General features: G+C 47.2%; 2 protein-coding genes and 2 pseudogenes across 3 annotated transcripts in view; 3 read left to right on the forward strand and 1 right to left on the reverse strand.

Moving 5' to 3' along the window:
* LOC101971870 (cocaine esterase) overlaps nucleotides 1-2,684 on the forward strand; it is an 8,953-nt gene extending 6,269 nt beyond the window's left edge. Inside the window, exons 9-12 of the mRNA XM_078032444.1 lie at nucleotides 123-270; nucleotides 653-790; nucleotides 1,272-1,344; nucleotides 1,780-2,684. Of these exons, the coding sequence (XP_077888570.1) occupies nucleotides 123-270; nucleotides 653-790; nucleotides 1,272-1,344; nucleotides 1,780-1,966 (546 nt within the window). The 3' untranslated portion in view covers nucleotides 1,967-2,684. The remainder of the gene's footprint in view (nucleotides 1-122; nucleotides 271-652; nucleotides 791-1,271; nucleotides 1,345-1,779) is intronic.
* Nucleotides 2,685-18,851: 16,167 nt separating this feature from the next.
* On the forward strand, nucleotides 18,852-26,640 carry LOC101972166 (cocaine esterase). Its single transcript, XM_021721033.3, has 12 exons — nucleotides 18,852-18,962; nucleotides 20,269-20,473; nucleotides 21,440-21,581; nucleotides 22,302-22,435; nucleotides 22,515-22,773; nucleotides 23,167-23,265; nucleotides 23,539-23,679; nucleotides 23,789-23,869; nucleotides 24,107-24,254; nucleotides 24,638-24,775; nucleotides 25,257-25,329; nucleotides 25,775-26,640. The coding sequence occupies exons 1-12, from the start codon at nucleotides 18,887-18,889 to the stop codon at nucleotides 25,959-25,961; spliced, it is 1,683 nt and encodes a 560-aa protein (XP_021576708.2). The 5' UTR covers nucleotides 18,852-18,886; the 3' UTR covers nucleotides 25,962-26,640.
* Nucleotides 26,641-31,952: 5,312 nt separating this feature from the next.
* On the reverse strand, nucleotides 31,953-32,261 carry LOC101960920 (protein kish-A pseudogene; annotated as a pseudogene).
* A 14,787-nt stretch (nucleotides 32,262-47,048) lies between these two features.
* Nucleotides 47,049-56,024, forward strand: LOC144371067 (cocaine esterase-like; annotated as a pseudogene). Its single transcript, XR_013431226.1, has 12 exons — nucleotides 47,049-47,160; nucleotides 49,565-49,769; nucleotides 50,759-50,900; nucleotides 51,615-51,748; nucleotides 51,864-52,121; nucleotides 52,508-52,606; nucleotides 52,876-53,016; nucleotides 53,168-53,248; nucleotides 53,472-53,619; nucleotides 54,004-54,141; nucleotides 54,609-54,681; nucleotides 55,134-56,024. The product of XR_013431226.1 is annotated as a cocaine esterase-like (transcript).
* The last annotated feature ends 4,924 nt before the right edge of the window (nucleotides 56,025-60,948 follow it).

A 60,948-nucleotide genomic window follows, 5' to 3' on the forward strand; every position in this document is an offset into this window, starting at 1 on the left:
GCACAGCTTGACACCTTTGCCCTATTCCCAGACACATCCCAAACACCAATCCCTATCCTTTAGATCCTGCCTCCCTGCCCCAGAGATTGCCTAACCTGACTCTCCCTGGTCACCTGGACTAGATGAAGTTGCCTGCCGAATGTGCTGACCTATTGATGGAGGAGTACATGGGAGATAACGAGGACCCCCACACCCTCCGAATCCAGTTCCAGGAGATGATGGCAGACTTCATGTTTGTGATGCCTGCACTCCAAGTAGCACAGTATCAGAGTGAGTGTGTCTGAACCTGAATCCTAGATTCCTAGGAGACAGCTCAGAGCTGTGGGTCCCAGGTGAGGTCTGGTGTCAGGTCCTGACACATGTCTTTATCTAGACCCTGTCTCAGGCACCTGAAGGCCCTCATCTCAGTAAATCCTTATGGCTAGAGTAAGAGATAGACATCACACTCATTTTACAGAGGAGGGATCTAAGGTAGTGGCACTCAAGGACTTGCTTGTGACCACATAGCCAAGAAGTCCAAGATATGACTTAACAAAGAGCCTTCCAATTACACCCTGACTCATTTTGGACTTCCAAGCCACTGTAAAGATTCAAACAGTGCTGGAACTAGCAATGTTGTCACCAAGAGTGACATATCCCGTCCACACTCCAGGCTCCCATGCTCCTGTCTACTTCTATGAGTTCCAGCATCCACCCAGCTTCATCAAAAACCTGAGGCCTCCACATGTGAAGGCTGACCATGGTGACGAAGTCAACTTTGTCTTTGGATCCTTCATTAATGGCTTCGGGGGTGAGTTCTCCTTGTTCCACAAGAGTATTCTCATGACTACAGGGTGACAATCACTCTCATGGTACAATGAGAAACTGGGGCTAAGAGAGAACATGGGATCCAGTGTCTACCATCTTATACCTCAACAGGTCATTCCAGGGTTAGACCTTTCCCACTCTAGTCTACACTGTTTTCTACCTATTCCCACCCAAACATGGTGTCTAGCATAGGAGAAGAAGGGTTTGGGTAAAAGCCTCATCATTTCTTAAATGACTTCACAGTGTTCGAATAAGGAAACTGCTAGCCCAAGGAGGAGCCCAGTGTTCATTCAGTTAAAGGCTGGGAGTAGTAAAGGCAGGTTGGGCAAGCAGAGGGCCTGGCCCCAGGATTGTTGTGATAGGGAAGGGACACAAGCTTGGGACTGGGGTGGTGAGTGTGGCACAGGAGTGGACAGCTGGATGGGGTTGGCCAGAACCTGGACCCTAGCTTCCTCCTCCCACAGTTGAGCTCACTGAGGAGGAGAAGCTGCTTGGCAGGAGGATGATGAAGTACTGGGCCAACTTTGCTCGAAATGGGTGAGAAAACCTGCCAGGGGACACGGGTCCTCAATTGCTTCCCTTGTCTGAAGTGACCTCATTAGCTATTGTGTCTCCTTCATCACATCCTAGCCTCTTACCTAACAGGTTGACTCACACTGAAAGAGGGTGCTTTTTGGGTGCAGGTCACTGTCTCTTCTCACAGTGGTCCAGAGGGTGAGCCATAGTGCTGGGCTACCATGGGACCCAGCCTCTCACAGGGAAGGGCAACGCAGGCCAGGCTGCTCTGCCCTCTGTGGAATGACAGTAGTGAGAGGTCATTGCTTTCCTACATAGGGACCCCTTTCCACATTCTCAATACCCCTGTGTGCCTGGCTGGATGCCCTGTCCATAATTGGGGTGGAAGGTCAGGTCTGAGTTCAAAGGGTCTCAGACTGACCCTCGCCCTGCCCTTCTGGGAGGGCATGTGCACAGGAACCCCAACGGAGAGGGCCTACCACACTGGCCACTGTTGGACAAGGACCAGCAGTACCTGCAGCTGGACATCCAGCCTGCTGTGGGCCAGGCCCTGAAGGCACACAGGCTGCAGTTCTGGACCAAGACCCTGCCTCAGAAGATCCAGGAGTTAAAGGGGGCTGAGGACAAGCACACAGAGCTCTAGCTTCCTTGTCAGGAAGAGAGGGGTGTGCTAGGTATGATGGGGTCTTCCTGTGGGGCCCACACATGCCCACCCAAGAACCAGAGTTGATTCACTCATTCACATAGCTATCGGTCCATACACTCTACCATGGGTCCTCTCTTGTTAGACACACTCATTAATTCCCAATGCAAGCCCACCTTCCTCCTCACCCCACTGTGACTGAGTCCCTCCCTCCCTCCCTCCCCTCTCCTTCTCTACAACCCCATCTATGCCCTCTTCCCAGTTGCCACACCCTCCCATGCTGACAGAGAAGTTTTAGGAAGTGGTGCTGGTACTTTTCTGAACCTCTTGCCCACCTCTCAGCAAGTACCCATGTTCTCCTACCAGTGGGGTCTCTACAGAAAAGCTGTATACCACAAGCCCTAGTGTTTTACTCCATCAGGCCGCTGTGACAAAAACAGCAACAGCAACAACAGCAACAACTCCAATAATACCCTAGCTCAGTATGATGGCACATGCCATAACCCAAGCCACTCAGGAGGCTGAGGGAAAAGAATTACCTATGCAGCCCAGGCTGGCCACCTGTGGAGACCTGAGGGTAAAATAAACTAACAAGTCCTGGGAGAGTAGCTCAGTGGTAGACAACTTGCCAAGCAGGCACAAGGTCCTGGGTTTGATCACAGTGCTACCACCAAAATATCAACAAATAAACACAATAAACTGGGTATCTCATAAACAATGCAAATGTGTTGTCTTCTGTGTAGGAGGTGACAAGTCCAGAATCAAGTGTTAGCAGATTTGTTATCTGGGGAGGTCTTCCTTTGGTTTCTAGATGGCACCTTCCCACCATGTCCTCATTTGGCACAGGGGCAAACAAGTGCTTCTGGTCCTATTTTACAGTTCCTAAACACAGTCCCCTCCCAATGATTCATCACTTTCAGACTGGCTTTCTTCTTTCTTTCTTTCTTTCTTTCTTTCTTTCTTTCTTTCTTTCTTTCTTTCTTTCTTTCTTTCTTTCTTTCTTTCTTTCTTTCTTTCTTTCTTTCTTTCTTCTCAATCAAAGCCCAGGTAGTAGACTGATTTTATTAGTTATACATTTTGTGTGTCTGTGTGTGTGTGTGTGTGTGTGTGTGTGTGTTTTGTTGGGGATGAGCTTAGTGCATTAAAACTTAATGCACTAGTGCAGGCTAGGCAAGCACTCTACCAACTAAGCTCTATCCCCAGCCCATGGAGATAGACTTTCACTGTATGAATTTGCAGCACACAAACTTTCAGGCCAAACACATAGAGTTCCCACATCTAACCCACCCAGGCTACAAACAAAACCAAAGTTCCAGATCCCTGAGCCACCTGGAGATTAAATGTCATCCATTATTAACATTTCAATCCACATGCCTACTCATCTATTTCTGTCCCAAGGAGGTGACAGGCCCCATACATATGAGAAGCAGGACTGGGCTTTTCCATTGGCTTCTGGAGCCTGGGCCAGCTGGGTGCATTCTGAAGAGTCAGGTGGGGTCCTCAGGGTCCTGTCTCCTGAAGTTGCCTCTTATTCTCTAGGAGATCTGCAGACACTGTGAACCCCACACTAGCACATCACAACACAGTTCTCCCCCAGCCCACCACCCACTTGCCCTAATGCTCTGAAGACCCTTCTTCATTCCACATTTTTACTATCAGTTTGGGGACCTTCACCAAGAGGTAGATAGCAACTTCCAGATTAGGAAGGAGCACTGTGTTTTTCAGTTGACATAAAGGAGTTTATAACATGGCTATGAACTGGGAATAGCTGAAATATCTCAACTTCCACAGCCCCAGCTATGAACTAGGTCAGGAGAATACAGAGAGAGCATCTGCCTGGATGGGAGCTGGGACAGTGGCTTGGACCACAGTGCATTGGACGGAAAACTTTGAATTAACAACAGACCTTGCTGTTTAGGTAGAAGCCACCTGAAAATATTGTCAGCCCTAGAAAGACACCAGTAAAGACAACTGCTATCCTGGTGTGCAGGAATGAACCCAGGCTAGAATGAAGAAGCCAAGGCCTATTAGGAGAAAGTCCTGAAGGTCATCTGAGGTGAAGCCCCACACCCCTTCCTCCAGGAAGTCAGGCAGAGCAGGCACTCCTGTCTCCTGCTGTATTCCCTATGTCCTTGCAGGATTTGAGAAGATTTGACATCTCCTGGTTATGGGCCTGTGTCCCCAGCGGCCCCAGATGCCCAAGAGAGCCCTTCCAGGTCCACAGTGCTAGAACCAGAAAGTCCTCAGAATGTTTATCAGGTGCATAAATGACAGTAAACTCAACCCCAGAGGGAACGGTCCTCAGGGGAAGCCACAGGGCAGGAGGAGAGACAGTGGAGGAGTGTGGGTTCTTAATAAGTGTTACGGTTGCAGTCACCAGTGTATTTCAACAGAGCAGCCAGCACAGAATAGGGACAGGTTTCCACAGATCCTCAGACCAGAACTAAAAGGACCTTGGAGGGAACTCAGGAAACTATGAAGGCTGAGAGGAAGAAGGACTTCCCAGTACCACGGGCACAGTCACACTTCCCAGTTTGCTCAAGCAGTCCCCTTCACCCCCATATCTCACCTGTGGGGATCTTCATTTTATGTCCCCTCAGAGAAGCCCTCCTGGCTCCTCCAATTACAGCCCACTGCTCCCTCCTCTCCACCCCAACACCCTCATGGGCCAGTGTTATGGTTTAGAGAGGAGGTGACCCCCAAAGCTCGTGTGTGAGACAATACCAGAAAGTTTGGAGGTGACATGATTGGATTGTGAGAGCCTTAACCCAATTATTGATTAATCTCCTGATGAGGGTTCACTGGATTGTAACTGTAGACCTGGAGGGTGGAGCTGGAGGAGGTGGGTCTCTGGGGCGGGCCTGGGGTATGTATTTTGTCTTTGTTGAGTGGAGCTCGCTCTCTCTCTCTGCCTCCTGGTATGATGTCTTGTGCAGCTCTCCTCCACTACACCCATGAAATTCAGCTCTCCTTGAGCCCTAAGCAATGGCGCTGCTGTCTTTGGACTGAGCTCTCTGAAACCATGAGCTTTTCCTTTTCTATGTTGTTCTTGTCATGTCTTTTGGTCACAATGCAACAAAAGTAGAATGAAAGAGCCAGTGGATGCTGGGACAGTAAATTAGTGACTCTAGGGGTGAGGAGTGGGTCCTGAGATCTCAGAGCAGCTCAGAGGAGTACAGCGTTGTCCTGCCCAGTACCCACTGGCTCTGGGACCTCTGCATGTTAAGAGTAGCTCTCCCACAGAGGCCAGCTTGTAGGATATCACTCATTGCTGTGCCTCCTCCCTGTAGGGTCCAAACTTTACCTGGGCCCAGGTTCTTTTCTGTGTGGACATCTGAAACAGAGCCACCACAACAGCACAGAAACAGCCCTGGGAGCTGACCATGTGTCTCTACAGACTTCATGGGCATCCTAGCCTGTGGGGTGCTGCTGCTCCTCCAAGATCAGAGTGACGCTCCAGTTTGGGGGTTGGTGGGACCCAGTCTGAAGTCCCATTAGCCAAAGGGTGCAGAGGAAGAGACAGAGGCTGCAGGAAGGTAGGCACCAGGGAGGGGAGAGCTTGTAAAAATGATAGAGGACAGAGGGGATGTACAGCCACACTGGGCTCCCCCAAATGCCCAGGGTGGCTCCCTTGAAGTGCGGACAGGGTCAGATTTCCTAATGTCACCAACACCAAGGAGAAGGCAGGGTCTGAGGGGAGACTGAGGAACCCAGAAGAGCAGGGCCACCTTCCCTGTCTCTGGACGGGCAATCAGGACACTGAGTGCTGGCTGTGCTGGAGCTCCAGCTGCCAATGGGAAAGACAGCCACTTAGGAACCCCTTCCTGCTGCCATTTGGCTCTAGGTCATGCCTTTGGCCAGAGGGTGACCTGGCCCTCTCAAAGGGGCTCCAGGCAAGGTCACCTGTCTTTGGGAGAAATACAGAAGGCCCAGGCACTGTGTCCTAAAGGGGATGTGGGATGTCACTGGGTTCCTGTCACTTTATGCACCTGAACTAAAAAAGGGTATGGCTTGGCCATTAGGGCAAAGGTGATGGGGCTCTGAGCCTACAGGCAGCATCCAGCCCTCATCAGAAGTTAGGCAAGGTTGGCAGGATGCCTGGGCTGTCCTTGGTCCTCGATCCTCTCTCTTATAGGCTTCTACTGTGGAGCCCCCTTATCTCTTGCTAATCCTCTGCACTCTGCCCAGGAGGAGTCCACACTCACCTCTCCCCCATGACACACCCACAGAGGGACTTTCCCATTTTCCTGTTGTTGACCAGGCTCCTCTCCAAAGTCATTAGGATTTTCTAGACAAGGAAAGCTGCCCAATCTCACTGCTGGCTGCCATTATAAATATTGTCTTGGCTTCACCCAGCAGAAAAAAATCATTAACAAGACACAACAGAGCATTGATTTGGGTGCCACCCTCTTCTGTCCGCTGCAGTTCTGGCTACTTCAGAAGACCATCAAGGCCTCAGGGTCTTACACACAATGCCCAGGACTTTGTGAGTGTGTGTGTGTGTGTGTGTGTCTGTGTGTCTGTGTGTTTGTGTGTGTGTAATAGAGAGAGAGAATGAAGGGGGAGGGAGAGAGAGAGAGAGAGAGAGAGAGAGAGAGAGAGAGAGAGAGAGAGAGAGATATTGATTTTTTTCTCCATCTCCATGACCACAACTCACCCTCTGGGGCACCATGCTTTCCCCTTCCTAACACAGGAGGCACCTCACACTCTTACATGGTGCAGCTTCCTCCACCATCGAGTGGAAAGGATGATGTGCTGTTGGCTTAACAAGTCTCTGATCAGGGACATTTTAGCAGACTTTGTCCATGGCTGTCACAACACAAACCTGAGGCATTTGGGGTGCTGTTTGTGTACATTACATGAAAAGAAATTTCACCTAGTAAGGAATTCTGTGTAGGCAGCCTGTTCCTGGGAATAGGTGCATACCACGCATGCCCCCTTTTTGGTTCTGAGTGAAATCCCAGGTTGCTTTACCACTGAGCCATGTCCCCAGCCCTTTTCATTGCATTTTGATACAGCATCTCACTAAGTTGCTTAGGGCCTTGCTAATATGCTGAGGCTGGCTTCAGCCTCCTGAGTTGCTGGGATTACAGACATGCGTGTGCCTTTTGACTTGGAACATATCACAGTTCATTTTGGGGTGTTAAAACAATAGAACTGACCTGACACTGGATGATGTATAAAGAAAATAGATTTACTTACCTCTGCCCAGGTGACCCTCTGGGTTCGATCTTGGTTAATGACTTTTGGCTATGTCATAACTTTGTAATGGCATGACATCGTAGGACTTTGTGGAAGACAGATCACATGATGAGAGAGGCAGCAATAGACAGTGAAGAGGAAGACTTGTCTTTTAAAAAATTTTGTAAGTGGATGTGTAACCGATGTGATTCTGCAATATGTATACGGGGTAAAAATGGGAGTTCATAATCCACTTGAATCAAATGTGTGAAATATGATATGTCAAGAGCTTTGTAATGTTTTGAACAACTAATAATTTAAAAAAATTCAGAAAAATAAAAAATTTCGTATTAGTTATTGATGGACTGTTATTTGTTTGTTTATATGTGGTGGTGAGAATTGAACCCAGTGCCTCACACATGCTAGTCAAGTGCTCTACCACTGAGCCACAACCCCAACCCCAGACTTGCTCTTTTGGAAAAATGAATACTCACCTCAAAGGAATTAATCCACTCCTGTGAGATTAATCCACTTGAAAGACTAGCACTAGTCTCTTTACAGGGCAGTCCTAAGCCAATCACTAGGTCCTACTTTTGAAAGGTACCACCCCACTGGTGCCCTGTCATCCATGATAGCAACCTTTGTGGGGCAAACCATAGCCAAAACATACCATTCTGCTCCTGTCCCCCAAGGTTCACATCTTTCTTTCAATGCAAATATGCAGTCATTCCATGCCTATAGGAGATTCCTATAGTCATTCCATGCCTATAGGAGATTGATGTGGTTATTCCTGCCCTTCCTGTGGCTAGGCCTGCTGTAACCCCAGGCTGGCTGGTAGGGAAACAAATGAAATAGCCCATTTGTGTCAAGGGCTCATATGAGCAGAGACTTACCAAGGAGCTCTTTAGGCCTAGAAGACCTGCTATTAAATGAGAGAAGCCAAAAATCTCTCTCCAGGAAGTGTGAGGGCTGAGAAATTTTCCCTATAACCATGTAGGAGAGGACAAGGCCTTTATTTGGGAATATAAATCTTTAACATATCCAGAGTTATCAGGAATATAAACACAACATTAACTTTTTTTAAAAAAACAGGTTTTAGTTGTCATTGGACACTGTACCTTTATCTTATTCAATTATTTTTTTTAATGTGGTGTTGAGGTTCGAACTCAGATCATTGCACATGCTAGGCAAGCTCTCTGCTGCTGAATCCCAGCCACAACCCAACATTTAATTTTAATATCACAGATGTACATCCTCTTAAGTTGTAGTTAAGCTACTTAATGTCATATGATTCTGTAAAATATCTATTTTTTTACTTAGGATTGGATAATCATACTAGCAAACAATAAGCCTACATGTTTAGGTTAGGAATATCTATCTGTAGGCCTTAAAACTAAAAACTTCTGGCTTTGGCAGTTTCTCTAGATTTTTATTGGGCATTCTTGCCTAATCTTCTCTTGTTTTTATCGTGCAGTCTTATATGTTCTTGGGGGCTAACAGACGTGTATATCTTAGGTGAAGTGTTCTAGCTCTTAAGCTGATCTTTGCTTCTTTCTTAAATATCATTTTACAAAGTCAGCATATATTGTCTCTTTTTAAAGTCATTTTGTAAGTGCAGAAAGCAGCGACCAAGCTGAGGCAGATTTAAAAGGCTGCTGAACGAAGGTTTATTGAGATTTTGCTCCAGGGTAAGACCCTCAGATCAACTGAGCAGGTCCGAGGAGAAGTAAGTGGGGCTGGACCAGACTAAAATTTTTATTGGGCTTAGGGCAGGAAGGGAGGACTTGGGACAGAAAAAGGGGGTTTTTAGTATCTCTTATCCTACTATGGTTGGCTGGGAGAGCTTGCTAACATCCAGGATTGGTCTGGAAATCCTGCTTATTGCAGGTGGTTCTGGTAGTGCTTAATTGGTGGATCTTTCATGCATGTGGGTTCTTAATGATTTCAAACTGACCTAACATCCTGCCATTTATGATGATATATGGCTGTGACAGACATCAGGCTACTTCCTGCTGGCTAGGGGCACTGGGGGAAAGGGGATGGTTTAGGTGCTGGTTCAGTAGAGAGGCAACTGAAGGAGTGTAGGGGCATCAGGTTGTAGGTCTCTCTGGCAATTTCACCCATGTACTTTCGGGCAAACCTAAGGAGGCAGGGAGCAATCATTACTAGAAGTCCTATTACTAATATAGGAGTGAGAATGGGAGTCAGCCACATAATGAGGGTTGAGTATAGCCAGCTTGGACAAGGGTCATTTTTATTTTTGCTGTTTAAACCTTTCACCCAAACGAAAGGAGGGTGTCGACGTTCTTTTCAATCAATACAGTTTCACTGATATCAAAGCATCATTCTGCTTCCAGGAATAGACAGGTTTCTCCTTTGTCTGCCATCAGGAGATCTAGGGCTCGAAGGTTCTGTAATGAAACTTGAATAAGAGATATGATTTTTCCTTTTTTATGGAAGCAAGAGAGGCCAACGATACCTCTACCACTTCCCAAAGTTGTTGTTCAAGCTTCTGTGTCGTGGTTACTGCATAACCAAGTCCTCCTGCCCCCAGTCCAGAGGCAGCAAGTGAAGAGGCCAGAGAGAGTCCAACAACTACTGTTAGAAAGATGGCCCATCTTGTCCTGGAAAGGGAGATAGTAACAAGTCATATTCATTCAGCCTCACTGTACAGAGTTAATTGAGGGACCAAGATGGAAGGGACATAAGAAGTAAATGGCATGTTGAGGGTTAGATTTTTTTGTTAAGGTACCATTGCACCAGAAAAAGAACCCTGTTGGAACAAATGTTGGGAAAGTGATTCGAATGATGTGGTCACAAGGTGCTGAACCTAAGGCAGTGTAGTAGTAGGAAAAATTCCCTGATGAGTTATGAAAAAAAGAGACTTTCTAAAAGGCTGGAGAGGGGGCCCTTGAGTAAGGTTGAGGTATTGAGAGGAAGATCAATGGGTATTGCAGTTAATGTAATACGATGGAACCTGCACAGTGGAAACAATCTGAATTGTTATTAAATTTGATAAATGAGAAGATGAAGGCCCTGACATATTAAGGCCATCCCTGAGAAAGGGTCAGCTTTAGGATGGGCAACTGCATCCAGCTGGTGTTGGAGTTCCTTCTCTTGCTCCTGGATGGTTTTGTGAATTTGAGGAAACACTTGTATATAATTTCTGCATATTCTGATAGAGGCTAAGGAGTGCTTGGAAAACCCCAAGAACAAAATTTAACAACACCAGAAGCCCATTTTAGGTCCCATGGTTCCCAAAGAGTTTATTTGGTGTTTGCTTGTTTCTTATACCAAAGATGATCTAGGAAGCGTTTCTTGCATAAATTATAAGTACCATTGCACCAGAAAAAGAACCCTGTTGGAGCAAAGTGATTCGAATGATCTGGTTACAAGGTGCTGCCAGAGGTTTTAGGCCAGCACTTACCAGATTCCTCAGTTTGGCCTGATATGAAGCATAGCATTGCTGCACATACGTGGGACAAGGAGGCTCAGTTGAATCTAGTAATGTTAACGGTGACCACCCTATTGCAGACAATGGAAGGACAATCACCTTGACCTATAAATGGAGATCAGGTGGTGCCATACTGGTACCATGTCTCTTGGATGTAGAAGAACCATCTGTGTGTTGGGATAGATTTTTTTGTTTTGAGAGGAGTAATGATTACTAAAAGACAAAGAGGCTTGGCAAGAAATCTTGAGTTTGATGGGCCCCAGCGTGCTGGAGTCCAGGAGTGAACATTTGGAACAGGTGTTTTTTTTTAGGCGGAAGTCATGGTATCAGAGGGAGTGGCCCAAAACCTTGGCCGGTGATGGGGTAGCAAGTATGAGTGTATGGGGTCCCATCCAGTAAGGTTCCAGCGAAAGAGGATGCAGTTTCTGAAGTAAGACTGTGTCACCCTGCAGAAGAGGGTCTGATTCAGTTTGTGGCTGTACTGGGATTGAGGCAATGGGTGGCCCAGGAAGGCAACAGACTGCTTGTTCCCTTAGAAGTTTGTGTAGAACTATGAGATAGTGCAGGAAGGACACTAGGGGAGAAGGAATGAGTGGAAAGCATTGGTTGATTAAGAAAGGGTACCCACAGTGTAGCTCAAAGGGGCTCAGGCCTGAGGGGGCTCTAGGTCTGCCCAAATTTGGGTGAGGGCCAAAGGCAGGAGATTGGGCCAAAACAGCCTGAGTTCAATAGCAAGTTTAGTGAGATGATCCTTGAGAATGCCATTAGCCCTTCAAGCTTACCCAAGAATTGGGGTTGGTAAGGAAGCATTTCTCGCATAAATTATAAGTACCATTGCACTTATAAATAAGTTGAGCCTCCAACTTATTTCGAGGCCTTTGGAGACTAGTTGAACCACCTGAGAAGTGAAGGCCGGACCATTGTCTGACTGGATGGAGGCAGAAAGTCTGAACCTGGGAATGATCTGCATGATGAGGATGAAGGAGATGGAGTCAGCAGTTTCCCTGTAGGTAGGGAAGGCTTCTGTCAAACTGTAAGGGAGTGCTACCCCCACATCACAAGCAGTTAGATCTAGTGCCAAGCCTTTCCCAAAGAGATGAGGACTGTCCCTGAAGCCTTGAGGTAGGACTCTCCATGTCAGCTGTTGAGACCTAAAGGATGTAGGGTCTTCCTATATGAAGTCAAAGAGGTAATAAGAGTCAGGATGGAGAGGAACTGAAAAGAAGGCATCTTTAAGATCCAGTACAATATAGTGAGTGATCAAAGGGGGAACATGCCAAAGAAGAGTGTGATTGTTGGGAACCACCGGGTGGATGGGAATAATTGCCTCATTAATTAGGTGGATGACCTGGACAAAGTGATAGGCTCCTGAGGGTTTGCATACCGGCAATATGGAAGTGTTGCAGGGGGAGACAGAAGGGATGAGGTGTCCCTGGGCAAGTCACCAGTCTATGATGGGTTTGAGTCCTTTCCTGTGGGTTTTGGAGATGGAAAGCATCAGCTGGCAGTCTGAAGGGCAGGGAAACAGCCCAATGAACATCACCGCAGAGGAGCCAATCAGCTAGATGTTGCTGGGGCCACTGTAATGCCGCAGTCTGCCTGGGCACAATTCAGGAGCCACTTGTCAAAAAGAAACTAACTTTATTTTTAGAACTACAAACGCCAAACAAAACAGCTCCTCAGGGAAAAAACCCTCAGAGCCCAACTGCCACCACCAGCTTCCACAAGCCTCTCCTCACACCAACCTCTCAACCTCCCACAATCCTCCTGCTCTTGAGGCCGATTGGCTGGGTCGCGTGGGCGGAGCCAAAGAAGTCCCCCAATGAGCAGCTCCGTGGAGGAGCCAATCAGCTAGATGTTGCTGGGGCCGCTGTGAGCCAATCATCAGCTGGCAGTCTGAAGGGCAGGGAAACAGCCCAATGAACATCACTGCAGAGGAGCCAATCAGCTAGATGTTGCTGGGGCCACTGTGAGCCAATCATCAGCTGGCAGACTGAAGGGCAGGGAAACAGCCCAATGAACATCACCGCAGAGGAGCCAATCAGCTAGATGTTGCTGGGACCACTGTGAGCCAATCATCAGCTGGCAGTCTGAAGCTTGCTGGCAGCTGGAAGTTTGCTGGGGCCCCTTTGGCTGTGGCTCTCAACAGAAAGTTGTGGATGCAAATCAAATTTAGTTTGGGGTTTCAGCTCGGTTTGGACTGGCTTGTGGTGGGAGGCTATGACTGGCTTGCAGGTGTCACAATCCTGGGGATCCACTAACTAAGGGTGAAATGGCACAGTAGTTATTGTCAGGTTATTAGAGAAGGTAAGGATTAAAGGCAGAAGAAGATGGATGGTAGTACTCTTGGGGTGTGATTGGAGGGTGACTCCTAGTAGTTGGAGCACATCTCTTTCTAGGAGAGGAGCCAGACAGGCTGGAATGACCAGAGAAGAGTGTGTAAAAGGGTGTCCCTCCTGGGCACAGGTCCGCTTAGCAGTTCGGTTTGGAAGGAGGGTTGCCATCAATCCCCATAACAGAGTCCTGGGAAGAAAACAGAGTTCCAGTGTGGGCAGGCAAGACACAATAGGTAGATCTCAAGTCCACAACGAAAGTTATGGAGTTACCCATTAACTGGACTTACCCACATACCCTGAGCTTAGGGAGGTTAATGGGTGTCCTCCAGTCCGGGCTACATCAGTCTTCTATGAACCCCAATAGTTCAAGAAAAGGGAAAGCCAGGCTGGTCATACTTATGCGTGGAGTCGCCAAGGAAGTGCCAGCCATGGGGCAGTTGCTCCTCCAGTGTCCAGTCTGCTTACTGTTGGGGCATGGCCTAGAGTAGGGGGCCATGGTTTTGGGCATTGGCAAGCCCAAGAACGATTGCATCCACATTTGAAGAAGCTCAGGCAGAGAGGAATCCTGGTTCCCCTGAGAAGCTCTCTCTGGAGCCATAGGCCCCAGGGCCACCACCAAGGCCTGGGTTTGGAGTGTTCCTTTTTTTTTTTTTTTTTTTTTTTCATTTGAGCCTGCCTGGCTAGTTCAGTCAACTCTTCCCGGGCATTATAGACTTTAGAGGCCATTTTCACCAGATCTCAGAGAGGGGTCTGAGGGCCCTCCTCAGCTCCTTTGAGCCTTTTTTAGTACCATGGGCTGGTTGAGTAATGAAATGGGTTGCTAACACTGTAGCTCGGAAGGAGACTCAGGATCCAGCTTAGTATATTTGGTGTGGGCCTCTGTAAGGTGTTTGAGAAAGAAGGCTGGATTGTCATCTGGATCCTGGGTGATTTGCCTCAGCTTATCAAAGTTAACCACCTTATTGAAACTGCATGCATGACTGTATAAGATATTGGACCATGTGAGTGCAGTAACGGCGACCTCGTTGGCCATCTTGATAGTCCCAGGTGGTTTCAGTTAGGGGAGTGGCGTTTTACCTGCGGGGAGAGTCATATCTATTAGGCAAATTTGATCAGCATTTGGCCTTCTGGATGCTGGCTCGGTCATCCAGGGTAAGGGTGGAGGAAATACTGACATAAAGTCATGCACATAAAATCATAAGTCTGAGAGAGTTATCAGAATTCCTTAATATAAGTAGAAAAGTCAGCAAAAAAGAACCCAAGGCGCTATTGAATCTGGGAAAGTTCTTGAAGTGATAATGGGACATGTACTGGACAATCCCTTTGGTACCTGCCACTTCCGTGAGAGGACAAAGGAGCTTTGGGTTAGCTGGTGAGAAGGCCTGTTGAGACCAGGTGTGGGTACTGACAGGGGAAGGGAAGAGTGAGTGGGAAGACAAGGAAGGGTTGTATCAATAGAAGTGTTTGGTGGAGGATCCATGGCTGCAGGAGAGGAGGAGGGACAGGAGGGGGAGATGGATGGAGGGGGAGGTCCTGGAGTGGGGGAGGAGGAACTGTGGTAGCAACAGGAGGGGGAGGGGTGCAAGTGTGGGAGGGGAGGGGGAAGACAGGAAGGTGGGGCTGAGAGCAGCTCCTGTGGATCTGAGAATGAGGAAGGGGCTGTAGAACAATGGGAAAGGGGTTAGGGATTTTCTCTAGCTAGGAAAACTTGAGAAGTAGAGCAGGTAGAGCAGAAGGCAGGACAGGAGAGAGTCTCACAAAGCCTGAATGTGCCTCCAGATGTAAGGGGCTTCTGCCCACTTTCCTGTCCAGTGACAGAAATTGTCCAATTCAGTGAGGATTTAAAAGCAAAAGTTCCTTCTGGGGGTCATTATGACCCGCTGTCTAAGTCACACTGCAGCCAGGCCACAGTGGAGTAACATGAGGGGTTTTTGGCATAGGTCTTGAGTGAGTCCTAATTTGGCAAAAGACAACCCAAAGGAGATTTGGGGTCTAAGGGGTTCTCCGTGTTTCCCATGACCTTCTGAAACCCTCAGGGGTGGGTGAGAGCAGAAAATGTGTCCCAAATTCTGATTTCACTCACCCAAGGAACAGAAAAGTTTGGGGCGTCCCTGCAACCACCTTGGGCCTAAGAATCGGAAGGCGTCACACAAAAACTGGGATGTCTCTACAGTTCCTGGGGCCTTGAATGGATCTGGTGGTGGTCTATGGCCCTCCCAGGCTTTCAGATATTCCTCCCCTGATAGAAAGGGACTGGTAGGTCATGGAAAACAAGGGAACTTACCCCAATCCTGTTGGCCTGGATGAAGGGAGAGGGAAAGGAGCAGCTTAGGAATTTTGTGGTGTTTGAAGTGGGGAGAGTGGATCTCAATCCCTTAAGGGAGAGGCCAGAAAATCCCTCCCAGATTTCAGCTTCAGATATAAATTCAGACAGCAGCTACCAAAGGAGGCAGATTGAAAAGGCTGCTGAAGGATTTATTGAGATTTTGCTCCTAAGTGAGACCCTCAGGTCAACAGGGCGGGTGGAGGAGAAGCGAGTGATACTGTACCAGCTAGAAATTTTTATTGGGCTTAGGGCAGGAAAGAAGGGCTTGGGATAGGAAAAGGAGGTTTTGGGGGTCCATTGGTCAAGGAATCTTGCTAAGAACCAGGATTGATGAGGAGACCCCGCTGATAGGTAATTCTGTATGCACCTGATTGGTGGTTCTTACATGCAGGCGGGTTGCTTAATCACCTCAAACCCACCTAACAAAATGATATTACATTTAAAACATGAGTTAAAGAAAGGCTGAGAGATTTTAGCTTTTCTGTGGAAAAGTAGCAAAATGCTTGGGTGTTTCACAATAATAACCTCTAAATAAATTAGGCACTCATTAACTTAAAAATACATTTAAATTGTATCCCACTGTAAAAAGGAACATAAAGCTTTACTTATCTTACTGATAACAGTTCCTGTTGTAAAGCAATAAATGATATAAATAAATCCCCAGTTCAACTTGTTATTCTTATGAATCTAAAATTACCATACTACTTTAGTTTGGAGAAGACCAGCTTGATATAATGTTCTTTTACACCCTCTATCTTAAAGACTTGCATACCTGGAAGATATGAACACATTAATATACAAAGAATAGAAATAATACCATAATTCCATTGATGTTTTTATATTAACCAAGTTTAGCTTTTAAAGAAAATTTAGATATTGGAACAGTTGTTGTTTAACAATTGTATAAACCTAAATTCCTTTTCATTATTTGTTCTAAAAAGTAAAATTTAATAAACAATGTTATTGGTAAATTAACAATTTAAGAAATACTTGTCATTTTAACTAATAGATTAAATTTTCATTTATATCATTACATTAATAAATATTTCTATCTATCTATCTATCTATCTATCCATATATATATATATATATCCAAGCTGTACAGATCTCTTTATCACTTATTTTGACCCTCTTATTCACTTCTTCAAATAAAGTCTTTTTATCCATAATCATTTTTCTTTTCCTTCTATTAAATATGGTTCCATGCCTAGAACCTTCTAATTTTCCTTTCCCAACTGTTAACCCCTTTTTTATTCACTGTTTGAAACAATCCTTGTAAATTTCTAAATTTAGTCAGATTAATCCATTTTAATGAGAAGAAATACTCTGTTATTTAAAGTAATCTAATTGAAAAACAGTTAAAACTTTTGGAAGTCTTTCTATAGCGAATCATTTGTTTACCATTTCATAAAATTATAATGTTCAAGTATATATAATTGTATCTGTTGGGTCTTTAAATTCTTAGTAACCTTGTTCTCAGTGATAAAAAGCAATCTTAGCCTTTTTTTAAATGTATCAATTGATGAAAACTTCAGAGTACCTCATGTTATATTTAACAGCATTTTAACCTTATAAATTAATCAGTTGTCTAATAAACACATTTATGAATAATTCCATGTCAAATATAATTTACTTATTTTTACCTAGATATCAGACAAGTGTATTGAACAGTATTAGCCATTTCTCTCTTGTTGAAGAAAAGTCCTAGAAACAATGGTTATTAGACATTCTATAGACATTAATATTTAATAGTTCTTTTACCACCTGGAGAGACTTGTGAGGTAAATAATCCTAAAGACATCTTTACTTTCATCTGTTGACCCAATTGAGATTGAACCTTCTTAAATCATGTGAATTAAAGGATCCATTTCTATTAATTTATGAGCACTCATTTTATATCTGCCAATTTGGATATCATGTACATGATATATGGACATACACACACATAGACATACAACACAAAACACAAGTGTGTACACATAACACAATAGCAAAGGCCGTGTAGCTTTTTGTAGGCAACTCTTCATTGCAATGTTAAAGAGTTTTAAAAAGTTAAATAAAAATAGGACTAATCAGAAAAACATTAATCTGCATGTGTAGGATCAAAATCATGAGCTCCAAAATTATGGAACTTAAGAAAAAAAACACTAAATTGTCCTAGAAAACATGACTGCCTGGTAATTCATAAGGTACCATACAATTTGCGTTTGGGTTTAGTATAGAAGGAGTTCATGTAAAAGACAGGTAGGAGACATTGGATACGATCATAAAAAGTTGGATCTTATGATTGGGTTAGGTATTGGAATTCCTTACTGTACCCTCAAGGATTGGAGGTAAAGGACCCTAGCCTCCTTTCCATTGGAGAGAGGCCACTAAGGAAGAAAGGGACATGTACCTGGACAACTCCCTCTGACCCTGAAACTTCTCAAAAGGGAAGCAAGGGTGCAGGCTGGGTCGAGGGCGCCAAGCAAGAAGGAGTAGCAGGTGGACAGAAAGTAGGTGAGGGAGGTCCCAGAGGGGTCAGAGCAGAAGGTGGAGAATGATAAGAAGGCGGTCCATGGGGGGGGTCAACCTCTGGGGTTTGGGGAGGGTCCTGAATCCCTCACAAGAGATTTGTTGGCAGTAGCATGGAGCAAACTGACAAGGCTGTCCTTCCTGGGACAGCAGCAACAAGCATGCTTAGGGGTTGTGTCATGGGCTGGGATGGGGTGAACCTTCTAGAAGGCACATTCTGAATGGAAGCCTGGAGTCCCTAGATAAAATGGCTCCTAAATTGAATCCTGGGAGTCTCTGAATAAAATGGCTCCCGACCTAAAATGTCAGATCTGATGCCAATAGTGATCTCATGCCAATACTGTCTCAAAATTAAAAATGCATAGAAGTAGAGATGCAGTTCACTAGTAAAGTTCTCCTGGGTTCAAATCTCAGTCTGGAAAAAAAGTTCACTCATTTCACATCTTTCCAGTGGATAAGTGACTGTAAACTGGACCTTGGTTTTGTGTTGATGGGGTATCTACAGAAATGCCTTCACAAAGAAGGGCCAGACTGAGAAGGAAGGGGCCCTCAGAGGATCTCAGAACATGGTCTATAAGAGATTAGGAACTATTGAAGGGCACCCAGTCAGCTATGAAGGTCACAGTCACATGTCCCTGCCACGGTGCAAGCCCAGTTCCCCTCACTCCAGCAAGGTCACCTGTATTTCTCCATCTCTGGAAATCTTCATTCTGCACCCACAGAGAAGCCCCCCAGGTTCCTCCAGTTACATACAGTTCTCTGCTCCCTCCTCTCTTCCCCAACACCCTCATGGGTATGTGACAGCAATGACAGAGAATTAGTGACTCCAGGTTGTGAGGAGAAGGGTCCTGGGATCTCAGAGGGGCTGCAGAGGCTGTGTGGCACATTGGGAGGTGGCCAAGGGCAGAAGAGGGGTAGGGCCCTGCCCTCTGCACAATGGCCCCATGACCTCTGAGAGTTCAGAGTGACTCTCCTGCAGCACACACCTTGCAGGGCACCACCCATTTCCCCGCCTCCTCACTGTCAGGTTCAAATACCACCTGGCAGAATGCTGCTCTGCATTTCCAGATGAAGCCCTGGGAATACAGAAGCAGCCCTGGGAGCCGACCATGTGCCTGCATCGACTTCCTTCCTGGCTCATCCTCGTGGCCTATGGGCTCCTGATGCTCCTCATCCAGGGCCAGGGTGAGGCTGCCATGGGGAGGGTGGTAGAGACCAGGTTGGATCTGCCAAAGTGCACAGAGACAGAGCCTGAGCCTGGAGGGAAGGCACCAGGGCGGGGGAGTTGGTAGAGGAGACAGAAGAAGGGGATGAGGGGCTGGAGGGTGAGCCAGAGAGGGTCAGAGCTCACAGAGGACACCCTCAAGGACACGTGAGCTAGTGTGAGGGGATTCTGAGGAGCACAGTATGGGCAAATGAGAAGCCTCCTTGCTAAGGAACAGGGATAGGGGACCTTTCCCTCCTGTGTGTGGCTGTGGCTGTAGCTACTACTCACCCTTGGATAATAACAACAGCAATTTAAGAGCTTGATGGTTGCATTTGGTTCTGAGTCTGTTGACCCCTTGGCCAGAGAAGTGCTGGCACCTTTGGTAGGTTCCTCAGGCAAGGTTACTGGCCCTGGGGGATACAGGAGCCCGTGATACCACTTCTCAACGCTGATCTGAGTGACTGCTGGGTTCCCTTAACTGAGGAACCTGAGCTGGCATGCCTTGTATTGTGCTCTGTACCTGGTAGAAATCTCTAGTCCCTTATCAGAAGGTGCTGGCATGAGAGTACCATGCTTAGGGAGGGTCACCATGCCAAAGACTCCTAGTGTGGGTGTTGGACATAGTCCCAACTTTGCAGTCTAATCTGCACTGAGAAATGCATGCTCCATTGTCCCCATTGGATCACCACTGACAGGTTTCCTCCCTTACCTGGGGCCTTAGAGATCCAGAATTCTCTCAGAAGAAAGCTTTTTCTAGCTTTACTGAAAGATTCTATTTTTCTTTTTTAAATACTTTTTTTTAGTTACAGGTGGACACAATATTTTATTTTATATTAATGTGGTGCTGAGGTTTGCAAAGATTGTCTCCTGAATGATGTTTTTTTATGTCATTTCTTGTCTTCTCAAGCATGAGATCCTTGAGGATGGGAAACTTTAGTTCCATTCCCACAGTCCTCCTAGTGCGTCACATGACCTGGCACAGTGAGTGCAATGGACACTCTTGCCCCATCAGCCCAAAAGACATTCTGCTGGCAGATGCGAGGGCTGAAGGATGGTGGCAAGTCACAAGAGCCTGGTGAGCCTGGAAGGATAGGCTGTGAGCTGGTCGAGTGATAGTGATGGGAGAGATTGGGATTAGGGATGGGCAGACAGTTTCTGAAGCAAATGTTGACAGATCAGGTTCCCTCCATAAGGCGGAGCTGACGAGGACCAACCTGGCCCACTGCTGTAGGTCAGCAGCTGAGTGGGCAGACCTGAGCCTGAAGTGCATCTCTCTGCCCACAGGCCAGGACTCAGTCAGCCCCATCCGGACCACCCACACCGGGCAGGTGCGGGGCAGCCTTGTCCACGTGAAGGGCACCAATGCTGAAGTCCACACCTTCCTGGGAATTCCCTTTGCCAAGCCACCTGTAGGACCACTGCGCTTTTCAGCCCCTGAGCCCCCTGAACCTTGGAGTGGTGTGAGGGATGGGACTTCCCACCCAGCCATGTAAGCTTACCTGGGATCTGGGAAACCACACAACTGGGAGTGGGGGAATCCAAGCCCTAGAATAGGCTGCAGTGGCTCCTTCATCTAAACTGGGATATAGACCTGGGGCTGTAGATCAGCGGTAATGTGTTTTTAGCAACCTAATGCACCGGTTTTGAAACCCAGGCATTAAATAAATACATATGTAAAATATATCCCTCTGCATTGAGGCAATTCCCATACTCATTTTTCTAATGCAGAAGTAAACCTGCCAGGCCCCTTCCTCAGGGCTTGGAAACCCAAAGTCATTAGCTCCAGGTGCTAAACACAAGAGCAGAAACACATGTCCCGGGATTTGGCTTACTCCAGGTGTTCTCTCCCACCAGGGGAAATGTGTCTGGGAGAGGGTCGCCTTGGCTCTCTGAACCTATAAAGGACCTTGACTCCAGCAGTGGATGGTGCAGATCCCTAAGGAGGGCAACAGTGGTGGCTCCTTGGGGACCCCACCCACAGGGCCAAGAGAAAGGGGCATGTGCTTACAGCTCGAGACTCAGTGGAGGGGTGAGGTTTTCAGAGAGTCTCAAGTTGGGCTGTGGGATGCCCCATTACCCTTCTGTGAGAACTAACTTCCATCCACTCAGGAACCACCTGTGTGGGGACACCTATGCTGTTCCAGGCCTGAATGGGGCAGGGCTAAGAAGTGAATGTCAACACATAGAGCCAGTTTCCCAGAAAGGGCCGTAGAGTCAGGATTGCCCAGCCTCAGAGGAGGTGGAATCAAGTGCTCAACAACCTTGAGGCCTCCCTGGGGGTCTGGAATCCATCCTCATGGCCTGGAACTCAGTGGGAAATGACTTGAAAGAAGGATCATGTGAGGCAAAGAATCAGTTAAGGCAGGGAGTGAGGTTGTCTGGGATCTAGTCAGGACCTGAGGTCTGAATTGACCACTGCTCAGCCCCTGGAGTAACTGTATTCCATTGTCACCAGGTGTCTGCAAAATGCAGATGCATTGAATCTAGAGGCTCTGAACCTAGGGAGTAAAACCTTGCCTCCCATCCCCATGTCAGAGGACTGCCTGTACCTCAGCATCTACGCGCCTGCACATGCCCATGAGGGCTCTAACCTGCCTGTGAGTGTTAAGTCATGGTCAGTGGAAGGGTGGGAGAACATTTCTTTTAGAAGATATTTAGAAACAGGCTTGGGACATGGTTCAAGGTATAGAGCTAGCACAATGCTGTGAAGGCCTGGGATTGACCCCAAGTACTACATAACAATACCAATGACACTGGAAGACACAGGTTCAGCTGGCCACCACTGTGGAGTGAACTACCATGAAAAGTTTCTCACTATCAGCTCCAAGAAGGCCTCCTATGCAGGAAGGAAGCTGACCTAGGCATGGAGTCAAAGAGCCCTGGATGCTCTCAGAGGCCAAATGTTCTGACCACTGATCAACTCACCAGCTTCTACCCAGGAGATCCCATTCAGGTGCCCAAAGCTGCACCTTGAGATCACTAAATTCCATGACCATGGTAGATTTTTTGGGCCAGAGATTAGATGACACTTTAAGTTAATGATCAAGTGGGATAATTACAGAAACACCAATTTTCTTTTCCTTTCAGAGTAGTTCTGAGAGGAATAGATCCACGTTCTGCTTCCTGGTTAGACTCCAAATATGGTAGGCCTGATCTTCCAAATGGAACTTACTCTGTCACCAGTACCCTAGGTCATAAGGTCCTATTAGTGTTCTGTGTGGGTAGCTACACAAGCCAAAGTGGTGTTCAGACTCAGGCTTCAGCCAGGATCGAGTTAGGCACGGTGGCCACACATGGTATATCTCCTAATTTCCCAGGTGATGGTCTGGATCCATGGTGGTGCCTTGGTGATGGGCTCAGGTTCCATGCTTGATGGTTCTATTTTGGCAGCCACTGAAAATGTACTGGTGGTCAATATCCAGTACCGCCTGGGAGTTCTGGGCTTCTTCAGGTGAGCCTGGGAAGGGATGTTCAGTGGGGCTGAGTAGACAGAGGACCATCCAGTGATCATCATCCTTTCCATTTCTCAGCACTGGAGACCAGCATGCCACTGGCAACTGGGGCTTCTTGGACCAAGTGGCCGCCCTACGCTGGGTCCAGCAGAATATCGCCCACTTTGGAGGCAACCCAGATCGGGTCATCATTTTTGGCCAGTCTGCAGGTGGCAGTAGTGTGTCCTCACATGTGGTGTCTCCAATGTCCCAAGGACTCTTCCATGGTGCCATCATGGAGAGTGGGGTGGCCCTGCTGCCTGGCCTCATCAGCAGCTCATCTAAGGATGTATCCACAGTGAGTATCCTTTACTGCCCAAAGCCAAATCTGTTGACTCACCCATGAACTTCAGAGCCTCTGCCACTCTGTCTGTTCCTTGAGAACAAAGACCATGCAGGTGTCTTCGGAACTGGCCACCACTCCAGGGTTTCAGAGAAGCTCAAAGGTCAGAATCCACACACCTCTGCCTCAAGTGGTTGATTTTGCTCTATGGTTTGCAAAGCTGTACCCTGGGGGCCTCATCCTCAGAAGACCCATATAAGCAGGTGTGATGGTGCCTCTGGCTGACACCTGAGCTTCAGGGAAGGTGGAAGAATTTCACATCTGTAGCATTATAACAGGGTACACTTTGAGAATTAAGGGTAACCTGCACACAGCTGAGATTTAGGCAATACTGCCCTTTATTTACAGATGGTGGCCAACCTGTCTGCCTGTGGGCAAGTAGAGTCAGAGGCCCTGGTGAGCTGCCTACGGGGCAAGAGTGAACAGGAAATGCTGGCTATTACCAAGGTAGGATGAATGGACTTTAGTGCGAGACAGGGGTTATGGTGTACGGAAAATCCAGTGCTTTCCCTGTGGAACAAGGATCTCATTTCCAAGGCTTTTTCATCTTGTATCCTCATTGCCTTGATTGGATTTGAGACAAAAATATACTAAACCAGGTATAGAATCTCTGGATGTTGGTCTGAGATTCAATGCATGAACTAGGATGAGTGGGAGGTAATTCAAGTCATTAGAAAAAACTTTCCTTCCTGTGATCATGTACCTTGAATGTCCCCTTAGGTTTTCAGTATCATTCCTGCTGTGGTGGATGGGGCCTTCCTACCCAGGCACCCCAAGGAAATTCTGGCCTCTGCTGATTTTCAACCTGTTCCGAGCATCATTGGTGTCAACAATGATGAGTATGGCTGGGTCCTTCCCTTGGTGAGTCCCCTCTTCAAACCTACACAAGAGTGTCAGGTGGGAGCAGCTTCAGACTTCATAACTCCTGGTCATGTCACCCCCAACTCTAGACTATCTCTTCATCACACAGATCTTGGGCCCCCCTGAAATCCAGAAAGACATAGACAGAGAGACTGCACGAGCTGTTCTGCAGAGAATATCAGCACAGATGGTGAGACTCCTGGGGTCCTGCACCAGGCAGAGTGCAACCAGACACTCTTCCTTTTCAGTAATCTCCATGAACAAAGTTTATTCTATGTGCATTTGTGAGTGAGTCCACCACACAGCTTGACACCATTGCCCTCTTCCCTGACACATCCCAAACCCCAATACCTACCCTCTAGATCTTGATCCTGCCTCCCTGCCCCAGAGATTGCCTAACATGACTCTCCCTGATCACCTGGAATAGACCAAGTTCTCTGCCAAATGTGCTGACCTGTTGATGGAGGAGTACATGGGAGACAACGAGGACCCCCACACCCTCCGACTCCAGTTCCAGGAGATGATGGCAGACTTCATGTTTGTGATGCCTGCACTCCAAGTAGCACTTGATCAGAGTGAGTGTATCTGAACCTGAATCCTGACTTCCTAGGAGACAGCTCAGAGCTGTGGGTCCCAGGTGAGGTCTGGTGTCAGGTCCTGACACATGTCTTTATCTAGACCCTGTTCCCGGGTACCTGAAGGCCCTCATCTCAGTAAATTCTTATGGCTAGAGTAAGAGATAGACATCACACACATTTTACAGAGGAAAGAACTAAGGTAGTGGCACTCAAGGGTTTGCTTGTGACCACATGGTCAAGAAGTCCAAGATATGGCTTAACAAAGAGCCTTCCAACAACTCCCTGACACATTCTGGGCTTCCAAGCCACTATGAAGATTCAAACAGTGCTGGAACTAGCAATCTTGTCACCAAGAGTGACACATTCTGTCCACCCTCCAGGTTCCCATGCTCCTGTCTACTTCTATGAGTTCCAGCATCAGCCCACCTTCATTAAGTACATAAGGCCTCCACATGTGAAGTCTGACCATGGTGATGAGTTAGTCTTTGTCTTTGGATCCTTCATTAATGGCATCAGAGGTGAGTTCTCCTTGTTCCACAGGAGTATTCTCATGACTACAGGGTGACAATCACTTTCATGATACAATGAGAAACTGGGGCTGAGAGAGAACATGGGATCCAGTGTCTACCATCTTACAACTCAATGGGTCATTCCAGGGTTAGACCTTTCCCACTCTACTCTATGCACCTTCTACGTGTTCCCACCCTAACTGTGGTATGTTGCATAAAAGAATAGGGGTAGGATAAAAGCCCCATCATTTCTTAAATGACTTCACAGTGTCCAAATAAGGAAACTGCTAGCCCAAGGAGGAGCCCAGTGTTGATTCAGTTAAAGGCTGGGAGTAGTAAAGGCAGGTTGGGCAAGCAGAGGGCCTGGCCCCAGGACTGTTGTGATAGGGAAGGGACACAAGCCTGGGACTGGGGTGGTGAGTATGGCACAGGAGTGGACAGCTGGATGGGGTTGGCCAGGACCTGGACCCTTGCCTTCCCCCTCCCACAGTTTGGCTCACTGAGAAGGAGAAGCTGCTGAACAGGAGGATGATGAAGTACTGGGCCAACTTTGCTCGAAATGGGTGAGGACACCTGAACACTGCAGCCTCCCAGGGGGCCCAGGCCCTCCACTGCTCCCCTTGTCTGATGTGACCCCATTAGCTATTGTGTCTCCTTCATCTCATCCTAGCCCCATACCCAACAGGATGACCCAAGAGACAGAGGGTGTTTTTTGGGTAGAGGACACTGGTCCTTTCTCACAGTGGTCCAGAGGGTGAGCCATAGTGCTGGGCTACCATGGGAGCCAGCTTCTCACAGGGAAGGGCAACACAGGCCAGGTTGCTCTGCCCTGTGTGGAATGACACTATGAGAGGTCAATTTCCTACATCAGGACCCCTTTCCCCACTCTCAGCACCCCTGTCTGTATGGATGCCTAGCCTGACTGTAATTGGGATGGAAGGTCAGGGCTGAATTTAAAGGATCTCAGACTGACCCTTGCCCTGCCCTGCGGGGAGGGTTTGTGCACAGGAACCCCAACGGAGAGGGCCTACCCCACTGGCCACTGTTGGACAAGGACCAGGAGTACCTGCAGCTGAACATCCAGCCTGCTGTGGGCCAGGCCCTGAAGGCACACAGGCTTCAGTTCTGGACCAAGACCCTGCCTCAGAAGATCCAGGAGCTAAAGGAGGCTGAGGACAAGCACACAGAACACTAGCTTCCTTGTCAGGAACAGAGGGGTGTGCTAGGTGTGATGGGGTCTTCCTGTGGGGCCCACACATTCCCACCCAAGAACCATGGTTGACCCACTCATCCACATAGCTATCCATCCATACACTCCACCATGGGTCCTCTCTTGTTTGACACACTCAGTAATTCCCAATGCATGCCCACCTTCCTCCCCACTCCTAGATAGATACAACCCCATCTATCCCCTCCTCCCAGTTGCCACACCCTCCCATGCTGACAGAGAAGTTTTAGGAAGCAGAGCTGGTACTTTTCTGAACCTCTTGCCCATCTCTCAGCAAGTACCCCATGTTCTCCTACCAGTGGGGCCTCTTTAGAAAACCTGGACACCACAAACCCCAGGGTTTTACTCCATCAGGCTGCTGTGACAATAACAACAGCAACAATAACAACTCCAATGATACTCTAGCGTGAGCAGGGAGGCACATGCCCATGATCCAAGCCACTCAGGAGGCTGAGGGAGAAGAACTACATACTCTGTCCAGGCTGGCCACTTGTGGAGAGCTGAGCGCAAAATAAACTAACAAGTCCCGGGAGAGTAGCTCAGTGCTGGAGTACTTGCTAAGCATGCACAAGGTCCTGGGTTTGATCACAGTGCTACCACCAAAATATCAACAAATAAACACAATAAACTGGGAGCTCATTAACGATGCAATTGTGTTATCTTCTGATTTGCAGGTGAAAAATCCAGAATCAAGTGTTAGCAGATTTGTTATCTGGGGGGTCTTGGGTTGGTTTCTAGATGACACACAAAGGAGCTTATAACATGGCTATGAACGGGAGGAGCTAGAACATCTCAACCTCCACAGCCCCAGCTATGAAATAGGTCCTGGATGGGAGCTGGGATAGTGGCTTGGACCACAGTGCATTGATGGAAAACTTTGAATCAACAACAGACCTTGCTGTTTAGGTAGAAGTCAAGGAGAAGCCCAGGACACAGCCACCTGAAAATATTGTCACCCCTAGAAAGACACTTGCTATCCTGGTGTGTAGGAATGAACCCAGGCTAGAATGAAGAAGTCAAGACCTGTTAGGAGAAGGTACTGAAGGTCATCTGAGGTGGAGCCCACACCCCTTCCTCCAGGAAGTCAGGCAGAACAGGCACTCCTGTCTCCTGCTGTATTCCCTATGTCCTTGCAGGATTCGAGAAGATTTGACAACTCCTGGTTATGGGCCTGTCTCCCCAGCAGCCCCAGATGCCCAAGAGAGCCCTTCCAGGTCCACAGTGCTAGAACCAGAAAGTCCTCAGAATGTTTGTCAGGTGCATAAATAACAGTAAACTCAACCTCAGAGGGAGCTGTCCTCAGGGGACGACTCAGGGTAGGGGGAGAGACAGTGGAAAAGGGTGGGTTCCTAAGAATTGTCAGAGTTGCAGTCACCAGTATATTTCAATACAACAGCCAGGACCAAATAGGGACAGGTTTACACAGACCCTCAGACCAGGACTAAAAGGACCTTGGAGGGAACTTAGGAAACTATGAAGGCTGAGAGGAAGAAGGACTTCCCAGGACCAAGGGCACAGTCACACTGCCCAGTTTGCTCAGGCAGTCCCCTCATCCCCCAAGGTCATCATTTCTCATCTGTGGGGGATCTTCATTTTGTGTCCTCTCAGAGAAGCCCTCCTGGATCCTTCAATTATGCTCACTGCTCCCTCTTTTCCACCCCAACACCCTCATGGGCCACTGTTATGGTTTAGAGAGGAGATGTCCCCCAAAGCTCATGTGTGAGACAATACTCCAAAGTTTAGGGGTGACAAGATTGGGTTATGAGACCAATCATTGAATTAATCCCCTGATGAGGCTTCAATGGATGGTAACTGTAGTAATAGAGGATGGAGCTGGATTAGGTGATCACTGGGGCGTGACTCTGGGGTATGTATTTGTCTTTGTTGAGTGGAGCTCACTCTGTCTCTGCTTCCTGGTATGATGTCTTGTGCAGCTCTCCTCCACTACACCCTTCCACCGTGAAATTCAGCCTCTCCTTGAGACCTAAGCAATGGACCTGCTCTCTTTGGAATGAGCCCTCTGAAACTATGAGCCCCAAATGAGCTTTTCCTTTTCTATGTTGTTCTTGTCATGTCTTTTGGTGACAATGCAACAAAACTAGAATAAAAGAGCCAGTGGCTGCTGGGATAGTAAACTAGTGACTCTAGGGGTGAGCAGTGGGTTCCTGAGATCTCAGATCAGCTCAGAAGGGCACAGCCTTGTCCTGCCCAGTACCCACTGGCTCTGGGACCTCTGCGTGTCAAGAATAGCTCTCCCACAGTGCCCAGGTCGCAGGGTATCACTCATTGCTGTGCCTCCTCCCTGTAAGGTCCAAACTTTACCTGGGCCCAGGTCCTTTTCTGTGCGCCCATCTGAAGCAGAGCTACCACAACAGCACAGAAACAGCCCTGGGAGCAGACCATGTGGCTCTACAGACTTCATGGATAGCTGGGCATCATGGCCAGTGGGGTCCTGCTGTTCCTCTTCCATAGTCAGTATAAGGCTCCAGTATGGGGTTGTGGGGACCCAGTCTCAATTTCAGCTGAGTTAGAGACTGAGGTTGCCTAAGGGTAGGCGCTTGGGAGGGGGGACCTGGTAAAATGATAGAGGACAGAGGGGAATGTACAGCCACACTGGGCTCCCCCAAATGCCCAGGGTGGCTCCCTTGAAGTGAAGACAGGGTCAGATTTCCTAATGTCACCACTACCAAGGAGAAGGCAGGGTATGAGGGGAGACTGAGGAACCCAGAAGAGCAGGGCCACCTTCCCTGTCTCTGGACGGGCTTTCAGGACACTGAGTGCTGGCTGTGCTGGAGCTCCAGCTGCCAATGGGAAAAACAGCCACTTAGGAACCCCTTCCTGCTGCCATTTGGCTCTAGGTCATGCCTTTGGCCAGAGGGTGACCTGGCCCTCTCAAAGGGGCTCCAGGCAAGATTACTTGTCTTTGGGGGAAATACAGAAGGCCCCAGGCACTGTGTCCTACAGGGGATCTAGGATGTCACTGGATTTCTTTCACTTTATGCACCTGAACTAAAAAGGTATGGCTTGGCCATTAGGGCAAAGGTGATGGGGCTCTGAGCCTACAGGCAGCATCCAGCCCTCATCAGAAGTTAGGCAAGGTTGGCAGGATGCCTGGGCTGTCCTTGGCCCTTGATCCTCTCCCTTATGGGCTTCTACTGTGGGCCCCACTTATCTCCTGCTACTCCTCCCCACTCTGCCCAGGAGGAGTCCACACTCACCTCTCCCCATGGCACACCCACAGAGGGTCTTCCCATCTCCCTGCTGTTGACTAGGCTCCTCTCAAAAGTCACTAGGACTTTCTAGACAAGGAGAGCTGCCCAATTTCACTGTTGGCTGCCATTATAAATATTGTCTTGGCTTCACCCATCAGAAATACTCATTATAAGTCACAACTGATCATTTGGGTTCCACCCTCTTCTGTCCCTACCAGTCCTGACTCCTTCACAGGGTCTTACACACAATTCCCAGGACATTGTGTGTGTGTGTGTGTGTGTGTGTGTGTGTGAGAGAGAGAGAGAGAGAGAGAGAGAGAGAGAGAGAGAGACAGAGAGAGAGAGAGACAGAGACAGAGAAAGAGAGAGACAGAGAGAGAGAGAGAGAGATTTTTTTCTCATGCCTGGTTTCCATCACCATGACCACAGCTCACCCTCTGGGGCACCATGCTTTCCCCTTCCTAACACAGGAGGCACCTCACACTCTTACATGGTGCAGCTTCCTCCACCATCGAGTGGAAAGGATGATGTGCTGTTGACTTAACAAGTTCAGGGACATTTTAGCAGACTTTGTCCATGGCTGTCACAATACAAACCTGAGACATCTGGGATGCTGTCTGTGTACATTACATGAAAAGAAATTTCCCCCAGTAAGGAATTCTGTGTTGGCAGCCAACAGGCTGGGAAATGGAGTGTACTGTACCAGCCCCCAAAACTTATTGGTACTAAGTGAAACCCCAGGTTGCTTTACCACTGAGCCATGTTCCCCAGCCCTTTTCATTGCATTTTGTTAAAGCATCTCACTAAGTTGCTTAGGGCCTTGCTAATTTGCTGAGGCTGGCCTCAGCCTCCTCTGTCACTGAGATTACAGACATGTGTGTGCCTTTTGACTTGGAACATATCCCAGTTCATTTTGGGGTGCTAAAACAATAGAACTGACCTGACACTGGGTGATGTATAAAGAAAATAGATTTACTTACCTCTGTCCAGGTGATGCTCTGTGGTTCTATCTTGGTTAAGGACTTTTGGCTATGTCATAACTTTGTAATGGCATGACATCGTAGGACTTTGTGGAAGACAGATCACATGGTGAGAGAGGCAGCAATAGACAGTGAAGAGGAAGACTTGCCTTTTAAAAAAATTTATTACTTATTGATGGACTATAATTTGTTTGTTTATATGTGATGGTGTGAATGGAACCCAGTGCCTCCCACAAACTAGTCAGGCGCTCTAACACTGAGCCACAACCCCAGCCCCAGACTTGGTCTTTTAGAAAAATGCATACTCATCTTAAAGGAATTAATCCCCTTCTGTGAGAATTAATCCACTTGAAAGACTAGCATTAGTCTCTTCACAGGGCAGTCCTGAGCAAATCTCTAGGTTCTACTTCTGAAAGTTACCACCTCACTGGGGACCAGTCATCCATGATAGCAATCTTTGTGGGGCAAACCATATCCAAACCATGCCATTCTGCCCCTGTCCCCCAAGGTTCACATCCTTCTTTCAATGCATAATGCAATCATTCCATGCCTACAGTCCTCAAAGGCTGAAACCTTGCCAGCATGTCTCCAAAGTGTAAAGTCCCAAGTCCCATCTGAAACTCAAGGCAAATGACTTCCAACAAGTTACATGGTTTCAGGATACAGCCTTGAAACAGGCCCAGGGCAAAAATTACTGTGGCAAAAAGGAGGAATAGCAAGTATAAAGGGCTCCCATAACCAGAGCAAGTCTGAAAACAAGCAAAGAAGACACTAGATCTCCAAACTCCAAGTCCAGCATCCTAGACACAGGGCAGGGTACTAGTCCCCAGGGCCTTGCAGCCCTGCCCTGGGGTGATGCTGGTTGCAGCCCACATGGCTGCTCTCTTGGGCTGCATGCCATGGCCTGTGGCTTTCCTAGGCTGGTATTGACAATACCAGTGGCTCTACACTTCTAGGGTCTCAAGAGCAGTGGTCCCACTCTCATGGCCTCACTAGGCATTCTGGTGAAGAATCTTGAGAGACTCCACCCCAACAGCAGGGCCTCCAGATCTTTCCTTTGAAACCCCAGAGGAAGCTGTTGTGACAGCAGAGCCCTTCGATTCTCTACACCTGCAAAAAAGCACCACCTGAGCATCACCATGGTCTGTTGCTTGCTCCCTTTGGAGCAGCATCAGGAGTCTTGCCTGGGCTTTCTTGCATCATGCCTGGACAGACCCAGAGCATTTTGCTAGAAAACAAGGAGCAGAATCCTGAGACAATGCTGGGGCCCCTTCCATGGCCTTTGGGGCTCCTGATGAAAGGGCACCTGGAAGATTATGTGTAGGCCTCAGGCCTTCTCTCCCATGGTTTTGAAGCAGAGAGCCTGGCTTCTTCCCACCCATGGTACTCTCTTTCCCATCCCCTATATTCTCACCCAATCTCCCATTTTGCTCTTTTGGTGGGTAGACTGTGACATTTCCAGTGTTTTATACTTGCCTTTGTCAAATATCATTCTAAATCTCAATAAACATGACCAAAAATAACCACACAACTCCTTCATATGTTGCTTAGAAATATTCTCTGACTCCTCTAAGTCTTCAATTTTTTTTTTTGACATTTGCACAAAATATAATATTGTAGCAACAGTACTGAGGTTGATTGTTACAAACTATTAAACTCTGTGTATCAAATGGTTATACCTTAGTTATTCATACAGAACATTGGTCCAATAACAAAAAAAAAAAGAGAATACCACCTGGAAATTTCTCTCATTCAATGTTCAGAGATAAAAGGGTTAACCATTCTTTCTGTTATTGTCTGCAGATAAGTCCTTGTTCACACTGAAGTCTGATGGCAATTAAATAGTGGCATTTTTCCAAGCTACTGAATGAATAGGAAGCTGAAGGCCACCACTACACAGCATACTGCAACATAAGGACTTGTTCGTTACCAATTCTGGCACATATCCAAAATATTCCCAATAGTGCAGTTTTATTTCTGTCCAGGAGGCTGAGTGCCAAGGACCGGATATAAGCTCAGGTACATAGAAGCAGCAAGATTATAGTCAACAGACTCTGAAAATAGAAAATGGCAGATATAGTGAGGCCAGAGATGCCCCAGCCACATCACCCTTCCAGGCCCAAGGCGGAAGAGGCATGCAGACCCACAGGCCCTTCTCTAGGTTTTCAATCTTATATTTGGCCTTCCATGGCATCTTTAGGCATGAATACAGTGTAGCCAAGTGTTTGCAGTGATCAAAGGGAGCCTTTCTTCTAATTTCCACAGATGGCTCCCACTTCCTCCTGAAGCCTCCTTAGGATGGCCTTTACTAAGCACATTGCTATCAGCATTCTGAACATGACCACTTAACCATTCCCTAGGAGGTTCTAGCTCCTTCCTAGTCTCTTTGTCGTCTGAACTCTCACCAGGATTTCTGACAATTCTCCATGTCCAGCAGAACAAGACTTTTCTTTCTTTTTCATTCTCCAACTTCTTTTGTTATTGTTGAACAGTGGATTTAACCCTAGGGCACTGAAACACTAAGCCATATACCCAACTCTTTTTATTTTATTTTTTTAAAAATCTATTTATATTTGTTTCTAAAAATTATATGTTTGTTATGTATGACCACAGAATGCATTGCAACTCATATGAAACACAAAGAGCACAATATTTCCTATCTCTGGTTTTATACAAAGGAGAGTCACACATAGCTTTTCTAAATCAGGAAATTTTACTAATAATGCTCCTGTCCACCTGGCCACCTGGGCCTAACCAAATGGGTAGGTAAGGGTAAGGGTGATGGTAAGTCGGAGCTTAGCAGGTTTCAGAGTGACCCTCGCCCCACACTGCTAGAAAGGAGTGTGCATAGGAACCTCAATGGTGAGGGCTTGCCCCACTGGCCACTGACCAGGTGTATCTGCAGCTGGATATCCCGCCTGCTATGGGCCTGACCCTGAAGGCCTAAAGATGGCTGTTCTGGACCAAGACACTGCCTCAGAAATTCAAGGAGATAAAGGGGTTTAGACGAGCACACAGAGCTCTAGCTCCCTGTTCAGGAAGGAAGGATGGGCTTCATGCAGTTGGGGACTGCCTGTGTTGTCCTCTGTTTCTCACCAGAGCCAGGGATGGCCCTCTCATTCACAGAGGCATTCAACTACACTTCATTTGTCCTTCAGCCAACACTGATGAAGAACTCACCTCATGGTGTTCATTGCCCAGGCTGCCATGGGTCCTCTCTCACTAGACACACTCAGTCAATCCCCCAGGAAGCTGTGGATGGGTAAGCCCAGTGGATGCCCACTGTCTTCCACTGGGCCTGAATATATTCCCAACCTGGCCCGAGTATACTCCAAATCAAATTTCTCACGTCCCCAACCACCTAGACACTCTTCAAAGGAGGGCTATGCTGTGAGAATGTTGCCCACACCTGAGTGTCAAAATCCCACATCTATTTCTCAGCAAGTCTCATGTACTCTAATCTCTGACATTGACCACTAACAGACTAGACTAGAAAATCTCTTCACCTAAAGCCCTAATATCATTCCACATTCAGAATGCTGCAACAAATATCCACAAAGTGGGTAGCTTATGAAGAACAAAAACTTTTTCAGAGTTTCCAAGGTTATTTCCAAGTCAAGATGCCCAGCCTGGCATGGTGGCACACACCTGTAACCCCAGCAACTCAGAGTCTGAGGAAGGAGGATCACAAGTACAAGGCCAACCTCAGCAATTTACCAAGACCCTCTCTGAAAGGATACTCGCAAAGTCCACAGACAACACTACACATCGGAATCCCACGTGAGAGATTTATTGTCAGTAGCATGGAGCAAACTGACAAGGCTGTCCTTCCTGGGACAGCAGCAACAAGCGTGCTAAGGGGTTGCATCGTGGGCTGCAGTGGGGTGAGCCTTTTATCAAGCATATTCAGAATTGAAGCCTGAGAGTCCCTGACTAAAATGGCTTCTAAATCAAACTTTGGGAATCCCTATATAAAAATGGCTCCCGATCTCAAATGGCAGATTTGGTGCCAATATCTCATGCCAATATTCCTCCATTGTTATTTTCATAGATGTGGGATTGTGGGGGGACATGATTGTCTTCTGTAGTTCTTCCTGTTGGTTAAGAACACAGAATCTCATTCCTATAAAGGGAGTCAAGGAGGGTTTTAGGTGGGGCCAGAGTCTCTGGAGTTGGAGCAATTGACCATGAGTCATAGGGCTCTGTCTTGGGAGTCAGGGGCTGGTAGTTTTGAAGGAGAAGATGTTGATTGACCAACAGTTGATAAAATTTGTGTCTGATCTTGCAGGAACTTCTGGAGGCAATTTTACAAGCATGGTCAGAAAGGAACTTAAAGAGGACAAATAGTGGTCCTGTGGGATAGAGAAGCCAAGGCCACACTAGACTGCACATTCCCCAAGGGGACTGTTGTCGTACTTGCTGTTTCCTCTTTTCTAGCTGCTCTTGTAGTTGTTTTTCTCTTGTTCTTCCTACCCCTGACTGGTGGACATAGAACAGCACTGCTCCTGTAGGTATAGGCAGAGGCCTCCTTTCTCTGCTCATAATACGCCCAGTCCACAGCGGTTTTGTAGGACCACAGAGCTAGTCCAGTTGATTCTGGAGAGTTACTATAGATTCGGCTACCTGCTGGTTATTCCCTATCTGCTTATTGGAGAGCTGATGAAAGTGGGAAATGGATGTGCTTATTCCTGCCCTTCCTGTGGCTAGGCCTGCTGTAACCCCAGGCTGGCTTGTAGGGAAACAAATGGAATAGCCCAAATGTGTCAAGGGCTCATATGAGCATAGACTTACCAATGAGCTCTTTAGCCTAGAAGACCTGATATTAAATGAGAGAAGCCAATAATCTCTCTCCGGGAAGTATGAGGGCTGAGAAGTTGTCCCCATAACAATGTAGGAGAGGACAAAGCCTTTATTTGGGAATATAAATCTTTAACATAGCCAGAGTTATTAGGAATATAAACACAACATTAACTTTCTTAATTTTTTTAGTTGTAATTGGACACAATACCTTTATTTTATTTAATTATTTTTTATATGATGCTGAGGATCAAATTTAGATCATCACACATGCTGGCAAGCTCTCTACCACTGAGCCCAAGCCCCAGCCCAACATTTAACTTTAATATCATGGATGTCTCTCAAGACGTAGTTAAGCAATTTAATGTTATCTGATTCTGTAAAATATCTATTTTTGTTACTCAGGGCTGGATACTCATACTGGTGAACTTCAAGCCTACATGTTTAAGTTAGGAATATCTGTAGGCCTTAAAACTAAAAACTTCTGGCTTTGGCAGTTTCTCTAGATTTTTATTGGGCATTGTGGCCTAATCATCTCTCTTTTCCAGCCTGCAGTCTTATATGTTCTTGGGGACTAACAGAGGTGTATATCTTAGGTGAAGGGTTCTAGCTCTTAAACTGATCTTTGCCTCTTTCTTAAATATCATTTTACAAAGTCAGCATACATTGTCTCTTTTTAAAGTCCATTTTGTAAGGCCAGACAGCAGCGACCAATAGGAGGCAGATTTAAAATGCTGCTGAATGAGGCTTTATTGAGATTTTGCTCCTGGGCAAACTCTCAGATCAACTGGGAATGTCCAAGGAGAAGTAAGCTGCTCTGGACCAGACTGAAATTTTTATTGGGCTTAGGGCAAGAAAGGAGGGCTTGGGACTGGAAAAGGGTTTGTTTAGTGTCTCTTGTCCTACTGTGTTTCGCTGGGGGAGCTTGCAAAGATCCAGGATTGGTCTGGAAACCCTGCTTATTGACTGGTGGTTCTGTCAGTGTTGATTGGTGGTTCTTTAGTGCATTCGGGTTACTTAATTACCTCAAACTGACCTAACATCCTGGCCCTTTTGATGATATATGGCGGAAACTTACATTTGGCTACTTCCTGCTGGCTAGGGGTGCTGGGGGGAAGGGGATGGTTCAGGTGTTGGCTTGGTAGAGAGGCAACTGTAGGGGTATAGGGGCATCAGGCTGTAGGTCACTCTGGCAATTTCACCTTTGAGCTTTTGGGCAAACCTGAGGAGGCAGGGAGCAATCATTAATAGAAATCCTATTACTTATATAGGAGTGAGAATGGGAGTCAGCCACGTAATGAGGGTTGAGTTTAGCCAGCCTGGACAAGGGGCATTTGATTGTTGCTGTTTAAACTTTTCACCCAAACAAAAGGACAGGGTCGATATTTGTTTCAATCTATCTAGTTTCACTGATATAATAGTAGCATTCTCCTTTCAGGAATAGACAGGTTTCTCCTTTGTCTGCCATCAGGAAATCTAGGGTTCGAAGGTTCTGTAATAAAACTTGAGCAATAGATGTGATTTGCCTTTGTAGGGAAGTGAGAGAGGAGGCCAAATCCTCTACCACTTCCCCAAGTTGTTGTTCAAGCTTCTGAGTAGTGGTTACTGCATAACCAAGTCCTCCTGCCCCTAGGCCAGAGGCAGCAAGTGAGGAGGCCAGAGAGAGTCCAACTACTACTGTTAGAAAGACGGCCCATCTTGTCCTGGAAAGGGAAATAGTAACAAGTCATATTCATTCAGCCTCACTGTACAGAATTAATTGAGGGACCAAGATGGAAGGAATATAAAAATGAAAGGGCATGTTGAGGCTTTGATTTTTTGTTAAGGTACCATTGCACCAGAAAAAGAACCCCAGCAGAGCAAAATTTGGGAAACAGATTTGAATGATCTGTTCACAGGGTGCTGAACCAGAGGAAGTGTAGCAGTAGGGGAAATTCCCTGATGAGTTTTGAAAAAGAGGGACTTCCTTAAAGGCTGGAGAGGGGGCCATTGGAGTATGGTTGAGGATTTTGAGAGGAAGATCAATTGGGATCGCAGTTAACAGAGTATGATCTAAACCTGCCAGAGGAAGCATTCTGAAATGTTATTAACTTTGGGTACATTGAGAAGCTGAAGGCCCTAAACATATTAGGGTCATGCATGAGAAAGGGTCAGCTTTAGGATGGGCAACTGCATCCAGCTGGTGTTGGAGTTCCTTCTCTTGCTCCTGGATGGTTTTGTGAATTTGAGGAAACACTTGTATATAAGTTCTGCATATTCGGATAGAGGCTGAAGGGTGCTTGGAAAGCCCCAAGAATAAAATTTACCATCAACACTGGAAGCCCAATTTTGGTCCCCTTGTTCCCAAAGAGGTAATTTGGTGTATGCTTGTTTCTTTCACCAAGGCTGATCTAGGAAGCGTTTCTTGCATGAATTATAAGGGAACCCGGCACAGGTGTTAGGCCAGTGCTTACCAGATTCCTCAGTTTGGTCTGATATGAAGCTTACCATTGCTGCACATAGATGGGACAAGGGGTCTCAGTTGAACCCAGTAATATTAAGGGTGACCACCTATTGCAGCCAATGGAAGGACAATCGCCTTGACCCATAAACTGAGAGTGGGTGGTGTGGTGCCATGGCTCTTGGATATAGAAGAACCATCTGTGGATTGGGATAGAAGCTTGAGAGAAGTAATGATTACTAAGAGGGTTGGCAAGAAATCTTGAGTTTGATGGGCCCCAGTATGCTGGAGTCCAAGAGTGAACATTTTGAATAGGCCCTGTTTTTAAGGCAGAGGGACATGGTATCAGGGGGAGTTGCCCAAAGGTTGGCCACTGTTGGGGCAGTAAGTATGACTGTAATGGGTCCCATCCAGAGAGGTTCCAATGATAGAGGATGCAGTTCCTGAAGTAAGACTGTGTCACCCTATAGAAGAGGGTCCAATTCAGTTTGTGGCTGTACTGGGATTGAGGCAATGGATGGCCCAGGAAGTCAACAGTCTGTGTGTTCCCTTAAAAGTGTGTATAGAAGTATGAGATAGGGCAGGAAGGACACAAGGGGAGAAGGATTGAGTGGGAAGCTTTGGTTGATTCAGAAAGGGCTCCCATAGAGTAGCTCAAAGGGGCTCAGGCCTGAGGGGGCTCTAGGTCTGCCCAAATTTGGGTGAGGGCCAAAGGCAGGAGATTGGGCCAAGACAGCCTGAGTTCAATAGCAAGTTTAGTGAGATGATCCTTGAGAATTCTGTTAGCCCTCTCAACCTCACCCAAGGATTGAGGTCAGTAAGGGATTTGGAGCCTCCAAGTGATGTTGTGGCCTTTGGAGACTAGTTGAACCACCTGAGAAGTGAAGGCCAGACTGTTTTCTGACTGGATGGAGGCAGGAAGTCTGAACTTGTGAATGATATGCATGATGAGGATGGAGGAGATGGAGTCAGCAGTTTCCCTGGAGGTAGGGAAGGCTTCAATCCAACTGTAAGAGAGTGCTATCCCCCAAGTCACAAGCAGTTAGATCCTGTGCCAAGGCTTGCCCAAAGAGGTGGGGACTGTCCCTGAGGCCTTGGGGTAGGACTCTGCATGACAGCTATTGAAACCTAAAGAATGTAGGGTCTTCCGATATAAAGGCAAAGATATAAAAACAAGTCAGGATGGAGGGGCACTATAAAGAAGGCATCTTTAAGATACAGGACAATATAGTGAGTGGTCAAAGGGGGAATATGCAAAATAAGAGGGTGAGGGTTGGGAACCACTAGGTGGATGGGAATAACTGCCTCATTAATTAGGTGAGGTCCTGGACTAAGCAATAGGCTCTTGAGGGTTTGCCTACAGGCAATATGGGAGTGTTGCAGAGGGAATGAGAAGGGATTAGGAATCCCTGGGCAAGTACCCATACTATGATGTGTTTAAATTCTTTCCTGTGGGTTTTGGAGATGGAAAATTGGGAATGCAAAGGAAATTTAGTTTGGAGTTTCAGCTAGATACGGACTGGCTTGTGATGGGAGGCTATGACTGGCTTGGAGGTGTCCCAGACCTAGGGATCCACTACGTCAGGGAGAAATGGCACAGTCGTTACTGTCAGTTATTAGAGAGGATAAGGATTAAAGGCAGAAGAAGATGGGTGGTAGTTCTCTTGGGGTGTAGTTAGAGAGTGGCTCCTAGTAGTTGGAGATCATCTCTGTCTAGGAGAGGAATCGGACAGGATGGAATGACCAGAGGAGAGTGTGTGAAAGGATGTCCTTCCAGGGCACAGGTCAACTTAGCAGTTCTGTTTGGGAAGGAGAGTTTGCCTTCAATCCCCATAACCGAGACCTGGGAAGGAAACAGAGGTCCAGTGTGGGCAGGCAAGACAGAATAGGTAGCTCCCATGTTCACAATGAAATTATGGAGTTAGCAACTACCTGCAGCGTTACCCTGGGCTCAGGGAGGGTGATGTTTGTCCTCGAGAAGGCTTCTTCAGTCTTCTGTGAACCCTAAGAGTTCAAGAAAATGGACAGCCTGTCTGTTCATACTCACATGTGGGGGCGCCAAGGAAGTGCCAGCCATGTTGCAGTTGCTCCTCCAGTGTCCAGTCTGCTTACTGGTAGGGCACAGCTTGGAGTGGGGGGCCATGGGTTTGGGCATTGGCAAGCCCAGGGACCATTGCATCCACATTTGAAGCAAGGCTTTGGTGGAGAGGAATCCTGGTTCCCCTGTGAAGCTCTCTCTGGAGCCATAGGGCTCAGGGCCACCACCAAGGCCTGGGTTTGGAGTGTTCCCTTTTTTGCAATTGAGCCTGCCTGGCTACTTCAGACAACTCTTCCCAGGCATTACACACTTTAGAGGCCATTTACACCAGATCACAGGTAGGAGTCTGAGGGCCCTCCTCAGCTCCTTTGAGCCTTTTTCTAGTATCATGGGCTGATTGAGTAATGAAACGGGTTGCTAGAACTGTAGCCCCAGATGGAGACTCAGGATCCAGCTTAGTATACTTGGTGAAGGCCTCTGTAAGATACTTGAGAAATAAGGTTAGATTCTCATATGAATCCTGGGTGATTTGTCTCATTATCAAAGTTAACCACCTTATTGAAACTGCATGTATGACTGTATAAGATATTGGACCATATGAGTGCAGATACAGCAATCTCATTGGCCATCTTGATAGTCCCAGTTGGTTTCAGTTAGGGGAGTGGCTGCTTTACCTGTGAGGAGAGTCATATCTTTTAGGCGAATTTGATCAGCATGATCTCATTTGGCTTATGGATGCTGACTCCGTCATCCAGGGTAAGGGTGGAGGAAAGAGTGACATAAAGTTATGCCATGCAAAATCATAAGTCTGAGAGAGTTATCAGAGATCCTTAATATAAGTAGAAGAGTCAGCAGAAAAGGACCCAAGGCGCTTTTGCATCTGGGAAAGATCTTGAAGCAAGAAGGGGATGCGTACATGGCCAATCCATTTGGCACCTGCCACTTCCCTGAGAGGACAAAGGAGCTTTGGGTTAGCTGGTGAGAAGGCCTGTTGAGACCAGGTGTGGGTACTGACAGGAGAAGAGAGGAGTGAGTGGGAAGAGAAGGGAGGGTTGTACCAGTAGAAGAGTTGGGTGGAGGATCCATGGCTGCAGGATGGGAGAAGGGATAGTAGGAGGAGTGGGATGGAGGGGGAGGTCCTGGAGTGGGGGAGGAGGAACTGTGGTAGGAGCAGGAGGAGGAGGGGTGCAGGTGTGGGAGGGGTGGGGGAAGACAGGAAGGTGGGGCTGAGAGCAGCTCCTGTGGATCTGAGAATGAGGAAGGGGATGTAGAACAATGGGAAAGGGGTTGGGGATTTTCCCTAGCAAGGAAATCTTGAGCAGTAGAGCAGGTAGAGAAGAAGGGAGGACAGGATCGAGCCACAAAAAGCCTGTATGTGCCTCCAGATGTAAGGGACTTCTGCCCACTTTCCTGTCCAGTGACAGAATTTGTCCAATTCAGTGAGGATTTAAAAGCAAAAGTTCCTTCTAGGGGCCATTATGACCCACTGTCTAAGTCACACTGGGGCCAGGCCACAGTGGAGTAAAGACGAGGGTTTTTTTGCATAGGTCTTGAGTGAGTCCTAATTTGGCAAAGACAATCTACAGGAGATTTGGGGTGTACGGAGGACTGGGTGTTTCCCATGACCTTTTGAAACCCTCAGGGGTGAGTGGGAGCAGAAAAAGGTGACCCAAATTCTGATCGCACTCACCCAAGGAACAGATAAGTTTGAGGCATTTCTGCAACCCAGTGGGGGCCCAAAGGAATCAGAAGAGGTCATGCAAGGACAGGGATATCTCCACAGTTCCTGAGGCCTTGAATGGAATGGGTAGAGGTCTATGGCACGTGGGAGACTTACCAATGGACCCCTCCCCCTCAGACACAAAGAGTCTGGAAGGTCAGGAGAAACAATGGAACTTACCCCAATCCTGTTGCCTGGATGAAGGGTGAGGGAAAGGAGCAGCTTAGGAATTTCCTGGTTCCTTTGAAGTGGGGAGAGTCGACCTCAATCCCTTAAGGGAGAGGCCAGAATTTCGGCACCAGATGTAGGTTCAGACAGCAGCTACCAAAGGGGGCAGATTGAAAAGGCTGCTGAAGGAGGCTGTATTGAGGTTTGCTCCCACGTGATACCCTCAGAACTACAGGACAGGTTGAGGAGAAGGGAGAGGGGCTGGATCAGCCCGAAATTTTCATGGGGCTTAAGGCAGGAAGGGAGGGCTTGGGACAGGAAAAGGAAGTTTGAGGGGTCCATTGTCCTACTGGGGTTGGCCAGGGAAGTTTGCTATGATCCAGAATTGGTGAGGAGACCCCGCTACTAGACAGTGGTTCTGTTGGTGCCTGATTGGTGGTTCTGACATGCACTCGAGTTGCTTAATCACCTCAAACCCACCTAACACATAGGAATGTTAGCTAACACAATATGACATTACATTTAAAACATGAGTTAAAGAAAGGTGAGAGACTTTAGCTTTTTGTGGAAACGTAGCAAAATGCTTTTGTGTTTTACAATAATAACCTCTAAATAGATTAGGCACTCATTAACTTAAAAATACGTTTAAATTGTATCCCACTGTAAAAAGGACATAAAGCTTTACTTATCTTACTGATAACAGTTCCTGTTGTAAAGCAATAAATGATATAAATAAATCCCCAGTTCAATTTGTTATTCTTATGAATCTAAAATTACCATACAACTTTAGTTTGGAGAAAACCAGCTTGATATAATGTTCTTTTACACCGTCTATCTTAAAAACTTGTTTACTTGGAAGGTATGAACACATTAGGCACTCATTAACTTAAAAATTCCTTTAAATTGTATCCCTCTATAAAAAGGAACATAAAGCTTTACATATCTTGCTGATAACAGTTCCTGTTGTAAAGCAATAAATGATATAAATAAATCCCCAAATCAATTTGTTATCCTTTCTTATATAAAGAAGAGAAATAGCACCATAATTCCATTGATGTTTTTACATTAACCAAGTTTAGCTTTTAAAGAAAATTTAGACTTTGAAAATTTAGACTTTACTTCATCATTACTACATCAAAGACCCTGAATAAAATAGGTTCTGACCTAAAATGGCAGATCTTATGCCAGTAGTGATCTCATGCCATTACTGTTTCAAAATTAAAAATAAATAGAACTAGAGATGTAGTTCACTAGTAAAGTTCTCCTGGGTTCACAGCTCAGTCTGGAAAAAAATCTAGAAGAAAGAAAGAAAGAAAGAAAGAAAGAAAGAAAGAAAGAAAGAAAGAAAGGAAGGAAGGAAGGAAGGAAGGAAGGAAGGAAGGAAGGAAGGAAGGAAGGAAGGAAGGAAGGAAGGAAGGAAGGAGAGAGATGCCAGCAGATTGGGAGACTGTGGAGAACTTGCTATCGGCTTTTTCACTCATGGATGGCACCTCCTCACTGAGTCATTACATGGTATAAGGAGCAAACAATGCCTCCCATGACCATATTGAAGCAAGAATTAAGGACAGGCAGTCAATGTAGATAGGTAATGGGGTCGATGGAGAAAATGGAGGCCAGTTGGAGTCCAGGAAGTTGGAGACCACCCCAGGAGACTGGAATGGAAATGCCTCCTGAGCACTTTGTCTACCAGGATTTCCTGCCTATACTGCCCCTCCTAGAAAGTGGTTCATGAAGCACCCCCTGAACAGACAGGGAGCTGCTAATTAAGGTCCCCTGGGATGCAGGTCTCTTCCTTCCCTGTCACTCCACCTTGTCCCTTCCAGCCCACCTGCTTCTCTCCTTTTGGCCATTCCACCAGCATCTCCTGGGCCTAGTCAGGAAGGAAGAGATAAGGGGGAAGAGAGCAGGAAACAAAGAAAGTCTAAAATGTCTAAAAGGTGCAGGATGCTCTCACTTCTTGAGAAACTAGGATACAATCAGCTATGGCCCCCTTCCTTCTCCCAGGAGAAGTTTTTATTAAAAAAACAAAACCTCCTTTATATTCTTACCTTGAAACTTCTCAAATGTTCAGACTTGAAAATTAGAGGAAGAAGAACTCAGCAAGATAACCCAGTGATATCCTATTCATGCCCTAAGGACCCTACTTTTTTTCTTTTGGTACAAGGGATTGAACTCATGACCACTCGACAACTAAGCCACATACCCAATCTTAATTTATACTTATTGATTGATTGTTGATTGGTTGATTGATTTTAGAGACAGAGTCTCCCTGAGTTGATTAGCACCTCAAAATTGCTGAGGATGGCTTTGAATTCCCCATTCTCCATCCTCCTGTCTCTGCCTACAGAGACACAGGGTTTACAGGCATGCACCACCATGCCCAGCTAGGACCCTAACCCTCAATATCATCACACTGGAGATCAGGTTTCAATGTGTGAATTGGGTGGACACAAGTTCTCAGACCCTAGAACTACTGCCCAAGATCTCAGCCACCAAGATTGCAAACTACTAGAAAATGTCTCTGCTTATTTAAAACAACCCACTCATCAATCTATTTCCATCCCCACGCTTGTGAGGAGCAGGACTGGGTTTCTCCATTGATTCTAAAGCCTGGGCCAGCTGAGTATGTCCAAGAGAGCCAGGTGGGGTCCTCAGGGTCCTGTCTCCTCAAATTGGTTCTTATTCTCTGTGAATCTGCAGACACTGTGAGCCCCACACTGACATGATTATAACACACCTGAGAAGGTGTTTCTCTGTGTGGTGTGTCCTGTAAGAGGCCTTGGAGGCGCAGGAGGTCCAGAGAAGAGATTCTTGTCCCTGGTTCCCTGAGAACCTCTCCCTCCAGTAAGGTGTCCTTCTGCCTTGCCGAATTCCCCCTGCAGCCTCCTGACCATCCCCCACTCACTATGGCATCCACATCAGTGATTTTCCTTCTCCCCTCCTTGCTCTAAACTTGCTCTAAAGTCTCTAAACTTCTCTGGTCCCTCCTATGAAAATCTCTCCTGCTTTCTCATTGAATACAGGTAGCAAATAATGATCAATGTGCCTCTGGGTTTCCTCAAGTCTTTTTCTATCAGATATTAAGAGGCTGATTTCTCATCCCAAAGACCTTGGGAGTCCCCCACTGTACAACCTCTGACTGACATGTCTTCCTGGGACACCAGTTTTTCTGGGGGAGAAAACTGTTTCCGTTCACTATATTTAAGCCCAATCAAAGGCCTTCATGAATTTTGGGCAAAAGATGACCATTCCATTTGGCCATTTGGGCCACCATTGGACAGACAAGGTTAACATTAAGCCTGAGGGGACCCAGCATATGCAGGACTTTCCTTTTGGTGAAGACTGATAGGTGCATCCTTATAGTATTTACTGAGTTCCTGTGAGCAAGCTTCCATGTTTCAATTTTGCAGAAGCACACTGTATTACCCAAAGGGGCTCCCACAATATTTCTTAGATTTTTAATAGATTTTAAATTGCTTTAGTGTGGAGCATGTGAGTGCCTGTGTGTGTGTGTGTGTGTGTGTGTGTGTACAGTACTAGGGACCATACCTACCTCCTTGGCCTGCTAGGCAAGCACTATACCACTGAGCTACATACATTCACAACTCACTGTGAAATAACTTACATACAATTAAATTAATCTCTTGAGTGTACAATTTACTCACTCTGAGGTAACATGTAAAATAAGAAAACACCACCACCACAAGTTTTGGAATTTTCTTTCACTTCCCAAACATCCTCATGCCCCTTTGTAGTCCTTTCTTACCCTGAATCCTGCTCTAAGGCAGTCACCTAATTGCTTGTTCCTCTAGTTGGCCTTGCCCCAAATATGATGCACATGGATACTTTTAGGAATGGCTCTGTCACTTCACATCCTATTTTTGATATGCATGCAGATCTCAGATTCCTTTTCCTGGGGAGTGGCATTCCTTGTAGGCACACACCACACTTTATCCATTTACCAGTTACTATACTTCTGAGTGACTTCCATTTTTTGACCAATTCTACTCAAACTCTTAGGAACACTGTCAGAAATTATTTATAAGAACCCATGCTGTCATTTCTGTTGAGGAAAGACCTGAGAGGAGAATTGCTGAGTTATATGGCAAGTGTGTGTGGAATGTTTAAGGGAAATACCAAACTGTTCTCCAAAGAGACTCTGTCAGTCACTTTGCATCCCTATCAGCCATTAATGAGGGTACCAGTTGCTCCATATCCTCTTCAACACTTGGTCTTATGGGTCTTAGATCAAATTGTATTTAAGCCACATGCTGGGGGATCTCACTGAAATGTTTGTTTTCACTTTTAGACTCTGCTTCCATCTTCCATTCTCTCTCTCTCTCTCTCTCTCTCTCTCTCTCTCTCTCTCTCCCTCTCACATCTCTATATATGTATAAGGTATAATATATACAAACACATCCACAGATGCGCTCCTGAAACTCTTCATCATTTCTCATTATTACTATTATCTTGGTCTTTGTCAAAGCCAAGGACTGTGTAAGATGGTGCCATAAATGGCAGAGCCCATGGGACCTTCACCCTAGCAGACTCCAGATTAGGAAGAAGCACTTGTTGTCCAGTTGACACAAAGGAGCTTATAATAGGACTCAACTATGAGGAGCCCAGAGCCCAGCTAAGAACTAGGTGAGGAGAATCAGAGCAGAGAAAGCATCTGCCCAGGCTGGAGCTGGGGCGATGGCTTGGAGCAGAGTGCACTGGAAGGGGAACTGAATCCACAGCAGCCTTGCTGATTGGGTGGAGGTCAAGGAGAAGCAGTGCTCTCAGCATGATGGCTACTCACTTGTGGATAAAGCTGATTACTCCCCAATGTGGCTGAGAAGAACACAACACTGAGCTGTGAGAGCCTATGGTGGGTTGGGGTAGGCTACAAGGACGGTTTGCAGGGGAACCTCTAGGCTGCCTGAAGTTGAGCCCCACACCCCTTCATCAGGGAAGTCAGGTTGAGCAGGTTCTCCTAACCCACACTGGCTCCCATTCACCCACGCAGGGCTCGGGATGTTTCAGAATCTCCCAGAGGCACCTAATCCCTGGGAGTTCCCTGGACCAACAGACACTAATTTCACATCTTTCCTATAAATTGGACCTTGGTTTTGTGTTGATGGGGTATCTACAGAAATGCCTTCACAAAGAAGGGCCAGACTGAGAAGGGAGGGGCCCTCAGAGGATCTCAGAACATGGTCTATAAGAGATTAGGGACTATTGAAGGGCACCCAGTCAGCTAGGAAGGTCACAGTCACACCTCCCTGCCACTGTGCAAGCAGTTCCCCACACTCCAGCAAGGTCACCTGTATTTGTCCATCTCTGGAAATCATCATTCTGCCCCCTCAGAGAAGCCCCCCAGGTTCCTCCAGTTACATCCAGCTCTCTGCTCCCTCCTCTCCTCCCAACACCCTCATGAGCCTGTGACAGCAAGGACAGGGAATTAGTGACTCCAGATGTGAGGAGAGGGGTCCTGGGATCTCAGAGGAGCTGTAGAGGCTGTGCCGCACCTTGGGAGGTGGCCAAGGGAAGAAAAGGGGTAGGGCTTTGCCCTCTGCACACTGGCCTTATGACCTCTGAGAGTTCAGAGTGACTCTCCTGCAGCACACACCTTGCAGGGCACCTTCCATTTCCCCACCTCCTCGCTGTGAGGTTCAAATATCCCCTGGGCAGAATGCTGCTCTGCATTTCCAGGTGAAGCCCTGGGAATACAGAAGCAGCCCTGGGAGCCAACCATGTGCCTGCATCGACTTCCTGCCTGGCTCATCCTCGTGGCCTATGGGCTCCTGATGCTCCTCATCCAGGGCCAGGGTGAGGCTGCCATGGGGAGGGTGGTAGAGACCAGGTTGGATCTGCCAAAGTGCCCAGAGACAGAGCCTGAGCCTGGAGGGAAGGCACCAGGGCGGGGGAGTTGGTAGAGGAGCCAGATGAAGGGGATGAGGGGCTGGAGGGTGAGGCAGAGAGGGTCAGAGCTGCCTGAGGACACCCTCAAAGACACGTGAGCTAGTGTGAGGGGATTCTGAGGAGCACAGTATGGGCAAGTGAGAAGCCTGCTGGCAAAGGAACAGGGATAGGGACCTTTCCCTCCTGTGTGTGTCTGTGGCTGTAGCTACTACTCACCCTTGGATGATAACATCAGCAATAAGAAGAGCTGGCTGGTTACATTTGGCTCTGAGTGTTTTGACCCCTTGGCCAGAGAAGTGCTGGTACCTTCCGTCGGGTCCACAGGCAAGGTTACTGGCCCTGGGGGATACAAAAGCCTGTGGTACCTATTCTGAACACTGATCTGAATGACTGCTGGGTTCCCTTCACTGGCAAACCCAAGCTGGCATGCCTTGGATCTAGAACAGAGGTAAAATGCTCTGTACCTGCTAGACGTCTCTAGGCCCTTATCAGAAGGTGCTGGCAAGAGAGTACCATGCCCAGGGAGGGTCACCATACCTGGATGCCTCCCACGCAAAAGGCTCCTATTGTGGGTGTTGGACATAGCTCCTACTTTCCCAGTCTAATCTTCACAGGGGAATCCATGGTCCCTTGTCCCCCTTGGACCACCTCTGACAGGCTTCCTTCCTTACCTGGGGCCTTAGAGAACCAGAACTTTCTCAGCAGAAAGATTTTTCTACCTTCACTGAATGATTCTGTTTTCTTTTTTTAATATTTAATTTTTTAGTTATAAGCATACACAATATCTTTATTTTATATTTATGTGGTGCTGAGGATGGAGCCCATTGTCTCAGGCATGTCAGGCGAGCACTCTACCTCTGAGCCACAACCCCAGACCTCCCTGAAAGAATCTATTTCAACAGTCTTTTTTCTTGAACTCATATCCAAAAAAAAAAAAACCTGAGTCCTGAGAGAGTATAGAATTGAATCCCACAGTCTTCTGCCCACCAAGTCCTGGCTCCTCCACAGGCCCATCTAGGTCTTAAATAGGGTCCAGGTCTTACACTCTACTCATCTTTATCTCTCACCTAAGTTGTCACAAACCCATCTTTTCTGGTGTGACCTTTTCCTCATCTGGACACAAGGACACTTCACACCACTACATACATACATGGGTGAGATTCCTCCTGCTGGTTCATACAGGGCTTCTCCTCAAGGAAGCAGTGATATTATGTTATCAGAGTGTAAGCAGGATTAATTAGCAGGCCCTTTGTAATTACAAATATCAGGCATTAGTGGCCAGTCACCACATGAGTTACATGGATCAAGACCCCATCTGGTAAGGCACTATGTGGACACAGCATGTTGGTAGGGACAGGAGTGAGTCTTTGGACTTGGAGGGATGCTGGCCAATTTCCTTCTCTGGTCCTGTGAGTGGCTGCTGCCCTGGCCTGACCTGTACCAGGGAGCATCAAACATGCAGATCCTAGGGGAATCTGGTGGGAGAGAGGAGGAGATTTGGAGTTTTTAACTTTTTCTTATGGAAACCAGCTCAGATCTACCATATTCTAGAGTGAGATCTTGAGCCTGCAGGAGGGAAAGCTCCGGTGATGTGGGAGCTGGGGAGATGTCAACAATAGCAGGAGAACTCTGGACCTGACTGCCTCCTACCTGCACCCTGAAGCACAGAGTGAACTGGGACAGCCAGAGAGCTGCATAGCACCCAAGAGCGGGCCCATTCTAGGGTAGAGAGAAGAGTTAAACCCAGCATGACCCACATCAACCTTTACCAAATATCATGACTTGGATTAGCTTGACTTTCCACTGGCTCCTTGCCTTGATCCCCAAGCCCAGGCAGGACAAGATTTGTGTGGTCTGAACTCATAGCTCCCCTCCATTTGTCCGTTTCTCCTTTCATGAATGGTGTTTCTTTATGTCATTTCTTGTCTTCTCAAGCATGAGATCCTTGAGGATGGGAAACTTTAGTTCCATTCCCACAGTCCTCCTAGTGCGTCACATGACCTGGCACAGTGAGTGCAATGGACACTCTTGCCCCATCAGCCCAAAAGACATTCTGCTGGCAGATGCGAGGGCTGAAGGATGGTGGCAAGTCACAAGAGCCTGGTGAGCCTGGAAGGATAGGCTGTGAGCCGGTCGATTGATAGTGGTGGTGGGATAGGGAGTAGGGATGGGCAGAAAGATTCTGAAGCGAATGTTGACAGATCAGGCTCCCTCCACAAGGCTGAGCTGAGGAGGGCCAACCAGGCCCAGTGCTGTGGGCCAGCAGCTGAGTGGGCAGACCTGAGCCTGAAGTGTGTCTCTCTGCCCACAGGCCAGGACTCAGTCAGCCCCATCCGGACCACCCACACCGGGCAGGTGCGAGGCAGCCTTGTCCACGTAAAGGGCACCGGTGCGGAGGTCCACACCTTCCTGGGAATTCCCTTTGCCAAGCCACCTGTAGGACCACTGCGCTTTGCAGCCCCTGAGCCGCCTGAACCTTGGAGTGGTGTGAGGGATGGGACTTCCCACCCGGCCATGTAAGTTCTCCTGGGATCTGGGAAACCTCAGGGTTGTGGTGGGGGTGAGTACTCCAAGCCCTGGGCAAGGCTGCAGTGGCTCTTTCATACAAACTGCACTGCAAGGCCTGGAGCTGTAGATTAGTGCTAATGTGTTTCTAGCAACCCAATGCTCCAGCTTTGAAACCCAGGCCCTAAATAATGAGATATATAAAAATATATCCCTCTGCATTGGGGCAATTCCCACACTCATTCTCCCAGTGCAGCAGTAACTTTGCCAGGCCCCTGCCTCAGGGTGTGGAACCCAACAGGCATTAGCTCCAGGTGCTAAATATAAGAGCAGAAACACATGTCCCTGGATTTGGCTTACTCCAGGTGTTCTCTCCACCACGGGAGATGAGTCTGGGAGAGGGTCAGTGTGGCTCTCTGAACCTATAAAATACCTTGACTGCAGCAGTCGATGCTTTAGATCCTTGAGGAGGGCAACAGTGGTGGTTCCTTGGGGACCCCACCCACACGGCCAAGGGAAAGGGGCATGTGCTTACAGCTCGAGACTCAGTGGAGGGGTGAGGTTTTCTGAGAGTCTCGAGTTGGGCTGTGGGATGCCCCATTACCCTTCATTGAGAACTAACCTCCATCCACTCAGGAACCAGCTGTGAGGGGACACCTATGCTGTTCCAGACCTGTGTGGGGATAGTAATAAATAGTGACTGTCAACAGGGGCAGCCAGTGTTTCCCAGACAGGGCCCTAGAGTCAGGATTGCCCAGCCTCAGAAGGAGGTTGAGTCAAGTGCTCAACAATCTTGAGGCCTACCTGGGTGTCTGGAATCCATCTCTGCTTCCCCCGAGCTTGTGGCCTGGAACTCAGTGGGAAATGACTTGAAAGAAGGATCATGTGAGGCAAGGCATCAGTTAAGGCAGGGAGTGAGGTTGTCTGGGATCGAGTCAGGACCTGAGTTCTGAATTGACACTGCTCAGCCCCTGGAGTAACTGTATTCCATTGTCACCAGGTGTCTGCAAAATGCAGCTGCAATGAATATGCAGGCTCTGAACCTAGGGAGTAAAATCTTGCCTCCCATCCCCATGTCAGAGGACTGCCTGTACCTCAGCATCTACGCACCTGCACATGCCCGTGAGGGCTCTAACCTGCCTGTAAGTGTTGAGTCATGGTCAGTTGAAGGGTGGAAGAATATTTTTTGAGAACATTAGAAGTGGGCTTGGGACATGGTTCAAGGTAGAGAGCTAGCACAATGCTGTGAAGGCCTGGGATTGACCCCAAGTACTACATAACAATACCAATGACACTGGAAGACACAGGTCCAGCTGGCCACCACTGTGGAGTGAACTACCATGAAAAGTTTCTCACTATCAGCTCCAAGAAGGCCTCCTATGCAAGCAGGAATCTGACCTAGGCATGGAGTCCAAGAGCCCTGCATGTTCTCAGAGGCCAAATGTTCTAAGCCAATGATCAACTCACCAGCTTGTACCCAGGAGATCCATTCAGGTGCCCAAAAGCTGCACTCTGAGATCACTAAATTCCATGACCATGGATTATATTTGAGGCCAGAGATTAGATGATATTTTAAATTAATGTTCAAGTGGGGTAATCACAGAAACATCACTTTTCCTTTCAGAGTAGTTCTGAGAGGAATAGATCCATGTTCTGCTTCCTGGTTAGACTCCAAAGTATGGGAGGCCTGATCTCCCAAAATGAACTTCATCTGTCATCAATACCCCAGGTCATGAGGTCCTACTAGTGTTCTGTGTGAATAGCTACACAAGCCAAAGTGGTGTTCAGACTAGGACTTCACTCAAGATAGAATTTGGCATGGTGGCCACCACATGGTATATCTCCTGATTTCCCAGGTGATGGTCTGGATCCATGGTGGTGCCTTGGTGGTAGGCTCAGCTTCCATGTATGATGGTTCTATTTTGGCAGCCACTGAAAATGTACTGGTGGTCACAATCCAGTACAGACTGGGTGTTCTAGGATTCTTCAGGTGAGTCTGGGACTGAAATGGTCACTGGGGGCTGAGTAGACAGAGGACCATCCAGTAATTGGGTCCTACACCAGGCAGATTGCATCCAGTAATCTTCATCCTTTCCATTTCTCAGCACTGGAGACCAGCATGCCACTGGCAACTGGGGCTACCTGGACCAAGTGGCCGCCTACGCTGGGTCCAGCAGAATATCGCCCACTTTGGAGGCAACCCTGATCGTGTCACCATTTTTGGCCAGTCTGCAGGAGGCACTAGTGTGTCCTCACTTGTGGTGTCTCCAATGTCCCAAGGACTCTTCCATGGTGCCATCATGGAGAGTGGGGTGGCCCTGCTGCCTGAACTCATCACCAACTCATCTAAGGATGTCTCCACAGTGAGTATCCTTTACTGCCCACGGCCATATCTGCTGCCTCACTCATCAACTTCAGAGCCTCTGCCACTCTGTCTGCTCCATGGGAACAGAAACCATGCAGGTATCTTTGGGACTGGCCACCACCCCAGGGTTTCAGAGGAGCTCAAGGGTTAGTGACCACACTCCTCTGCCTCAAGCGGTTGATTTTCTTATGTTCTGCTTCACCCTGGGGACCTCATCCTCAGAAGACCCATGTAAGCAGGTGTGATGGTTCCTCTGGATGACACCTGAGCTCCAGGGAAGGTAGAAGAATTTCACACCTGCAGCAGTATAACAGGGTACACTTACAGAATTAAATGTAACATGCACAGAGCTGAGATTTAGGCAATACTGTCCTTTCTTTACAGATAGTGGCCAACCTGTCTGCCTGTGGGCACATAGAGTCAGAGGCCCTGGTGAGCTGCCTGAGGGGCAAGAGTGAACAGGAAATGCTGGCTATTACCAAGGTAGGGCTGAATGGACTTTAGTGAGAAACAGGGGTTATGGTCTAAGGAAAATACAGTGATTTCTACTGTGGAACAAGGATCTCATTTCCAGGGCTTGGTCTTCTTGTATTCTCATAGTCCTGGATGGGAATTGAGATAAAAATATGCTGAACCAGGTGTAGAAGCTATGAATGCATCAAGGGTTGGGTTAGGATGGGTTGGAGGTAACTCTGGTGCCATTAGAAAAGAGAATTTTCTTCCCATAATCATGGACTTTGAATGCCCCTTAGGCCTTCATGATCATTCCTGCTGTTGTGGATGGGGCCTTCCTACCCAGACACCCCAAGGAACTTCTGGCCTCTGCTGATTTTCAACCTGTTCCGAGCATCATTGGTGTCAACAATGATGAGTATGGCTGGACTATTCCCTTGGTGAGTCCCCTCTACAAACCCCTACTAGAGTGGGGTGGCCCTGCTGCCTGAAATCATCACCAACTCATCTAAAGATGAGTAGGAGCAGCTTTAGACTTCATAGTTCTTGGATATCCCACCTCCAACTCTAGACTATTCCTTCACCACACAGATCTTGGGCCCACCTGAAATCCAGAAAGACATAGACAGAGAGACTGCGCGAGCTGTTCTGCAGAGAACATCAGCACAGATGGTGAGACTCCTGGGGTCCTGCACCAGGCAGAGTGCAGCCAGACACTCTTCCTTTTCAGGAATCCCCAGGAACAAAGATTGTGCATTTGTGGGTGGGGCCACTGCACAGCTTGACACCATTGCCTTTTTCCCAGACAGTCCCAAACCCCAATCCCTACCCTCTAGCTCCTGCCTCACTGCCCCAGAGATTGCCTAACCTGACTCTCCCTGATCCCCTGGACTAGATGAAGTTGCCTGCCGAATGTGCTGACCTATTGATGGAGGAGTACATGGGAGACAACGAGGACCCCCACACCCTCCGACTCCAGTTCCAGGAGATGATGGCGGACTTCATGTTTGTGATGCCTGCACTCCAAGTAGCACAAGATCAGAGTGAGTGTGTCTGAACCTGAATCCTGGCTTCCTAGGAGACAGCTCAGAGCTGTGGGTCCCAGGTGAGGTCTGGTGTCAGGTCCTGACACATGTCTTTTTTCCAGACCCTGGTCCCAGGCACCTGAAGGCCCTCATCTCAGTAAATCCTTATGGCTAGAGTAAGAGATAGACATCACACTCATTTTACAGAGGAGGGAACTAAGGTAGTGGCACTCAAGGACATGCCCATGACCATAAAGCCAGGAAGTTCAAGATATGACTTAACAAAGAGCCTTCCGACTGCTTCTGATCCATTCTGGGCATCTAAGCCACTCTAAAGATTCAAGCTAGCATTGGACCTAGCAATCTTGTCACCAAAAGTGACACATCCTGTCCACCCTCCAGGTTCCCATGCTCCTGTCTACTTCTATGAGTTCCAGCATCGGCCCAGCATGTTTAAGTACCTGAGGCCTCCACATGTGAAGGCTGACCATGCTGACGAGTTCATTTTTGTCTTTGGATCCTACATTAATGGCCTCAGAGGTGAGCACTCCTTGTTCCACAGGAGCATTTTCATGGCTACAGGGTGGCAATTGCTCTCATTGTACAATAAGAAACTGTGGCTTAGAGAGAACATGGAATCCAGTGTCTAGCATCTTACTACTCAATGGGTCATTCCCATTCTAATCTATGCACCTTCTACGTGTTCTCACCCCAACAATGGTGTGTTGCATAGGAGAAGAGGGGGTTGGGTAAAAGCCTAATAATTTCTTAAATGACTTCACAGTGTCCAAAGGAAGGAAACTTCTAGGCCAAGGAGGAGCCCAGTGTTGATGCAGTTAAAAACTGGGAGTAGTAAAGGCAGGTTGGGCAAGAGGAGGGCCTGGCCCCAGGACTGTTGTGATAGGGAAGGGACACAAACCTAGGGCTGGGGTGGTGAGTGTGGCACAGGAGTGGACAGCTGGATGGGGTTGGCCAGGACCTGGACCCTTGCCTTCCTCCTCCCACAGTTCTGTTCACTGAGAAGGAGAAGCTGCTGAACAGGAGGATGATGAAGTACTGGGCCAACTTTGCTCGAAATGGGTGAGAAAACCTGAACACTGCAGCCTCCCAGGGGGCATGGGCCCTCCACTGCTCCCCTTGTCTGATGTGACCCCATTAGCTATTGTGTGTTCTTCATCACATCCTAGCCCCATACCCAACAGGATGACCCACAGTGAGAGAGGGTGCTTTTTGGGTACAGGTCACTGATCTCTTCTCACAGTGGTCCAGAGGATGAGCCATAGTGCTGGGCTACCATGGGAGCCAGCTTCTCACAGGGAAGGGCAACACAGGCCATGTTTCTCTGCCCTGTGTGGAAAGAGAGTAGTGTGAGAGGTCATTACTTTCCTACATCAGGACCCCTTTCCCCATTCTCAACACCCCTGTCTGTCTGGATGCCTAGCCTGACCATAATTGGGATGGAAGGTCAGGTCTGAATTTAAAGGATCTCAGACTGACCCTCGCCCTGCCCTTCTGGGATGGTATGTGCACAGGAACCCCAACGGAGAGGGCCTACCCCACTGGCCACTGTTCGACCAGGACCAGCAGTACCTGCAGCTGGACATCCAGCCTGCTGTGGGCCAGGCCCTGAAGGCACACAGGTTTCAGTTCTGGACCAAGACCCTGCCTCAGAAGATCCAGGAGCTAAAGGGGGCTGAGGACAAGCTCACAGATCTCTAGCTTCCTTATCAGGAAGAGAGGGGTGTGCTAGGTGTGATGGGGTCTTCCTGTGGTGCCTACACATTCCCACCCAAGAACATGGGTTGACCCACTCATTCACATAGCTATTCGTCCATCCACTCCACCATGGGTCCTCTCTTGTTAGACACACTCAGTAATTCCCAATGCATGCCCACCTTCCTCCTCACCCCACTGTGACTGAGTCCCTCCCTCCCTTCCTCCCCTCTCCTTCCCTACAACCCCATCTATCCCCTCCTCCCAGCTACCTTACCTTCCCATGCTGACAGAGAAATTTCAGGAAGCAGAGCTGGTACTTTTCTGAACCTCTTGCCCACCTGTCAGCAAATACCCCATGTTCTCCTACCAGTGGGGCCTCTGTAGAAAACCTGGACATCACAAGCCCCAGGGTTTTACTCCGTCGGGCTCCTATAACAACAACAGCAACAGCAACAACAACAACTCCAAAAATAACCTAGCTCGGCATGGTGGCACATGCCCATAACCCAAGCCACTCAGGAGGCTGAGAGAAAAGAAGTACATATCCATCCCAGGCTGGCCACTTGTGGAGAGCTGAGCGCAAAATAAACTAACAAGTCCCGGGAGAGCAGCTCAGTGCTGGAGTACTTGCCAAGCAGGCACAAGGTCCTGGGCTTGATCACAGTGCTACCACCTAAATATCAACAAATAAACACAATAAACTGGGAGCTCATTAACGATGCAATTGTGTTGTCTTCTGTGACAAGTCCAGAATCAAGTGTTAGCAGATATATTGTCTGGGGAGGTCTTGCTTTGGTTTCTTGATGGCACATTCCCACTATGTTCTCACTTGGCAGAAGGGGCAAACAAGTTCTTTTGGGCCTATTTGACAGTTCCTAAACACAGTCCACTCCCAATGATTCATTACTTTCAGATCGGCTTTCTTTCTTTATTTTTTTTTTCAATGAAAGCCCAGGTACTAGACTGATTTTATTAGTTATGCCTTTGTGTGTGTGTGTGTGTGTGTGTGTGTGTGTGTGTGTGTTGGGGATGAGCTTAGTGCATTAGAACTGAATGCACTAGAGTTTAGAGTGTGCTAGGCAAGAACTCTTAGCTGAGCTCTATCCCCAGCCCTTGGAGACTGGCTTTCAATATATGAATTTGTAGCACACAAACTTTCAGGCCAAACACTTAGAGTTACCACATCTAACCCACCCAGGCTACAAACAAAACCAAAGTTCCATATCCCTGAGCCACCTGGAGATTAAATGTCATCCTTCATTAACATTTCAATCTACATGCATACTCATCTATTTCTGTCTCAAGGAGTGACAGGCCCCATACTTATGAGAAGCAGGTCTGGACTTTTTAATTGTTTCCTAGAGCCTGGGCCAGCTGGGTGCATCCTGGAGAGCCAGGTGGGGTCCTCAGGGTCCTGTCTCCTGAAGTTGCCTCTTATTCTCTGTGGCTCTGCAGACACTGTGAGCCCCACACTGACACAATCACCATACAGCTGTGAAGATCTGTGTGGGGTGTGTCCTGGAAGAGGCCTTGACATGTCAGGAGGTCCAGACCACATAGCAGAAGGGTTTATTCTTCCTGACTCCCTGAGGACCTCTCCAACCAGAATCTTTCAGAATTCCCTCTACAGCCTTCTGACCATCCCCCACTCACTATGGCATCCACATGATTGACTTTCCCTCTCACCCCATTCATGTCTCTAAACTTTTTTGGCCCCTCCAATAGAAACCATCTCATCTTTTATCTCAGTAATCAATAGTGCCAGATGAAGCTCAATATTCCCTTTTGTTCCTCCAAAACATTTTCTCTCTGTCATGGAAAGGCTGTGTCCCTCACTCCATGGACCTTGGGACTGACTCCCCCTATACCCTCCCTCTCACCAACTTGCCTCCGTGGGGCACCAGTTTTCCCAACAGAGAAAGTCCCCTCATTCACCCAGTGCTTTTTTTTTCTTTTTTTGAGGAGAGAATACTGGTTTTTTTTTTTATTTAATTGAAAGCTAAAAAACAAAGTTATACAAGCATCTTGATTGGAAATAAAAAATTGCTACAAAAAAAAACCCACAATGAGGTAGACTTCATATTTACACTTCTCAACACACAATCAGAAGTTGTTGTTGCAACGTATAGGTTTTGAGTTAAGAAAAAAATCACATTGTAGTAATCTACTCCAAGTGAGTAGTGGGTCATGTATGAAAACATCAGAAAGACAGCTGTTAAGGGTCTATGGATGCTCCATAAAATTTTTCAAAAACATTTTATGAAGATATAATGCAATTGACTGAAAGATGAATCCAATCAATTTTATGGATAAGTTGAAGACATGGTAAAAGAAATGTAGCAACCTGTCAAATGAAGATCCTTGATGGTGAGTACTTGAAGGTTTGCTATACAATTCTTTTCATTTTTTATGTTTGAAATTTTCACAATGAAATATTTGGATAAACCCAAAAACTATTTCGATGGAGACATCATAAATAAATAAAGATGGTAGTGTATTTAAATCATTTAAATGTGTAGGCTATACAATTATTTGTTTACAAACTGAAGAGCTCTTTCTCAGTTTGTCATTTATAATACTTAAAAACTGGCAGTCAATTGGTATTTAATGGTAGAAGAACTATTAAACAAGTGGTTAAATAAAAAATTAATAAAAGGACTGTATAGCCATTGGTATCATTTTTCTTTTTTTAATTTTTTTATTAGTTGCTCAAAACATTACAACGATCTTGACATATCATACATTTGATTCAAATGGGGTACATAATCTTATTTTTCCACATGTGCAGATTGCAAGGTCACATTGGTTATACAGCCACATTTATACATAGGGTGCTTTTAATATACCCAGTGCTTTTAAGCCCAGTGCTTTTAATATACCCAGTGGTTTTAAGCCCCACCTCAGGGCACCAAGGCCTTTACGGCTCAAGATGAGTATTGCCGTGTTTCCCATCCTGTACACCAGGGGGCAGACGAGGATAGCGGTAAGCCTGGGCTGACTGGATCTCTGCAGAGGTAAAAAGACCCTTTAGTTCCTTTTAGTGAACAGGGACTGGTGCATAATCCTTCATCTCTGTGCTGAAAACATTCCTTGTGCTCCTGCTGCAAACATGCCCCTGTGTGGTTTTCAGTTCTGAGCATGCACAGGATGCTTCCCAGAGTGGGTCCTCAGAGTGTTTTTCAGACTTTCAATAGTTTCAGTAGCTCTTTTGAAGAGCTTTTTATGGGTGGTGGGGGATACTAGGGATTGAACTCAGGGGCACATGAGCCACACCCCTAGCTCAATTTTGTATTTCATTAGTTACAGTGTCTCACTGAGTTGCTTAGAGCCTCACTAAATTGCTGAGGCTGGCTCCGAACTTGCAATTTCTTTTCTTTTGGGGGAGTGGCCTTGCATGTACACATCTGCCACACTTTATCTAGTTACCAGTTGATGCACATCTGAGTGACTTCAATTTCTCCTCCTCCTCCTCGTTCTCCTCCTCCAATCCTTTGACCTTTGACCTTCTGAGTACTTGAATTGCAATTAGTGTACCATCACACCTGGCTTAGATTATTTTATATAAAACTTGTGGTGGATATTTTCAGAAATCACTTTGTGGACATGTGATCTTTTTTGTTTTGTTTTGTTTCTTGGTAAAACCCTGAGATTAGAATCCTCTGAGTCATGACACTGAGACTGATTCTTTCTTTCTTTCTTTCTTTCTTTCTTTCTTTCTTTCTTTCTTTCTTTCTTTCTTTCTTTCTTTTTTTCCTTTTATGTTTTGGTGGGGAGGGTACTGGGGAATTAACCCAGGGTGCTTCACTAATGACTACAGCCCTAATCCATTTATTTTTTATTTTGAGACTGGGTCTTCCTAAGGTGTTGAGGGGCTTACTAATTTCTAAAGCTCACCTTTCACTCAGAATCCTCCTGTGTTTGTCTCCCAAGTTGTTGAGATTATAGGCATGTGCCACTGCTCCTAACTCTAGCTTGAACTTTGAAAAACAATGTCTAGCTACCTTCCAAAATCACGATATCATTTTTTATCTCATCAATCAAATATGAGGGTGACAGATGCTCCATATTCTCACCAAAACTTGCTTTTAAGGGGCCTTAAACCTGATGAGTTGGAATGGGCCTGTACAGGAATTTGTCATTGCAGATATTTTCCTGGATTGTAGCATTCCTCCTTCCCCTCCTCCTCCTCCTCCTCCTCCTCCTCCTCCTCCTCCTCCTCCTCCTCCTCCTCCTCCTCCTCTTCTTTTTCTTCTTTTTCTTCTTCTCAGAATTTCTCTTGATCATTACATATATGTCAGTTTTCCACCCCACTCCACCCCCCACATGCCCTAATGCTCTGAAGACCTTTCTTCATTTCACATTTTTACTATCAGTTTGGAGACCTTCACCAAGAGGTAGACAGCAACTTCCAGATTAGGAAGGAGCACTGTGTTGTCCAGTTGACATAAAGGAGCTTATAACATGACTATGAACTGAGAGGAGCTAGAATATCTCAGCCTCCACAGCCCCAGCTATGAACTAGGTCAGGGGAATACAGAGAGAGCATCTGCCTGGATGGGAGCTGGGACAGTGGCTTGGACCACAGTGCATTGATGGAAAACTTTGAATCAACAACAGACCTTGCTCTTTATGTAGAAGTCAAGGAGAAGCCCAGGACACAGCCACCTGAAAATATTGTCACCCCTAGAAAGACACCAATAAAGACAACTGCTATCCTGGCATTGAGGAATGTACCCAGGCTAGAATGAAGAAGCCAAGGCCTGTTAGGAGAAGGTCCTGAAGGTCATCTGAGGTGGCCCCACCCCTTCCTCCAGGAAGTCAGGCAGAGCAGGCGCTCCTGTCTCCTGCTGTATTCCCTATGTCCTTGCAGGATTCTAGAAGATTTGACATCTCCTGGTTATGGGCCTGTCTCCCCAGCGGCCCCAGATGCCCAAGAGAGCCCTTCCAGGTCCACCGTGCTAGAACCAGAAGTCCTCAGAATGTTTGTCAGGTGCATAAATAACAGTAAATTCAACCTCACAACAGTCACAGGGTGGAGAAGAGACAGTGGAGGGGGGTGGGTTCTTAAGAGGTGTCACAGTTGCAGTCACCAGTGTACTTCAACAGAGCAACCAGGACCAAATAGGACAGGTTTACACAGATCCTCAGACCAGGACTACAAGGACCTCGGAGGGAACTCAGGAAACTATGAAGGCTGAGAGGAAGAAGGACTTCCCAGGACCAAGGGCACAGTCACACTGCCCAGTTTGCTCAGGCAGTCCCCTTCATCCCCCAAGGTCATCATTTCTCACCTGTGGGGATCCTCATTTTGTGTCCCCTCAGAGAAGCCCTCCTGGCTCCTCCAATTACAGCCCACTGCTCCCTCCTCTCCACCCCAACACCCTCATGGGCCAGTGTTATGGTTTAGAGAGGAGGTGTCCCCCAAAGCTCATGTGTGAGACAATTCCAGAAAGTTTAGAGGTGACATGATTGGGTTATGAGAGCCTTATTCCAATCATTGAATTAATTCTCTGATGAGGGTTCACTGGGTGGTAACTGTAGCCCTGGAGGGTGGGGCTGGAGGAGGTGGGTCACTGGGGCATGACTCTGTGGTATGAATTTCATCTTTGTTGAGTGGAGTTCACTCTGTCT

This window comes from Ictidomys tridecemlineatus, chromosome 15 (genome assembly GCF_052094955.1).
Source record: "Ictidomys tridecemlineatus isolate mIctTri1 chromosome 15, mIctTri1.hap1, whole genome shotgun sequence".
Classification (NCBI taxonomy): Eukaryota; Metazoa; Chordata; class Mammalia; order Rodentia; family Sciuridae; genus Ictidomys; species Ictidomys tridecemlineatus.

What these genes read in the sequence shown, in the direction of transcription:
- LOC101972166 (XM_021721033.3), top strand. Translation starts at nt 18,887, where the DNA reads ATGTGCCTGCATCGACTTCCTTCCTGGCTCATCCTCGTGGCCTATGGG. An exon ending in ATGAGGGCTCTAACCTGCCT is followed by an intron (nt 21,582 to 22,301) that starts GTGAGTGTTAAG and finishes CTAATTTCCCAG; the next exon opens with GTGATGGTCTGGATCCATGG. An exon ending in GCCAACTTTGCTCGAAATGG is followed by an intron (nt 25,330 to 25,774) that starts GTGAGGACACCT and finishes GTTTGTGCACAG; the next exon opens with GAACCCCAACGGAGAGGGCC.